The 72089-nt window shown below is 36.7% G+C and overlaps 4 protein-coding genes and 2 pseudogenes across 8 annotated transcripts; 4 read left to right on the plus strand and 2 right to left on the minus strand.

Moving 5' to 3' along the window:
- Nucleotides 1–22883: 22883 nt before the first annotated feature.
- On the minus strand, nt 22884–26235 carry LOC137732413 (E2F-associated phosphoprotein). Of its 2 annotated transcripts, XM_068471720.2 has the most exons (4): nt 26080–26235; nt 25314–25479; nt 23152–23344; nt 22884–23021 (listed from the first exon to the last, which is right to left on the minus strand). In XM_068471720.2, exons 1-4 carry the CDS (start codon nt 26135–26137, stop codon nt 23004–23006), a joined length of 435 nt encoding a protein of 144 aa, XP_068327821.2. In that variant the 5' UTR covers nt 26138–26235; the 3' UTR covers nt 22884–23003. The 2 variants fall into 2 exon arrangements, with proteins under 2 accessions (XP_068327821.2, XP_068327820.2); XM_068471719.2 differs by having other exon boundaries at nt 22884–23344.
- A 1290-nt stretch (nt 26236–27525) lies between these two features.
- LOC137730601 (thioredoxin X, chloroplastic-like) lies at nt 27526–29206 on the plus strand (annotated as a pseudogene).
- Nucleotides 29207–29911: 705 nt separating this feature from the next.
- LOC137732809 (sugar transport protein 10 pseudogene) lies at nt 29912–30980 on the minus strand (annotated as a pseudogene).
- A 10060-nt stretch (nt 30981–41040) lies between these two features.
- LOC137731607 (Transducin/WD40 repeat-like superfamily protein) lies at nt 41041–44219 on the plus strand. Of its 3 annotated transcripts, none has more exons than XM_068470764.2 (2): nt 41041–41181; nt 43012–44219. In XM_068470764.2, the coding sequence occupies exon 2, from the start codon at nt 43050–43052 to the stop codon at nt 44082–44084; it is 1035 nt and encodes a 344-aa protein (XP_068326865.2). In that variant the 5' UTR covers nt 41041–41181; nt 43012–43049; the 3' UTR covers nt 44085–44219. The 3 variants fall into 3 exon arrangements, with proteins under 3 accessions (XP_068326865.2, XP_068326864.2, XP_088544188.1); XM_068470763.2 differs by having other exon boundaries at nt 41045–41181; nt 42997–44219; XM_088688062.1 differs by having other exon boundaries at nt 41080–41181; nt 41668–44219.
- Nucleotides 44220–45592: 1373 nt separating this feature from the next.
- LOC137731608 (uncharacterized) lies at nt 45593–50176 on the plus strand. Of its 2 annotated transcripts, none has more exons than XM_068470766.2 (8): nt 45593–45756; nt 46584–46676; nt 46829–46896; nt 47073–47145; nt 47694–47788; nt 47888–47992; nt 48710–48809; nt 49622–50176. In XM_068470766.2, the coding sequence occupies exons 2-8, from the start codon at nt 46593–46595 to the stop codon at nt 49796–49798; spliced, it is 702 nt and encodes a 233-aa protein (XP_068326867.2). In that variant the 5' UTR covers nt 45593–45756; nt 46584–46592; the 3' UTR covers nt 49799–50176. The 2 variants fall into 2 exon arrangements, with proteins under 2 accessions (XP_068326867.2, XP_088544427.1); XM_088688301.1 differs by lacking the exon at nt 45593–45756 and adding an exon at nt 46046–46253.
- An 896-nt stretch (nt 50177–51072) lies between these two features.
- Nucleotides 51073–55108, plus strand: LOC137730580 (senescence-specific cysteine protease SAG39-like). The gene is made up of 2 exons (XM_068469564.2): nt 51073–51508; nt 51674–55108. The coding sequence occupies exons 1-2, from the start codon at nt 51073–51075 to the stop codon at nt 52264–52266; spliced, it is 1029 nt and encodes a 342-aa protein (XP_068325665.2). The 3' UTR covers nt 52267–55108.
- Nucleotides 55109–72089: the final 16981 nt, after the last annotated feature.

Here is a 72089-nt window from a genome sequence, read left to right on the forward strand (position 1 = left end):
CTGTGAAAGGCATCTGAAAATAGGTCATGCGTCATATACATGAGCAGACCGTATCGAGATTCAGGAGTCACAAGACTCAAAAAACAAATACAAGACCTGAAAAAAAAAATATATATATATATATGTATGTATATATATATATATATATATGTATGTATGTATGTATGTATGTATGTATATATATGTATGTATGTATGTATGTATGTATGTATGTGTGTGTGTATCTTCTTATATATAAAGTCAACAAGCCCAATGAATAGTGTTTTTCATTTTAACAGTGTTTTTTTTAATAATCAACTTTTCTATGTACAGTTTTATTTATTTATTTTTATTTTTTTTTATAATTAATATGTACATGCCCACCACCATATAGCACGAGATTTTTTGGGAACTCACTGGCTTTGGGTTTCATCGAAACTTCGAAGTTAAACGAGTTCGGACGAGAGCATTTCCAGGATGGGTGACCCATTTGGAAGTTCTCGCGTGAGTTCCCATAAACAAAACCATGAGGGCGTGGCTGGGGCCCAAAGCGGACAATATCGTGCTACGACGGAGCCGGGACTGGAATGTGACATATGATCAAACATATTAAACTAAATATATGATCAAACATATTAAACTAATTAATCTACCTATATTTAAATTTATGATGAGGAAATAACATATATTTTGTAGGTAAATTAATATTGAATCAAATAACATTCTTTTATTTCGTAGGTAATTTATTTTCCATGTATTATTACATATATTTGGCACATTTTATTATTGTAAGATATATGTACAAATAATAGGTAAACTAATCCTGAATAAAATACAATTGCTTTATTTTGTAAGTAAATTAATTTTGAATCAAATAACATTTCTTCATTATGTAGGTGTTTTATTTTGTATGTATCATCATATATATTGGGCACATTTTGTTATTATATGTACAAATAATAGGTAAACTAGTATTGAATAAAATAAACATTTTTATGTAGGTATATTATTTTGCATATATTAGGTTTGATTTATTATGTAGGTAAATTAGTTTGCATGAATTTTGTATATCAAGTTTTTTGTTGTTGTTGTTATATATATGTGTGTGTGAAATAATTTACCTACATGTATATGTAAAATATAATGTTATTGACTAAACTAAGCATGTATTACTACATTTATTAGGCATCTTTTATTGTTATTATATATTAGGCAATGAATTTATTATTAATATTTTTATTTTTTTGTAAATTCATTAATTTTCCCTTACAATTTGTATGGAATTAATTGTGTAAATCAAACATTCAAATAGGTGTGTTTTGGGTATAGAAATATTTTTAATGTGTAAAGTCAAACATAATTAATGAATTTGCTGATGTGGAATCTAGTTAATGAGTTTTATTCGATTAAAAATGTGATGACCCATCCTTAATTTTATGTTTTTACAAATTTTAAAAGCGTTATTTTACGAAAATGCCCTAGAGGTGAGGGTATTGACTTTCGTTGACCAACGTTTAGTCAGACATACGACTTATTCTTTTAGCGTATTGGCGTAGTATCCAGTGATACGAACGCATAGACGCAAGAGGAAATGAATTTGGAGCTACGGTTGAAGTTTTACGGAGCTACAAATCTGAAAACTACGTTTCTAAGGATTTCCATTTATTATATATACTTTCTTAAGTATTATTATATGAATTTGATGTTAGTTTTTGAAAGAAAGAAAAAATATATATATATATATATATATATATATATATATATATATATATGCCGAATGGTAGGAAGAGAAAGGAGGGAGAGTTTCAGGAGGAAAAAGGAGGGGAGATGGTGGTGAATCGAGAGAGGAGAGAGGAAGAAGGACGGCCAATCGGGGGGAAGAACAAGGAGAGGGGTAAGGAGCACCCAAATCGGACCCGTGCACCACACACCCAACCCGGTTTCGAACCGGTGAAATTCCAACTAACTTCCACCATTTTTCAGGATATTTTCACCCATCCATCACTTGCAAACTACTTCCACAACCTCCCCTCTTCCAATTCCACCCAAAAACAAAAGGAATTTGATTGTAGTTTGGTGAAGAAACACCCGTGGGTGCCGGGGGGAACCTTGCTCGAAAACCACCAATTGTGAAACGTTTTCCTCCAATTACTACTACCAAAACACTCCCTTAGAACCTAGGAACAAAGCCCAAGTAGTGGTGGAGGTGTCGGAGCAAGTTTGGAGGTCAAATTGAATCATACCCAATTCTAGGGTTTCGGCGGTTCGTGGGTAATTTCAGGTGTTTCCCGACCAAATTAGACTTGGCCACAGGTATAAAGTTTACTCTTCTCATTGAGACCTACAAATCTATAAAATTTGGTAAGTTTTAGAAATAGTTGAATTTTTCGACGAGTCAGGGCGGCTGATTGCCACCCCTGGCAGCGTGTGGCCAGAGGACCGTCGATGCTACTTTTAGGTTAAATTAGATGTCTTGAATTCAATTTTGATATTCATGTAATGTAGGTTGATCGTTTGAACCTAAATTCATTACGATTTGTTACTTAGTAAAAATGTGAATGACGATCCGATCGTTGGATTGTCACCAAACTTTAATATGTTGCAGTACATAATATTTGAGGATCATAGGAATTTACGGATCTTCCCGAATTGGATTTGTAAGTTAGTAAAATAAAACGTTGCCTGCCACTTGAATTTTGCAATTGGCGGAGATTCAACTGTTGGATCGTAATGAAACTTTAGGATGTTGTTCTAGAAGCACAGTGTTGATCTTTGGAAGTAATGGATCGGAAATCCATGATGCGGATCCTCTAGATCGAATCGTAAAGGTGTGTTTTATGAAAATTATGTATTCTATCGATAGAATTCAGAGATGTGATTTGATAATTGTTCTAGGCACCGATTGTTCACGACGTGTGTGTGTGTGTGCTAGGGAGTAGTTGTGCGGACTCCAGGTGAGTGGGCTTTTGGTTTTCAGTATATATATACACGCTTGGTATTTTCCCAAAAAACTTGTTTAAATGGACTTGTGTTTTAAAATGCCATGCGAAATGTTTTATATTTAGAATGTGCATTTAGTAGTTGCACATATTTGTGTTTGACGCTGCGGAAGCTCAGATAAGTTCTAGGTGAGTTTATAGATTGTGGGTGTGAGTTGCATGATTATGCTGAGATGTATTTATAACTCATAACCTGCACCCCGGTGTTAGTGCTCCCGCCCGTTGTCAGGACACAGTCCTTCACGTGATGTTCACCTCTCGCGCCATACGCTCACCTTGGATCCAAGTTAGGTGCACAGTCCTGTCATATAGACCACTATAGTGGTTCCGACTCGTAGGTGACCGACGATCATTCGCACAGTCTTCACGTGATCGTATCACTTAAGCGTATTTATTTACACCAGTCTTATCGTACATATCACTTTAGGTGGTTCCGACTCATTTGCATGCATACTTGTTGAGCTATTGGTTGAGCCGTACATGTCATATTAGATGACTCCGGCTAGATGGATGAGCTATAAATTTAACTGTAAGGTCATATTAAATGACTTCGACTGACATATCATTTGCATTGATTTATATCACCTGGCTTACATATTTTATACTGAGATATTTGACATGGCATATATGTGGATTTTGCTATTTCGATTGTGGTTTTGATATATGTATGTACTCTATTTTCTAGGAAACTATACGAGTTTTACAATGAGGGGTTACTACCTTTGATAAGTGAAATGGTTTTTGAAAAGCTTTGTTTTTGCCCACTCAAGTTTTCTGTTTTTTGCCCCTCCAGGTTCTAGTAGCAAAGTTTCCGTATCGATGAGGATTCATGGCATATCCCTGTACGGGTGGCTTCCTAAGATGGTATAAGCCTTATCTTACCTTATTGTACTTTACTTATGCTCTGTAATCACGTGTGAAGTGGGTTCATTATCGCTCAGCAGCGCACTCTGGTATTTAGGCACTATTAGGTTTAAATTTATTCACATTTTTCCACATCATCACACTTTCTGGTTTTGTCACCTTCCAGGTGTCGGCCAGCACAACTCGATTCGGAGTCCTAGTAGACATTCCGGGTCGGGGTGTGTCAGTTTGGTATCAGAGCATAAGTTGGTTAGAATTGCATCCATCGCACGCGTGATGAAAGGATTCTATGTTCTTGAGCCTAATTTTCGAAACTTGCCACCTCGTCGACTACTAAAAATGTGTTAGTTTAGTTTTCCTAAGTTTTGGGCATTTTTGCCGACTTGTTGATATTTTAGAAGGTCACTTTGGCGAACATTTTTAGACTTAAAGCGAAGAACTTTCCTGCCAAGGAAATACGTAGTCTTTGAGACTAGTTGATGGCCCTAAGGTAGGGTTAATGTATCGATATCAGTGTATCTAGGGATTTATAAATCAATTCCATCATTATTCTTTAGCCATCATTATCAACCCTTTCGAGATAGGAAACTAGAGCTGATTTTGATCCCTTGGCAGCATTCGTTAATATACCATTTATTGGGATTTCTATGAAGTTTACTTCGTCAAGATTCCAAAAATTGTCTTAAGTGACAATAGGGTGCTAAAAGGATAACACTTGACATAAGAACATTAGGGGGAACAATCATTTTTGGTCCCTGATAGTACTAATCTTCTTAAGCACTAGTTATCATTTCGGATCTTTAGGAGGAAGATCGACTTCCATTTAAACTTGTTTTAAAGTAGATTATTAGTAAATTTCCTTTTCTGGTTTGGGAATCCTAACCAATACCAGTATCCAAATTTCTTTTGGTGATGTACTCGTCATTTTGATAAGTATAGGCACCAGAATGCGAGTTGTTATACCTATGAGTGTTGCAAAATCTTTGAGGTAGCGAGTATTTCCCCTAGAATTATGGAACCCCTCATAGGACCAATTCCTTAGCAGTTATCTAAAAACCATTACCTGAGCGGGCTTTAGTCTGTAATCAGCCTATAATGGCGTTACTAATTGACGATATTGTCTGATATCCATGGACTGTCAATCAGTATTTAGGCGGTATGATTTCTGATACCAGAGACTTGCTAGTATCTGGAAGTGATACCCTTGTGCCAGAATGGCGATGTACAGTTTCAGGGTAGTGAACAATATCAAAATTATCGTATATGTGTCAATTAGCGGCACGACTAATGGATTTGATTAACAGTGACTGCTGAAGTCGAAGAAACTAAATTTCGGAAAGTTAGGAGTGAACTTTATAGTAGGACAGTAAGCTCATAGTTGTTTCTACCTTATCATCTATCTAGGTAAACATAATCTTTTCGACTAGCCACCTTCTGGATCACTTCCACGGGTAGATAGGAGAATCGAAGTACAAGTTAATTTCTCACTGTTAGAGTGAGCTGAGTATTTAGAAAGCTTTGATGACCTATTAGCATGTTGCATGGTGAAAGGAAATATTATGGTACGTTTTAAGGACGTACATTCAGTCGTCATATTCCAAAGCCTTACTTGAGATATTATCATCGATCTACTTTTTCATATTACACTTGTTTTCCTTGCGTCCATTCGAGTAACTCCTATATCAGTTTTCCCTTTGACTTTTTGATCGAGTCTTACTTCATTAAGAGAACATAGTTATTAAAGCTTACCAATTAGGGAAGTACCCAATCAAACATTTTATCTAGGGAACTTCAAACCTATTCGTGAAGGCGAAAGACTAAACCCTAGGTTTGTACCTAGATTTTAGCAACTTGATCGGTTAGAACCCTACTTCAAATTGATGGTCTAGTCAACCAACCTTTGTAATCCAAGTTCGCCTTCATGGTCTGACCAATTCGTAGTGGTCTTATCGGTGATTTTCTTATCTACCTCGATAGTGAGACCAAATTCTCTAAGCTCTGTTAGTCAGCTTGTTACTAGATTTTTTCAACTAAAATCTTTGAATAAATTGATACTCTTCTTGGGAGAAGTGATCTCAATGGATGAGATTATTTTCTTTTCTCAAAAAGCTTGTAATGGAAGAAAATTGATATTCTTACAAAGTGTTGCGAATTCAAGATATTCTTAGTCTTGTCAATTTTATCGACAATTTGTTAGTGAATTCTCGGCTAGAGTATCCTTCTTCACTTTTCGGCCGAGGAAAGTTAGCTTGTTTTGAAAAGTTGGAAATGAATAAAATTTTCGACAATCGAACTGTTGTCTCATTTCACCATCGCCTTACACTCTTCGATGACGTTGATCTTTTGGAGATTCATAACGACGTATCCTTGGATGTTTTGGCTGTGTAGAGGCAGTATGACGGAGTATCACTTATATTTCCAATGTGTAGAACTATTTGAAATAAGCCATCTTTTGTATGACTGGGAGTCAACATTAACCATCTTTGCTTGAAAATCAAATAACATTTCTCTATGGATTATGTGTCCAAAATTCTTATCAACCTTAGAATTTCTTAAGTACATTTACTCTTGGAATAAGCTTAGTTTCGGACAGCGGCAGTAGAAGGATCAACAATTACGAATACATTATCATATATCAGTTCGATTGTACAAAAAGGACATATCTACCCTTGAACATTTTCAGCTTGTCCTATTATATTTCAATTGGAAAATTTGAGTATCGATATGATGTTACCTTTAATCCATCAAGAAAGAGTTCGAAGGGTTATAATCACTTTTGTTATATGAATGGAGTTGGGAAGTATCTTTATACAACTCTCTGTACGAAGTATTTTGTATGTGTAGAGAATGTGAAAATCAATAATCATGATGCTGAACCAATGCTAGGCTTATGTGGTGTTTCAATTAGTGGTAGCTTTACTTAAATGGAAAGCCGTATTCTTTCAGCCTTAAAGCTTAAAGTGTTGATGATGATTTCTTTCCTTAAAATGGGCGTTGGAATTTCAACAACAAGACACTTGTGAAGACAACTAAGATAGAAGTAGGATGTTGTTAACTTTTCTGCGTGACGTGATCTAAAAGTCCTCGTTCGTGATATGATCAAATGTGGAGATGGGAATAAAATTAAAATTGAGGCTCCATTTGAGGTGTTTGAAGAGAATTCTTAGTCTAGGCGCACCTCACTTTTGGTTAGAGTAGGAAGGATGTTTGAAGAAATAAAATCCAAACTTTCTAGACAACCATATTTTCTTCTCTGTTTGCTTTCGGAGGAGGATGGTACTATGAGAGAGTTGCTTCTAGACTTTTATGCTAGTTCAAGCAAATAAAAACCAAACTAGATTATTATCTGAATATATTTATATTTCATCGTGCTACATGTTTCACTTCCAAGCCTTTGGAAGTCTTTATGAAGGTTATAAGTATTAGATGTTGTTTACTAATGATTAGTCTGAAACGAGCTAGTCAGACCTTAGTAGGTGTGTTGCATTTTGTTTGTTCCACGAGTAGTATGGTTGTAACATACCATTATCTCTATTGTAGTTACTGGTAGCTACGGTTAGCTATGGTACTATTGGAGTCAGCATACAGAGACTTATGCATAATGCATATTTGATAGACGCTTAATGTGTAACTGTGGTTACATTCCTGGTTATGAGCATATCATCATTTGAGAAATGGTATAAATATTTATGAGTAATATGCGATTTTCAGAAGAGTATTGTGAGCATGTATTTGAATGATCGAGATTGCGATATGGAATTTTATGGTATTGACGATGTTGCCTGAGAAGGTAGTGTGTGAGCATGATGGAGGCATGTATGGGTATTTCCCAATGAGGGGCAAGATGGTAATATTGCACCCTCGGGAATTCCTTACTTGCTTGTCGAGACGACAGTGAGTAATTGGTATTACGGGCTGCAGACTGTAGTATCAATAACTTATTGTTGGGTTTGTTAAGAAAGTGGGTAACTAGGTTCGTATACGAAAGCATAAATGAAATTTTTCTATGTTCGGTCTCTGATTTCAATGCAATTACTTTAACTTTACGTTGTTGTTTTTATATACGTAATTTGCTATTATGTTTTTACATATTTATTTTTGACTTGGGGTTTTCGTAAAGAATTTGATATTGAAGTATTATACTGAAAGAGAAAGAAAATAAGAGCTTGGGGGCATGAAAGGGAATAATTGCAATCCAATCGCGATGGAATGCCATTCTCTTTTATGCAACCACTCTAGTTTGATTTCTTCTATATGTGTACATTTTCTTACAATCTTTCAGAGCATTTTATGTATAACAAGTGATTTCAAATTTTGGGGACAAAATTTTTTTAAGGAGGTTAGATTGTGACGACCTGTTCCTAATTTTATGTTTTTACAAATTTTAAAAGCGTTATTTTATGAAAATGCCCTAGAGGTAAGGGTATTGACTTTCTTTGACCAATGTTTAGAGAGACATGTGACTTATTCTTTTAGTGTATTTGTGTAGTATCCGGTGATACGAACGCATAGACGCAAGAGGAAGTGAATTTGGAGCTACAGTTTAAGTTTTACGGAGCTACAAATCTGAAAACTACGTTTTTAAGGATTTCCATTTATTATATATATTTTCATAAGTATTATTATATGAGTTTGAGGTTATTTTGTGAAAGAAAAAAAAAAATATATATATATATATATATATATATATTTAGAAACTGCCGAATGGTAGAAAGAGAAAGGAGGGAGAGTTTCAGGAGGAAAAAGGAGGGGAGATGGTGGCGAATAGGGAGAGGAGAGAGGAAGAAGGACGGCCAATCGGGGGGAAGAATAAGGAGAGGGGTGAGGAGCACCTAAATCGGACCCGTGCACCACACACCCGACCCAGTTTCGAACCGGTGAAATTCCGGCTAACTTCCACTATTTTTCAGGAGATTTTCACCCATCCATCACTTGCAAACTACTTCCACAACCTCCCCTCTTCCAATTCCACCCAAAAACAAAAGGAATTTGATTGTAGTTTGGTGAAGAAACACCCGTGTGTGCTGCGGGGAACCTTGCTCGAAATCCATCAATTGTGAAATGTTTTCCTCCAATTACCACTACCAAAATACTCCCCTAGAACCCAGGAACAAAGCCCAAGCAGTGGTGGAGGCATCGCAGCAAGTTTGGAGGTCGAATCGAATCACACCCAATTCTAGGGTTTCCGCAGTTCGTGGGTAATTTCAGGTGTTTCCTGGCCAAATTAGACTTGGCCACAAGTATAAAGTTTACTCTTCTCATTGAGACCTACAATTTTGTAAAATTTGGTAATTTTTAGAAATAGTTGATTTTCCAGCGAGTCGGGACGGCCGACCACCACCCGCGGCGGCGTGTGGCTAGGGGACCGTCGATGCTACTTTTAGGCTAAATTAGATGTCTTGAATTCAGTTTTGATATTCGTATAACGTAGGTTGATCATTTGAACCTAAATTCATTACGATTCGTTACTTGGTAAAAATGTGAATCGACGATTCGACCGTTGGATCGTCACCAAACTTTAATATGTTGCAGTACATAATATTTGAGGATCATAGGAATTTACGGATCTTCCCGAATTGGATTTGTAAGTTAGTACAATAAAATGTTGACCACCATTTGAATTTTACAATTGGCGAAGATTCAACCGTTGGATCGTAATGAAACTTTCGCATGTTGTTCTAGAAGCATAATGTTGATCTTTGGAAGTAATGGATCGGAAATCCGTGATGCGGATCCTCCAAATTGAATCATAGGGGTGTGTTTTATGTAAATTATGTATTCTATCAATAAGAATTCTGAGATGTGATTTGATAATTGTTCTAGGCGCCGATCGTTCATGACGCCTCAGTGTGTGTGCTAGGGAGTTGTAGTGTGGACTCTAGGTGAGTGGGCTTTTGGTTTTTAGTGTATATGTGTGTGTATATATATATATGTATGTATGTATGTATATATATGTATGTATATATATATATGCTTGGTATTTTCTCAGAAAACTTGTTTAAATGGACTTGTGTTTTAAAATGCCATGCCAAATGTTTTATATTTAGAATATACATTTGGTAGTTGCATATATTTATATTTGACGCTGCGAATGCTCAGGTAAGTTCTAGGTGAGTTTATAGATTGTGGATGTGAGTTGCATGATTATGCTGAGATGTATCTATAGCTCATAACTTGCATCCCGATGTTAGTGCTCTCGTCCATGGTCAGGGCACAATCTTTCATGTGATGTTCACATCCCGCACCATATGCTCACCTTGGATCCAAGTTAGGTGCACAATCCTGTCGTACAAACCACTATAGGTCGTTCCGACTCGTAGGTGACCTGCGATCATTCCCACAGTCTTCACGTGATCGTAGCACTTGAGCGTATTTATTTACGCCCAGTCCTATAGTACATACCACTTTTGGTGGTTTCGACTTATGTGCAGGCATACTTGTTGAGCTATTGGTTGAGCTGTACATGTCATATTAGGTGACTCCGGTTAGATGGATGAGCTATAGATTCAGCCGTACAGGTCATATTAAATGACTCTGGCTGACATATCATTTGCATTGATTTATATCACCTGGCTTACATATTTTATGCTGAGATATTTGACATGGCATATATGTGGATTTTGCTATTTCGATTGTGATTTCGATAAATGTATGTACTCTATTTTCTGGGAAACTATACGAGTGTTACAGCGAGGGGTTACTACCTTTGATAAGTGAAATGATTTTTGACAAGCTTTGTTTTTGCCCACTCATGTTTTCTGTTTTTTGCCCCTCCAGGTTCTAGTAGCAAAGTTTCCGTATCGACGAGGATTCGTTGCATATCCCCATACGGGTGGCTTCCTAAGATGGTATAAGCCTTGTCTTACCTTACTGTACTTTATTTATGCTCTTTAATCACGTGTGAAGTGGGTTCATTCCCGCTTACCAGCGCACTCTGGTATTTAGGCACTATTAGGTTTAAATTTATTCACATTTTTCCACATCATCACACTTTATGGCTTCGTCACATTCCAGGTGTCGGCCATCACATTTTGATTCGGAGTCCTAGTGGACATTCTAGGTCGGGGTGTGTCAAAAAAACTTATGTCGGATTTTATGTGGAAAAAATTAAATTTTAACGGCTAAAGTCATATTTTCAGTTAACTGTAACAAACTGAACAACTATTAGAAATAATAATTAACTCCTTAATCCTCATTAAGACCATCACATTCATAATAGTTCTTCAACTAGATCATGATGAGGGGTTGAGATCGAGAGCTCTCTTTGTTCATGCATTAATCTTAGCCGCCACCACGGGGCGCGAGACTAGACCTAGATGACCTAGACGGACAACCTCCATTGTCAAAGGCGACGTCATGCCGAGTATCAAGACTCTGGAGGTGGACCGCGGGTCCGAGTGCTCAATTTGCTTGGAGCAGATTGAGATTGACGGCGTGGTGAAGGAGAATAAAGTGGATGGAGACTTAAAGAAGGAGAGAAGTAAAGAGAGGTTGTCGGCGGCGGTTGAGTGGTTGACGGGTCGGGGTGGGTGGCAAACTTCGGTGATGCTAGGCTTTTTGTTTTAGTTTTTTTTTATTTTTTATTTTTAAGTTAACATTGTTGGAACTAACCCAACGGCACAACCAGGAATTTTTTTGCACTCTGTGGTGCAAGGGAACGGGAGTGAAGGAGGACAGGTTTGATTAGAGGTTATTTTGTGAATAATAGTGGGTCAATAAATAGTAATTTAATTTTTCAACTTTTTATGGTGAATGTGATGATAATTGAGTAAGAAAATAGGATAATAGCGTGAGTCTAGCATCTCTCTTTAAATTTGGGTTGTGCTAGAATTCAAGGCAATCACTACCTGGCTTTGCCTTTTCTTTTCTTTTTTCTTTTTAATTATTCTAGGGGTGCAAGTTGGAATGGGTTTTCCAATTTTCAACAATAAAATTTCTAAGTCGGAACTCGAAAATTTTGAATTCAAATATTTTCCTAAAAATTGGAACGGAAATTAGAATGTATTTAGTCACTACAATAATTTATAATAACCGAATTAGGGGTGGGTTTGAAAAACCGAAAACTGAATCGAGATCGAAAAAACTGAAAAAAAAAAAAAAAAAAAAAACCAAATCGAAGCTGTCAAACCGAACCAAACCGAATCTAGTTGGTTCGATTTCAATTTTTGAGGTCCGAAAATCGAACCGGACCAAACAAATATATATATTCATTATTTTTTATAATATTTTAATTATAAAGATCATAGAAATTCTAATTCCCCGAAATTGTAGAGGCATGAGGGTTCGATCTTGCACTCTAGCTCGAAAAGCTTCGCTCAACCCAACTTGGCAACATGTTTTGTTTTGTTATGATTGTACGATTAAACCGTTGAAATCTATAGTCTTTTGCAGAATTAGAAATCAACAAAGCCCAAGCCAATAGCACCCTTACTTTTTCATTCCCCTCTTCTCTCTTTAATCCCCTACCTCCAGACTCCCTCCATGTCCCTGCCTCCAATTTCTCCATTCTTCTCCATAACCCGCAGTCAGCCCTCCCTTCATCCCGACAGCCTACTCTCGTCATCTCTCTGTCTCGCCGTCTCAACAGCCCTGCGACATCTAAGTTATAATTTCTTCACGATTGGTCGCTTCATTTCTCAATCTTCTCACTCCAGGCTAAGATCCCTAGTCTATCTTATTTATTTTATCGATTTATGGGTTTTTTTTTTAGGGTAAATTCCAGAGAAGGAGACTAAAATTTTGTTGTAAATTTATAGGTTGTTATTTTGGTTCATATTGCAAATTTGTTCGATTTTTGTGTTGTGGGTTTGTTAGTTATTTGAATTTCAGATGAATGAATGTAATTATTGCTGTGAGTTGTAGATTAAGATAGTAGTTTGATCGATTATGTGCTTGTTTTGCTCTTGGTGTGGCAAATTTATTTCTTTCCATATTCATTTCTTTACCAATTTCCAGATTTATTTGTTTACAATTTTCAGATTTCAAAAAAAAAAAAAAAATCATGAAAAAAACTGAACCAGACTGAAACCGAACCGAAAAAAAACCGATAGAAAACCAAACCAAACCAAACACTGATTTCGGTTTGGTTTTTGGTTTCGGCCAAAAATCGAACCGAATGAAACTGAACCCAGCCCTAAACCGAATTCGATTTTTTTCAAAGTGTTTCCAACTTATTCTGAAAATAATTCCAAAAATTGGTTTATTGAAATCATGTAATTTTTTTATCAATTTTTATATTTTATTGCTAGTTTTGGGTTTATTTTGTTCATTGTTTTTATATTAAACATACATCAACATATTAATAGGGATAACCATACCAGTATACACAAATTTACATGAATCTATCAAAAGTGCTACTCTCACCATTTTTTCATACCACATTTATACTACTCTTCCAATAGAGATGAAATTCACATGTGTTGGTGAGCTCTACCTCTATTAGAGAGATGTTATAAATGTGGCATGAAAAATGTGATAAATTTAGGATTACTCTGACTCTACATAAAAATATACTAAATATTTAGAAAGAACAATAAATTACACGTACAAAAAAATTGAGAGCGTTTGAAAACTTGTAAAATATATAAATTTTTGAATTATATTCCAAACTTTAGGTTACACCGATTTTCAAAATTTCAAAAATTCAAATTTAAAAAATGCGTCTAGATCTGATTCGATCTCGAAATTTTAGATCAAAAAGTGGAAACGTGGTGTCCGATCTAATCCATCCAAAAACACCCCTAGATTATCCCATCCATTGACCATTGTAAAAAATAAAGTGAAAAACCTAAGAAGGAATTTTGGGCATGGATGAACTCTCATTTTGTCCCTTCTACTATCCCTTGGCTATGTGGAGGGGACTTTAATGAGTTTATATGGGATTTTGAGAAATTCGGAGGGACACAGGTGCTTTATAATTGTCCCAGATACCTGGCGCATTTCATGAACTCTACGAAGCTGATGGATCTGGACTTCAACGGGCCAACCTTTACATGAAGAGGTACTATAAACAATGTTCTTGTAGAGGAATGTATTGATAGGGGTCTTCTCAATACTCAATGGCAGGAGCTTTGGCTGAATATTACTACCACCCATGGCACGGTATTAGGCTTGAACCATTACCCGATCATCATTTAGTGCGAGCCAGGGACTAAAGGAGGAAGGAAACTATTTTGATTTGAAGCCTCTAGTCCAAAGAGGATGACTGTAGAGAGTTGGTGAGATCTTGCTGGTAGAGGCTTGGTGAGGGGGATGCACTTGACAAATGGCACAAAAAGATCAATGATTACCGGTCAAAACTCATACAGTGGAGCAGGGAGAAGTTTAAAATGAAAGGCCGACAAATCGATGAGTTTCTAGGCTAACTTGGAGATTTGCAACAGAAATAGGGAGAGAATGTAGAAAAAAATCAAGGAGATGTAAAAAAAGGTTAATAAATTATGGGAACAAGAGGAGAGTTTTTGGCATCAAAGGTCTCAGGTTAAATGGCTTTGGGAAGGCGATGCCAATACCTTTTTCTTCCATCAATCTACGTAACAACGACAGAAAAGGAATAAGGTGTTGAAGATCAAGGGGGAGAATGGGAATTGGGTGGAGAATCCGGGAAGGGTTCGGAATTTGGTTGATAACCATTTTATCAACCTGTTCAAATCCTCAGGTCATCAAATGCGAGGGCATTTCCATGACTGTCACTGATGAAATAAATGAGTCTCTAATGACATGGGTCTCGATGGAGGAGATCAAAGCTGCGACTCATCAAATAGAGGGGCTTAAAGCTCTAGGGTTGGACGACTTTCAAGGTATATTTTACCACTCATTCTGGGAGAACATTGTCGTGGAAGTTAATGAGTTAGTTTGGGCTTTGGTGAATGGGAATGGCAGCCTTAGTCAGATTAGCTCTACACATATAGTGTCGATACCAAAGGTTCAAAACCCGGAGTCTGTCTTGCAATTTTGACCAATAAGTCTTTGCAACTACTCCTACAAAGTACTATCCAAGGTACTTATGAACAGGCTGAAACCTACTTTGCCGAATCTAATCTCTCCCATGCAGAATGCTTTTGTGGCGAGAAGACAGATACAACATAACATTGGGATTGCACATGAGCTGAAAAAAAAATGCAAGTTTGAACTTGGTATCAAGCTTGATATGTACAAAGCCTACGACTGGGTAGAGTGGGATTTCCTTGAGGCTGTTATGGAAAAAATGGGGTTTAATCCTACATGGCAGAGGCTTGTTATGGGCTATGTCAACATAGTAAATTTTTCCGTTATCCTTAATGGGCAACTTGAGAAAAAGTTTGCTCCATCTAGAGGCCTTCTGCAAGGGGATCCATTATCTGCCTACTTATTCCTCCTTGTGAGTGAGGTTTTATCTCAGATGATTTAGTCGGTTGTTGAAATGAGGCAATTGGATGGTGTGAGGATGAACCCCCACGACCCCTGTCATCTCGCACATCTTCTTCGCTGATGATAAGTTGATTTTTCTAAAGGCAGACAAAAGGAATTGTAGTAATTTGGTCCAATTATTTGGAGCATATTGCTCTGCCTTTGGGCAGGAAGTTAATCTACATTAGTCAAGCATGTTTTTCGGTGCAAATATTTTGGCGGCTGTTTTCAAAGAACTGGGAGATTTACTCGGAATGCCCACAGTGAATGATCCTGGTACTTACCTGGGTGTCCCTACTGTCTAGGGCTGGTCTAAGAGACATGGGCTAACCTATGTGAAGGGAAGAATTATGGGGAAAATCCAAGGCTGGAAGAAAAACACTTTATCACAAGTAGGAAATGAGGTTATGATTAAAGTTGTTGCTCAAGCTATCCCTGCTTATCCAATGAATATCTTCAAATTCCCTACAGTGGTGTGTAATAAGCTGGATGCCCTGATATCCAATTTCTGGTGGGGTCAAAAAAGGGGGAACGGAGGATCCATTGGGTGTTGAAGGATACTTTAGACTTACCGAAGAATATGGAGGGGCATGGGCTTTAGGAATTTCCATGACTTCAACGATGCACTCCTTGCAAAACAGTGTTGGAGACTTCTTCAAGACCCAAATTCTTTATGTGCAAAGGTTCTAAAGGCTAGGCATTTCCCCCATTGTTCGTTTCTTGAAGCTCAGCATATGAGCCGTGCTTTGTGGGCATGAACTAGCCTTCTGGTGGGAAGATACCTGCTGTTGAAAGGGTCACATTGGCAGATCATGGGAAGGAGGGACGTGGGCTTATGGGTGGATAGATCAATTCCATCCCTACCCTTGGGACATCCTTTGCCAAGGTGTGAGGTGGCGATTTCTAGAAATACATAGGTGGAGTCGCTAATATGTCAAAACACTAGAACTTGGGATATTCATTTTCTTAGGGCCTTTTTATCAGTGGAAGAACAAAACGCAATCCTTGATACATTTATCGAGGATATTTCTAAAAGGGATAGGCTAGTTTGGCCTTTCGACAAACATGGAAGGTATGTTATGAAATCGGGATATCAATGGGAACATTTGAGGTCGAGCATTTTTGTGGGCCAGCGTCCATCCCCTTTTCTGCAAATTTCGAAGCAAGTGTAAAAGAACGTATGGAAGCTGAATACTCCCCAAAAAATACGAAACTTTATGTAGAAAACGCTTCATAGGGCTATTGACACGCCTCAACCTAGATATTCAAATGACACCTAGATGACATTGATAGGAGCATATTTATGCTACTTAGTTATGTTGTTTCCTTGCATTTAGTCTTAGTTATGTTGTTTCCTTGCATTTAGTTAGCTAATTACTACTTATTATAGTGTTTTAAGCTATTTTCATGTGTTTGTAGGTCCTAATGACAAAGTTGGCAAGAAAAGGCATTTTTGAGCCTTTTAGAGCAGTTTTGGGCATGGAATGGATAACTTGCATATAGAGCATGGTGGATGGACGAATTTGGAGTCAAAAGAGGCTAGGAACATGCAACAAATCTGGGGAAACAAGTTTAAGACAAAGAAGATAAGGAAAGAGCAAGAAACATGGAACATTATCTAAACAACCTTACCTTATCCTTTTCCTACATTGGTGCCGCCCCCCTTAGCCCTTGTTCTTCTAGAAATCTGCCATAATTCCCTTTCTAGAAGACCCTATCTGTTACTAAATACATGCCGCACCCTTTATTGCTTCTAGAAGTCCTAATTTCTGCCACAAAACACATTGTTTCTAGAACCCCTACAAAGGTGGCGCCTCTCCCTCTTCTAAAAGCCCTAAAATCTGCAATCCTTTTCTCCTAGGATTGTGCAATCCTTTTCTCTTCAGATTTTAGTGCACCCAAGTCCTTCTCCCACCTAATTTCTACCAAACCCTAACCCTAATTCTGATTTCCTAGGGTTTGCCGTGCACTATATATATAAAATTTTAAGTTGTGCTGCAGCTACCACCACCATACGCATAGCCATTCATCCTTTCATTGACTCATCCATTCATTCACACCACACCACATACCATATATTCAGAAAAACACCTTTGTCGTGGCTTTGGGAGAAGGAGGTTGTCGTGGCTTCCATAGGAGAAAGAGGACCTTGTGCCGCAAGCAATCTGCATCCATTAGAGACTTTTAGAGTTCTTTCTTCCCTCATTTCATTTCCATGTTTATTTTAATTTTCTTTTCAATTGTTATGGACATGTGTAACTAAGTTTTTCTTAGTTACAGATGAATTCAAAGCCATGGATATATGTTTAATATGAATTGATTTCCTCCAATTTTTGTTTCTTGAATTGTGAATGCAATTTACTTAACTGATTTATTGAGAACTTGTTCTTGTGTGTTGATTAAGGATGCATACTTAGTTTTCATGCATGAATTTGATGCTAGAATATAAGAGAGTTTCACCTAATCGTTATGAACTTATATTCACAAGTAGTAAAGGTCATTAGTCATGATTGTGTTAAGTAAATTCTAGACAAAAGTATCATGCAGTTCATAGTTACGAATGCCTTGTCAATGCTTATGATTTTCATAAAACTTAATGACTTTTGATATGTATCTCTATCATGCGTTTCATATAGAGAACTTGAGAAAGGTAATTTGGTTGTGAAGCGTATTCCATCCAATTCAATGAAACTAGGAAAATCTGAAAGTTAATTTGTGCTTCTCATAATTAATTTGGGGCATTGTCATTCATGGTTTAAAGGGATAATAATTGGAAATCAATTTGTGTTGCATATGTGCATGTGTGGAGAAGGACCCTCTAACTAGCCTTTACCCATTCAATTCAACCAATTTAGTGTCTAATCTGTTTAGTTTTGCAATCTGCCTAGTTTAGTTAATTTTGTCAAAATCAATCCCCTTTAATATTTTGTGTCTTAACTTAGTTAGAATCTGTTTAAGTTTAGTTCTATTAGTGTTTTGAGTCAAGTAAAGGTCAAAATTCATCCAAATAACCCATTAGTTCTTATTTGTGGTAGTTTTGTCTCAATTCGTTAGAATCTGCCATATTGAGTCTTTTGAGTCTTTTTAGTTCAATTTTCGTCCAATTCACTTTCTAGGACCTATTTTGAGTCAGTTTAACTTAGTTTGTGTGTTTTGAATTTATTTAGCTTGTTTTGAGTTATTAGATTCTAGTTTTCTGTTTTTAAGCCTAGTTTTATGTTTTTGAGTCAGTTTTGAGTAGATTAGCATCCCTAATTAATCCCCGGTCTAGAACGATCCCTACTTGCATATATACTACAATTGTCAACAATAGCGTTTAATTTGTGTGTCAAGTTAATTTTCACATCAGACATGTGCTGGCTGACACTCAAGGGTGACGAAATCCATGAGTGTGTGAATCTGTGAGGATATAAAGGAACAAACAATACAAAAATTATGCAAGAAACAACATTCACAACGAATATGCAATATTAATAAGCAATAATACTAACGAAAGTGCTAGAGAAAAGTAGAACAAGAAGTAGCAATGATCATAAAATGAATTCTTACTCAAGTGGAGAGATGTAAGGTCACTGGTACGGAAATGCCTCGAAGCTCGGGTCGTACTCTTCGTCACTATGTCTTGAGGGGGCGCAAAACAAAAAATGTGAGTGGACCATAATTTATATTAATACTAATAATAGGAAAACCATTTTATTTTGTGAACATACTAACCCCCTATTTTGAAAACACATATAATACTATATAGTAGACTTTATAAAAATCCTAGCATGCCATACAAAACATTCATAAAACAAGTATGAGTAAAACCATGCTTGATAATGGTGCTATCATTGCCTGAAGGAAAATCCATAAAATATCCATAAATCCAATCCATGAAGTACTTAACTAGGGGTATCATAGTCATCTGAAGGCAGTACCTGTCCATCACCCAAAGGTGAAGCTATACAACACTGGGTTACGCCAATGAAGAAACATGGTAGACCCCATCACCCGAAGGTGAAGCTGTATGACTCTAGGTTACGCCAGAGAAGGAATGCATAACATCACACACACCGACACTAGCCCCGGACTAGTAAAGTTGAGGGTATCATCATAATCGCCCGAAGGCAGTACCTCTCCATCACCCAAAGGTAAAGTTGTACAACATTGGGTTACGCTAGTGAAGAAACATGGTAGGCCTCATCACCCGAAGGTGAAGCTGTATGACTCCGGGTTACGTCGGAGAAGAAATCTATACATAACATCCTCAATTGTGTCCTATGGCCATAGACATATACATACCCGTGTTGTGTGGATGTGCTGTATGATAACCCATTAGATAAGTACCGAAAACATACCTTAAAAATCTCATATCAAATCGGGAGCTCAAAAGCTTAAGGTCTCATCTCATAAATCCAAGATAGATAAATCACAATCATAAATCCATAAACAAATCAAATTCAAAAACCATAGAAATTCATATACGCAAGTCCAATAATTCATATCCGTTCGTAAAACGTAATTTCGATAATTCATAAATATTTTGTAAACCATAAATATAGAAGCCCAAAAAACATAATATAAAACATATTCAAATCGTGAAATGAAATGCATGCTAGGCTAATATTTTATAAAAACATAAGTTAAGAAGGGGTTCACTCACAAGTACTCCTTTATCGGAGAGCCGCTCGAACTAGGATGGATTAGATAACTTCCAACCATTGCACCTAAACACAGAGAGATTACATTTAATAAAACTCTACTAAAACGGTGGAATTTCATGAAACGGACAACGGATTCGGACTCGGCATGTCGAAAAACCTAAGGAAAGACCTCGGTTTCCCCACGTGCCGCCACAAGGCGGTAGCTCGGAAGGCCACGCACCTCTGTACATGCCGAGTTGAGTAGCCAGAAAGTTCATCGAAAAAATCACTGGCATCTCTTAGAAGGCGACAGAGCACAGTACCTCTGGCGGAGTCACGTGTACTTCATGTGTCGGTCTTGACAACCCTCTACGCACGGCCACGCGCGGCCCATACATCGTCCCTGAAACTGGGTATCCGGCTTGAGTCAGGTCAGATCCAGTTCGAGTCTGGGCTAGGGTTGTTGGATTGGGCTTAGGCTAGGGTTAATGGGCCGAATTATAGGGTTGGATCTGGGCTAGGATAAGTTGATTGGGCCCGAGGTTATTGGGCTGCCTGGCCCAAAGGTTTGGTCCGAATGTTGGGTTGAGTTTCAGTTCGGGTTATGGGTCACGGGTTGGGTCGACTCGGTTTCAGGTCGTAGGTTCAACCGAAATCTAGGTAACCCTTCCCGAGCTCCGTTCGAGCTCAAATCAACACCATTTGTAATGATTCAAAAGCCAAAATGAAGCTTGACATTAGGGGAAAAGATTCATACCATTTTGGAGTTGTGTTGTGGCTGAAGTTGGCTGGAAATTAGCTCAAAAGTCGACGGACCTCGTTAGAAAATATAGAAAAGAGTTTTCCAAGGTATATCTGCGTTCAATAACCACAAAGACTACTCAAAAGTGTACCTAACTTACTCATAAACACGATGTACGAATATTTAGAGTTATTAACGAGCTTACCTCATCAGAGAATGGCGAGAGCTCGCCGAATCAACGCTTTACACAATGAACGTACTGTGCAATGAAGGAGAGAGAGAGAGAGAGAGAAAAAAAAAAACAAGTGATATCTTTGCGTTTAAGGTTCGTGTGACTCGTAAGAGAGGGAGTAATTGTGGTGTGGTGGTCGCCGGAGGGAAAAAGGACGATGATGGTCTCGATGGTTATTCATTGAGAGGAGAAGAGAGTAAAGATGAGAGAGATAGAAAAGGGAGAGGGTTCTAGAGTGAAAGTGAGATCACAGGAAAGAAGAAGAATGCACCCAGAAAATAGGGTGTGCCACGTATCAACCATGTAGAGGTCCAAAGTAGGGAACAATCTTTATTTATGAAATTCCGATTACATCTACGCGTCCGTATCGAAGAGAGCTACGGAAATAAAATAAACGAAAAATTCTAATACATCAACAGATGAAAGTCAACGAAAGTCAATGTTTCCATCACTAGGGGTATTTTTGTAATTTTAACTAATTAAAATGGAATTTTCGAAACTGGCCGTTACAGCTTTTACGATGATGGTTGATTTTTTCAAGAGGAGATCCTCCATCTTCCTGACTTGCCCAATATGACACAATAGTGATGAATTTGTGGAACATCTCTTCCTTCTGTGTCCGTGGGTGGAAATAATTTGGTTTGATGGGGCGCTAAACTATAGGGTTAACAGGCACGGTATCTTGACATAGGCGCAGTGGCTTCAATCCTTTATCAAGTCCAATTTCAGGACTATTCAGGATAGAGATTGGTTGCTTTCTTACGTTGCCTTCACGTGCTAGCATATTTGGAAAACGAGATGCAACTTCCTTTTTAACCATATGGAAATCAATCCTACACAGGTCCTACTAGCCATTTCAAATGCGGCTGGTGCATTTTTTGAGGTGGCCCACCAATTTATGGATCTTCAAACCCTGAACTCTGGTGGTGTTGTTCCGGTGGTCCGATGGTCCTCTCCAGCTTTTCATTCATTAAAATCAATGTTGATGCAAGCTGGAATGCATTGATTGTGAGACGCTGAAGGCAAGTTTATGGTTGCAGCAAGGTACACGATTAAGGCGCGGAGTGCTGCTCAGGCCAAAGCCTTGGCATTCCTTCATGGATGTCAACGGGGTATCTCTTTGGGCCATAGGTTAGTTATTATGGAATCCGACTCTCTCAAATCTATCTCGAGTTTAAGGGATTCGCTGGAGAATGGCAAGTGGAAGGCCTATGCTACTTTGGCGAAAGTCAAACGCTTAGGGGAATCCTTCCAGGACTGTCGCTGATCTTGGATTCCAAGATTAGCCAATATGGAGGTGGACTTGTTAGCATCGACAAGATTTCCAGAGATGTGCGATGTTTCATGGGTCAACCGACCTCCATCTTCGTTGGTTCATGTCCTTAACAATGATGGTTTACCTTGTCCACCTTAATTTTGTAATGGCAGTGTAGGGAGCAACACCTTAGCATTTGTTGCAACATCTTTCCTCCTTGTACCTCCCTGCGCTACTCGGATTATTTTCTGCCTAGTTAGTTGTTTTGCCTCGGTGTAGGCTTTCTGTGTAATCTTGACATCTTTGGCCCGGTAATGAATTCCCCAGTTTCCAAAAAAAAAAAAAAAAAAAAAATCTTTTTAAAGCTATCATGGCTCCGAATTCAATGATTTCGTTTGCGGAAAGTTTTATGCACTAATCAACGCCATGTATATTGTTTAATACAATTTGTTTGTTGGGACGCTTCAAAATATTCCTACAGCCCACCATCCCTCTACTGCGAGTCCTACTTGCACAAAACATGAAAAGATTTTGTAAAAAAATATGTTATCTAGGAAAACATATAAAGATTTTGCCTGAGTTTTAACATGTCAACAGAACGTTACCTGAGGGATGAACCACATCGAAACCCGAAGGAGTTTTGTGAGAATCACATAATGAACTCCTCTATTTCTTTCTGGCCGTGGGATGAACCAGCTCAAACGAAAATCAATGATTAAAATAAAGAGAAGGAAAAAAGAGAGTGAAAATCCAAATGCGTATTGTCATTTGAGAGCAAAGCTCACCATGGAAATAAAAAGACTTGTAAATAGTAGCAGCTTTATTTGTCTATTTGTTTGGTTGAAAACATACACAGCATAAGCTCGCAGGGTTAGCTCAAGTTCGAAAGCGGTGGGGAGCACATTAAGATGGGTATAGGTCAAGCATTCGATCCCTTCTAAGCTCCAATGTAACCGGAAAAGAAGATCAAAGCTTATATTACAGGATTAATGAAACTTGGCAGGTCAAGACTCGCTTGGAAGAACATTGAAGAAATGATAAACTTCATCAGCGTCGATTACACCTACCTCAGTTGAGCAAACTAAGCAGCAAACTTGCTTGACGGTCTGGTTACCTGCAGGAGTTGCTTCATGCTCCGAAGATTCTCTCCCTCTTTTGCCCCTTCTAGGTCTTGCTTCTTTTTGATGCACTATTTGATCACTTCCAATCTTGCAGTTCTCAACAAAAATTGCTCTGTACTGGGTCACATATTTTTCATGCCTGCAAGAAATCGAGCTCAAATAAGCCACCTCAAGAAGTACCGCCAAATCCACCAAAAGTAATCTAACCACTGCCAGCCAAAACCACTACATTCTACCACTCTTAAAAGACTTACTATATTCTTGTAAAACCACTACTTAAGTCTAATTCTAAAGAAACAAGACGATGAGACACTAATTAGATGGAAAAAATCATCTCTTAAAAAAGATACCAAAAACTTTATCAATCACTTGGAACAACACTTCTTGGTTTATCTCAGAAAGCATGTTAAGCTACCATATCCCCACTATGAACAAATACGAGTATGTACGCTTATTAGCTTGGCTATAAAAGTTGTGCTGATTTAAAATGCACCCCAACCCGTAAGGTATCAGTTAGTGCGCAACCCCCTCCCCCTTCTTCCCAAGTTAGATTTAATCAATATCACAAAATTAGCAGTGACTATGTCTGCACAGTTTCGGCCATCTAGTTTCATGCCTTGGCTGTATTTGCTTCATTTACAAATTATATCAACGCAGACACAGTTATAAAATCATCCTTATGAATAAAACCTTGCATCAGATACGCTTGATGGGAGAAAACCCTTTGTTCAAACCTCGGTTTCGTTTCTCTGCTGTCTTCTTATTAGGTTATTCTGATTTACTCTTCAATGGTAGAAAGAACAATTCTACAAATAATAATTCTTTTAAAGCAGCAAACCTCAATCATCCTAATAACAGTGTAAAACAATGTAATACTTGCAATTTGTCACTAATCTTCATAAGACTTGGAACTTTTCTAATCCCTTGAAAGCAGGAGGCTACTAACAATGGAATCAAGAACAGTTTATGTCTGACAATGTACAAGGTGTCAAATTTTCTCAAAGAGATTGAAGAACTTAGTTTCTGTTAAAATTCCATCCTTTAAACCGCGAGACTTCAACAAGTTATCTAAATAGTTCAAATCCGACTAACAAAACCTTGACTGGACAGGTTAAGAAAATGTGGCTAGACTGGACAGAATACAGCCAATTAAGCTGTGAAACTACACCATCTTCATGGCTTCTGCTGATTGGCAATACAATTGACCATGAAAGTTCCTTCCCATGATCAAAGTTCAAACTAATCAGAAGTGCGGGAGCGAGTTCAAGTTTCTTTTTGTTTCCCTTCTCCTTTGGTAATCTAAAAAGAGTGCAAATTATATCCCTAATACTTTCCCACTCTTAGACCAACTCCAATGATGGGCTAAAAGCTAAATTACCCCCCAAAATTTCCCCCCAAACCCACTCCAACCCAAGGGGAAAATTTGGGCTAAATGCTAAATGCTAAACCAAGGTCAAATTCCCCCCAAAGTTTAGCCCAGAAATCGGAGTGGACTCCACCCAATATTTATCGGAATTTAAATTTTTTTTAGATTAAAATGTTCATAAAATTAATTTACGATAGTCTACATATTTATTTATTTTTTTAAATTTAATTTAACAAAAAAAATAGCCTAAGTTCATTCTTTAATAATCCCGGGCTAAAATTTTAGACTAGAACGGTTGGAGCAGAAAAGCTGTTTCTGGGCTAAAAGCTAAATTTTTCGGGCTAAAATATTTGGCTTTTAGCCCAACCATTGGAGATGGTCTTAGTGTCCACTTTTTCAAATGTCGACCTAAATCATAATTTGCCTGGGATCCTAATATTGCGTATGTCAAGTGCTTTTATAGCCTAAAACACCCAAACAAGATTGAGAATGCTGCTGTAAAAAGAAAACTCCGAGCTCCAACCAATGCTAAACTCAGACCCACACAAAGAGATTTAAAGAGTAAAATAGATAGAGCGATCGATCCTCCCTATAACTATAACAGCAAGAAAAGGAAATGGCATGCCATAAAGATATTTTCATAGATAGAAAAGAATGCTACTACCAATCATTCCGCAACAATCTTGTAAAAAAAAAAAAAAAAAGAAAAAAAAAAGTACGGACATTCATGTAGCGTGTATACCTTTGACAGTCAAGGCAGAGCGTGGTGAAACAAGATGGACAACTAAGCACAGCATCAGAAGTGCCACCTTTCCTTTTCTTTTGAACCCATAACTCATCCTTGTAATCAATATCTGAATCATAGAACTCTGGTTTGACGGAGTAGTCAATTTCATCATCATCAGAAACTGAAAATACACAACATATCAACATCAGTTAAATGAACAACTTTAAAGGTTTGACTTATTACGCTTACACTGATTCCAATTCTATAAAACAGCAGTTAGCTGAGGTTAAAGGCAATGCACAACTAAAAGAATAATTTGAATTGCAAGATTACAAACCCGTTTGGGAAGTTTTCGAGCTTATCACAACACATCATTCATTTAATTTGATGCATAGTTTCATTGCATATGTCGAATATACAAGTAAGACCAATCTCATAAAATTCATTGATTCAATATCAAACTCAATGCATTACATTCAACACATCATGAACAATATCTATTAAAACATCCCCAGGACTCTGCTAATTATCAAGTTAAAAAAAAAAAAAAAAAAATCATTTTCTTCAAAATTTGCTTTGTAATCTACCTTGGCACTAACAAAAAAATTTTACTAAATTTTAACAGAAAAAAATCACATGACAATCCTCAAAGTCGATCAAAAGAATATGCAATCATGAAATAATAACCCAAATTAAAAAAATAAATAAATAAAAACCAAGAAAATAGAAAGAAAAAAAATTCTGGGTCTGGAAAAGCAAGCAGTTAGGAGGAGAAAAATACCAGTTTTCTGAGAATTGGATGGGGAGGCCATGTGGTCTGTCATCTTGTCCATCTCCATCTCTCCAGGGTTTAAGACTCTGTCTCGCCTCTTTCCCCTTTGCTTTGTTTTAATTTGTTTAGTTTTATTTATGGCGGTTGTATTTGGGTTGCTGATATTTTGATGAGCCCACCCAGCATTATCTGGGCTCGGCTGGGCTCGGCTGGATTCTGGAAGGAGTTGCCTCTTTTTGTTTGTCTTGGCCCATTATTATTAATGTAATCCTTCTGTTCCACTTGAATGAATCCCTTTGCCTAATTCGATTCAAATGACATAAAAGTAATTATTATGGGTGTTATATGAAGACAAAAGCTTTGCACAAGTCACTTCCCAAATAAGTTAGCACAAAACCATATCATTTTACAAATCTTTAACACTCTTAACGAGCGGCGGAGGACCAATACTTGGCATGGGCAATTGGGCATCAAACAGACCAAACAGATCGATCTGAATCGTATTAGTCGGTTTGGTTTGATTTTGACTAAAAGAAGTCAAACAAAGCAAAAATCAAACTGAATCGATTTTATTTTGATATTTTTAAAAATGATATAATCGAATTAAACCGACAATGTATTCAAGTATCAACATATTATAAGTTGTTTGGAGATTCATATGTATTTTAAGTCTCAAAATAATATAAGATTAATGGATACAACAGTTAGAGATTTGTATGTATTTTATGCTTATGTGAGGTTGTAACTAATAAATTGTTTGGTAGTATGAGATTTTTTTTTTTTTTTTTAATTGAAACATAGTTTTATTTGATTTGATAAATTTTCTTATTAGTTCCGAAAAATGTTTTGATCAAATTGGAATGTGAAGGATGTGTGGATGTTTAAAAGATTAAAACTTTTGAAATGTTGGACTTTTCTTTTATTGATGTGTTGGACTGGGGCTTAAACCAACCAACTCAAACTGATTATCAATGATTTGGTTTGGTTTAGTTTCAATAGTGGTATTGGTCAAAAGCCAAACCGAAATGTTAAATGGTAGTTAGTTTGATAATATTTTTGGTATCAAACCGAATCAAGCTGAACCACGCCCATCCTTAACCAAAACCACAATTGAAAGTTCAGTTTGATTTCTAAACCATTTCACTTTCTAATTGTAAAAATAGAACCAACAACAACTTATTACAATTTGTGTTGACTAGTTTGATGTCCATCAAACAACAATTTTTGTCACAAAGTAGAGCTGATTGAGGAGCCTCAATTCTATGTGTGTGACTAGACACAACCACATGATTCGACTAGCGAAATTTAAAATTGTCCTCACAAAGGAGAAGCCCTTGAAAACTAAAACCCCTTTTAAATTGAAAAGATGTGAAAGTGAAAAGGGAGGTAGATGATAAAATCTAGCACATAAACTGCCTCCCCTCCTTTCCACTTGCACAGTGGATGGCATGACAACATTTGGTTATCGTTTCGTGGCCAAAAACGTCCTATGCCAAGTGTGATACAAACACTGTTTTCCCCCTTCACTCAAAACCAGCTCCTTTCTTTCCCCTCCGCCCTCCTCCTTTCTCCTCATTTGAAGATAAAAAACATGGACGCCAACGTCGTCTCCAAGCTCGTACTTCCTCTGGTCCGTACAGCTACTTCAAGCTCTTACTCTTCGCCCACCGCTCCAAAGCTCTTCTCCTCATTCTCCTGCAGTTCTGGAAGCCAAATAAGACAAGCGGGCCTTCGCAATTCTTCTTCTTCTCGTATGGTTCATACGGTTCCCAAGTTTTCAATTGCTTCGAGTGCTGGTATTCGGGAAATTAACGAGACCTAGTTCCGGGATTCTATTCTTAACTCGGACCGTCTGGTTCTTATCGAGTTCGTTGCCAGTTGGTGTGGCCCTTGCCGCTTAATCTTGCCTGCAATGGAATGGCTCGCTCAGGTTCCTCTCTCTCTCCCCTCTCTATCTGATTTGGGAGCCTTTCGATTTCCCATTAGTTTTATAGGATTTAGACTTGATCTTGAAGTTTGACAATTTGATTACTGTTTGAAATAATGTTTAAACGGGAGGTTATAGGTCGGTCCTCTGCACTGTTAAAAGTGAGCAGAAAAAACACTTATGCTCATATGCGCTTTTTCTATTAGAAGCACAGCAAAGTTTCATTAAAAATCCAAGTGCTTCCTGAAAAAGCAATTAGAAGTGATTTGTGAAGACTCCAAAAAGCACCGAGAGTGCTTTTAGAATCTAGAAGCAGTTTTAGTTATTCTATGCTAAACACTGCTAGAAGCACTTTGTGTTACTGGATGCCCTTTAAGTTTGCTCAAAAACACCCCAATACTCTCGCTTTTAGAATCTAGAAGCACTTTTAGTTATTCTGTGCCAAACCCTGCTAGAAGCACTTTTGGTAACTGGATGCCCCTTAAGTCTTTGACCAATAAGACCCTAGTAGTCTGACTTCCATATACAATGTTTGATTTCTTGTCAGAAAAGAAAGTCAGAAGAGATGTCATTGTCTTTGATATGTACGGTCATTTTGGAACAACGTTTGGAAATGTCATAAAGAGATAGGGAGGACAAGTTGTATCTTTCAAGATTTGGATATCAATGTGCCTTTGATTGTTGTCCAAACTAAAAGAAATTATCTGAAGTATTAGTTTATATGTTGCACTCAAGAATACAAAGACAGGTTAACTGTTGTTAAGATAGATCATGATGCAAACCCAAAACTGATTGAAGAATATAAAGTTTATGGGTTGTCGGCTTTGATTCTCTTCATAAACGGAAAGGAAGTTCCAGAAAGTCAGAGAGAAGGCGCAATTACCAAAACGAAGCTTCAAGAGTATGTGGATGCGTTTTTGGAGTCAATGCCAGTTGCATAGTTCCACTTCCATTTGAATTTGCAGAGATGCCAAATTCCATCAGGTTGTGTGTAATATGAGTAATCCTTTCCTCATTTTCTTTTTAGTTTCTTAAGTGTATTGTACTTGCATTCAATTGTATAAAGTGAGCTGTAAATTTCGAAAATTATTCTCTGTTCGCTTCTTTTCTTCTCCACCTAGATGGGTGATTATATGGAAGATTACTCCAAATCCAGACTATGTTTCTTAAAACACATGAACGTAAAAAAGGCGGTATATTAGTTGCAAAGTTGATGATTATTGATTGTATTTGATCTACATGCACGTATAATTTGTGTTTGAGAAGGAAGAATCGTGTATTCTTATTGATTACAACTCGAAAATGAGTACGATAAAACAAAGTGATTCACAAATATCATCCCCCGATCCCCTAATTGTCTCTCTATCGAGATTGGTTTCTTTCCCTTGTCGACTTTTCATTGTTATATCAGAACCCATATGCTTGGATTATTTACAAATCCAACTGTGATTTGCTCTATCAAACTACAACTTTGTCTTGCCTACCATAATTGACAGCCTCATCAGGGATGTACTTGCCCCAGAACTAGTGAGCTTTCCAAACTCTATTCATCTCTTCAATCGGAACATTCTTCGTCTCGGGCAAGAAGAAGGCGATGAAGATGGTCATAATGATCACAAAACCGCCAACGAAGAAGAAGAAACCAAACTTTAAGTGGCAAAGCATGCTAAGGAAGACTTAACCAATGATAAAAGTGAACAACATGTTCACCGAGACGTTGATGGCTTGTCCGGCTGATCAGATATCCAGAGGGCAAATTTCACTCGGCACCAACCACCCCAATGGGCCCCAAGACCATGCAAATGTTGCTACATATGCACAGATCGAGAACAAGATCCAATTAGCTTCAGTTTTTGTAAAGGATCCGACTCCACTGAGCCCAAACTTCATGTCTATCATCACTCCAACAGTAACCTACAATGCATGTGTGTAAGTTTGGTAATGTCCTTTACAAATTAAAGCAGGCAAACAATTGTTTTTATTAAATTGATCGTGTTTAAGTACCTGGCACAGGAGCATCTGCACACCACCTTGAAGGAACAACACCCTTCTTCCGAACTTATCGACTGCGAGAATGGACACAAAGGTAGTAACCATGTTAACACCGCCGGTGATGACCGCGGACATTAGGGATGCTTCGTCTCCAAACCCCAAAGTCATGAAAAGAACTGGTGCATAAAACATGATCACATTGATCCTGGTGAGCTGCTGGAAGAATGGAAGGATAATGCAAATGACAAGTTGAGGCCTATATCTCGGCTTTGTGATGTCGGTCCACTGGTTTTCCACTTTTTGGGCAGCATCAGTAGCGTCAAGAAGGTCTTGGAACTCCTCATCAACGTTGTCGGTGCCACGGATTTTTTTCAGCATTTTCCTGGCCTTGTCAGGGTTACCTCTTTCTAGGATGGAATTTGGAGTGTCGGGAAGAAAGATTGCTGCGAGACTCATCATCAAGGAAGGGACGGCTGCAAGAGCAAGAGAGACTCTCCAGCCATATCCGCCCTTGATCTTGGCTGTGCCGAAGTTGACAAGACCTGCCACTAGAATACTAATGGTGATGGCCATTTGGAACCTTATGTTCAATGCTCCTCTAATCTTTGTTGGAGCCATTTTCGCTAGATAAATGGGAACAAACTGCAAATCATGACGAGAATTTTGAACTAGTTAGCTACAAATAGCAGTCTCATTCTTCATTTTGTGGAACACAGATGGGAAGAACTTGCTCAATAACGACTCCATTAAAGTCACTCCCCCTGCATATATGCACGATAATTCAAAAACCGATCAGTACTTGTTTCTCTTGATGACCTCAATTCTTTTAAACATAGAGACAATTATAGATTTAATTACCTGAGATCCCGAGATCATATCCGAAGAAGAGACCACCCATGGCAGCCGCCACACAAGTGAAAAGCACAAAGATGGTGACACCTCCTTCATAGCTCCTTCCTCCTCCACCGCCAACATATGCTCTTCCAGCCATCGTTCTACAAAGTTTAGGAGTCTTACAGCTCTTTGTACTTTGAATATATTAAACCAATATCTCAAAAATCTTTTGATCTTTGTTGCTGACTTGTATCTCAAATCCGAAAATGTTTGAAGTTTATAAAGGTTCGAAGGTGCAACAAAACCAGGCTAGAGTTTCAACAACTTAGACCTAATCTTATTTTCTAGTTTCTACAACTCCTTACCTCCTTGCTAGTTCTGCCATATTTAGGCATGAATAGTTGGACATGTTAGGACGAGAGGATGATAGCAAAGTTCTTGTTTCGGTTAGGTTGAGATAATACTAGTTCTTGGTATTACACCATTAATCTTGCTGTCTAGAGCTCTAAATTTGGCAATGTGTGATGATTGTTATATGTGAATGGATATGGATCAAAACTCAACACAGTTTAACAGGCATGCAAAACTTTTTCAATGTGTTAAGAACACTGTCCGGTACATCAAGTGTCATAATAAAAGTGGTTGGAAATTTTTCTTTTTCAAGTATCGAACCACCTGTATAACAAGTCCTGACACCCTGAAAAATCTCTCACATACATGTAGCATATGAAAAGCCATACTGTAAATTTGAATTTATTTTTTAATTTGTATATCTTAACGACATAATTAATCGAACTTAATTTTGATGACGAGTCCAGCACATCCAACTGTGATATGGAGCCCTAGCATGTAGTCTTGCTCACCTCTTTCTTCCCTTTGCTAGTGAGAAAATTTCTAGTGTCTCAGAAATACAGCCCTGTCCAAGTGTCATAGTAAAAGTGGTTGGAAACTTTTTTTTCAAGTATCGAAACACTTGTATAATGACACTTAGTGTACTAAGCCATGTTCCCGACACACTGAAAAATCTCTAACAGACATGTAGTATATGAAAAGCAGTACTATAAATTTGGTTTTATTTTTTAATTTATATATTTTAACAAAATACGTAATCGTACTTAATTTTGATGTCGAGTCTGGCACATCCAACTGTGATGTTGAGCCCTGGTGTGCAGCCTTACTTGCCTCTTTCTTCCACTTGCTAATGGGAACTTTTCAACTCATCATAATACAAGTGGTTGGAATTTTTTTTTTTCAATTATCCAACCTCTTGAATTATGACACTTAATCTACCGGGCCATGTTCCCAACACACTGAAAAAACTCTCATTGTCATTGTAGTTCTTACTTCTCATTGTCTACACTTGTATAAACCAGTGTCCTAAACTCTCTCCCTAGGCGCTTGTCTAGACTCTCATAGGCACCAGCCTAGACTGCTTAGTTCACAACTCTCACTTAGATAGAAAATGTTTTCCACATTTAACTTTATTTTTAATTTAATATTTTTTTAATTATTTGAATTTAATACTTGCTAAATTGTAGACAAACTACAATGTCGACGACATAAACAAGTCAATGGACAACTACCTGATTAGGTTAATCTCAGATTGGTACAAGTAGTGGAATAGTGACCTCCATAAACATTTTGAGTTGTTTGATGGTCTGGAGGTCGCTCTCGAGGAAGGTTGCCCGTTAAAGTTGGAGGACTGGGTGGACGATTGAGCATGGCTCTGCGTCCATTTTCAAGAGCTTGCATGTCTGGTACGTATGTATATATTTATTACTTAATTATTTATAAGTTTTAAAAATTATTATTAATTTTGGTTAATTCTTGTTTTATTTTCTTTAAATATTATACTAATATGTTCATTTTATGTTAACAGAAGAAGGCGAAGACGGACAATCAACCGAGATAAGAAGACTATTCTCCACCATTCTGGTTTGAGGCCATTCTCCTATAGGATGGAGGCGCGACAGCAAGTAATAAAGTGTTTAATATTGACACTTCCAATTTCTGACAAATAATTTTTTTTTTCCGCACTAACATTGTTTTTTTTTTTTTTTTTTTTTAGGGGGTTCAGAATTCCCCGAGAAAGATGCATTTAAGGACATTTATGTTCACCCAATGGATGAGCTCGCCAAGCAGCTGGACGTAAGTAAAAGTTAATTTTAAATTAGTATCTTACGCTTCCAAGTATTATAACATTTAATTTAATATTAATTATTACTAATCTGAGTCTTATTGTCATAGGCGACGATGGTGGAGAAGAATTCGTCCGTGCTTTAGGAGTCTGCCTCCCAGCCTTCCCCGAACACTTCGATCGAATCCATGGATCCGCCTGAGGATACAGGGTTTCAAATCCTGACTGAGACCTTAAATCAGGCCCTCAGACGGAGGCCAAGGAAGTATTGTCGGAGGATGGGCCATGCTCGTCAACACGCCACTAGGGCTTCATCATCGCCGCAGCCATAAGGCTAAATCATGGCTTTAACGCATAAGGTGGCCAACCTGAGTAGTAAGCTCACGCTTATCGTTGAGGCCCTCAGCTCGTTAGGCATCTATCTCCCACCAATCGTTGTTGGCCCTTTTGCTTCCGAGCCCATCCACCCGGAGCAGCCCTAAGACTTGTTGACCACGCAGCCCATCCACCCGCAGCAATCCTAGGACCCGTCGACCTTCGAGTTCGTCCAGCACCCTGCCCGACAGCCTGATCCATAGCCCGCTTCCATAGCCCACCTTATTTAATGACCAAATAGATTATCACTTCCTTTTTCTTGGTTTAAAATATTTGATTTGTAGCCACCTAGTGCTACGATCTAGTGGTATTCCTCTTCACTTGTAAGTGAGAGGTCTTGGATTTGATTATCGCCAAAAAAAGGCAAATTTGAATCACATTATTGCTAGCCCATTGTGAGGCTAAGCATACCCCTCTCTGCGTAGATAATATCGCTTGTTAATAAAAAATAAAAATAAATAAAAATAAAACTTTCGATTTGTACATACATTTCTCTTTGACTATATAAATACATTATTTTTTTTACTCTATTTATTATAGTTACAATTTAATTAAAAAATAAAAATTATTTAAAATAAAATATGTAACCAAAACCCAAAAAAAAAAAAAAATACAAAAAATACAAAAAATTGAACCTTGCGCGACGGAGACTTCGTTGCACAAAACCTAATGCAACAAAAGCTTTTTGTCACAATAATTATAACGACAATATTTTAACAATTTATTTATGTTAATTGTTGCTTTAATGTTTACTGGACGAAAATATTCGTTGCGTGAAGTTTTACCCAACAAAGGTCTTGCGTCCCATTTGTTGTCTTGTGATGAAAGGCTTATGTAGCTTTATTTTTTGCATGACATAGTCCCGCTAACTTTTGTGCGACGAAATTTGATTATTCGTTGCACATTGTTATTTTTCATGACCTTTGCGCAATGAAATCTTCGTCGCTTAGACATTTATGCACAAAATTTGTCTTTACACGACGAATTATCCTTCGTCGCGAAAACTGTTAAATGTAGTAGTGATGTTTTACTCATCCCATGCCATTTGTGATATTCCTATGACCAAGTTAGCATTTTACAATTAATCTCCATTGGATTTAGGGCTTTACCTTGCCAAAGTAAGGAGTTGCTCTTCGTCCACAAACTCCAAATTAACATCAATGCAAGATCAAAACTATTTGGATAAAGAACCCGCAAGTGCAGCCACCCATTCAATCATATGTGTTGACTATCATTAACCAAACGCCAACTTAGCATAGTTTGCTAAGATTGACAACTCAACATGGTTTGTTGAAATATGGTACTGCAATTGTTTTAGACAGTTAAAATAGTTGTTAGCATGTAAGCTAAGACACTGCAACTATATAAGCTGATACTCTCTGTAATTTTCTTGAGTTTTTCATACATTCAATATAATCAGTATATTTTCCTCAACTTTCTCTGTCTACTTTCGTCATTGCTTTCTTGTTTCTTAAATCTCTTGCTATGGTTATAGTCTATCTTTTCCATATTGTTAATATGGTATCAGAATAGGTTGTCTTTCATGTGAAAGCCCAAGGGCCACATATGCTCACACGTCACCCACTTGTTGTCCACGTGTAGGCATGAAAATCGACCACACGTGTGGGGGCGTGTTAAGAGTTGAAATGTGATGACATTGTTAAGATTGCCAACTCAGGATGGTTTGTTAAAATATGGTACTGCAACTGTTTTAGATAGTTGGAATAGTTGTTAGCGTGTAAGCTAAGACACTGCAACTAAATAAGCTAATACTCTCTATAATTCTCTTGAATTTTTTATACATTCAATACAATCAGTATGTTTTCCTCAAGTTTCTCTCTCTACTTTCTTCATTGCTTTCTTGTTTCTTAAATCTCCTGCAATGGTTATAGTCTATCTTTTTCCATATTATTAATATGGTATAGAACCCAAATTATAGTGTATGAAGCCTTGTTTGGATATACAATGTAATTAAATTCCAAATTTAATTACTACCGGACTAAAAGTCTTAGTATAATCAACCCCATGTTCCTGAGAGAAGCCTTGTGCAACCAATCTGGCGTTGTACCTTGAAACAGTACCATCTGGATTCTTTTTCACCTTGTAAACCTACTTACTACCCACAATAGATCTATTTTCAGGAGCTAGAACCAAGGTCTATGTACCTTAAGCTCTAAGTGAGTCATATTCCCCATGCATTGCACTTTGCCATTGAGGAATTAATGCAGTTTTCCTAAAGCATGAAGGTTCAGTTGCACCTGTAATCTCTAAGATAAATGAATATCCTCAATGAAATGAATCTTCATCACTTAATTGCAGTGTTTGAAGCTCCAGAAAAGTACCTAGGGAAGCAGCATAATGTTTCATCTCTATTGCACCATTTCTTAGTCTTGTCACCATTGGATGAACTAATGTAACAATTTGATTCTTCATAGATTTTTCAGATAAAGAATGAGATACTGGTGAAATAGATAGAAGAATTACCTTAAGTGAAGAGCTTAGATGGATAGGGAACAAAGGTGATTGAGATGTAGCTTGTGTACCAGAGTGACGATGATGATGATGATGAAAACTTTGATTTGCAGAATCAGAATTCACTAAATTCACAGAGTTGCTAGTTGCAGAGACTAATTCGTTTTGTTCTAAGAAAACAGAACTTGTAGATCTCACCTAACTTGTACTACTTGAATATAATGTATATGTTGCAGAAACTATGTCATTGTGTCCTAACACATCATGATTGAATTGCCTTGTGGAACTTGAATCTGCAGATTGTGATATGTTCTCGGTGTTTGATAATGATTCCATATTTTGGATTGTAGAACCAATGGAAGGCAGCTGAGTCATAATTGGAACCTAAGAAACTTTACAAGACTGTTGTTGAATTGTAGCAACTGAAGACACTCTATATTTATATGGAAATATTTCTTCATCTTGTATAACATGTATAGACAGTATCAACTTCCTTGTATGCATATTATAGCACACTACACCTTTATACCACTTTACATAACCAAGAAACACACATTGAGCTGACCTTTACTAAAACTTGTTCTTATTATAGGGCCTTAAAAATGGATATATAGTTGTCCAAATACTCTCCAATGGTGTACTTCTGGAGTATGACCAAACAAAACTTGATATGATGACTTCATTTGCAGAGTTCTACATGGCATTCTATTAATTAAAAATGCAACATGTGAGCATGCATGATACCAGAATGTTGAATTCAAATTTGCATCAGACATCAAAGTTATTGCAGTCTCAACTATATGTCTATGCTTTCTTTCAACAAGTCCATTCTGTTGAGGAGTATATGGACAAGACACCATGTGAACAATTCCTTTATTCTTAAGAAAACTAGTAAACAATTTACTCATGTATTCTCCTCCCCTATTAGTCTGTAAGCATTTGATAAACACATTGAACTAATTTAAAACAAAAGCATGAAACTCGACAAATATCTGAAATGCCTCTGATTTACTATTCATTGGAAAAATTCACAAAAAACGTGAAAATTCATATACAAAGCTTATGTAGTATCTATATCCTTCTATTGGCAATTTTGGAGATAGACCCCATACTTCAGAATGGATCTTTTTAAACAAATGTGTAGCCCTAGTTTGCTTTACAGGGAAATATTGTTTAGTCATTTTTTCATGAATACAAGATACACAAAGAGAAGGACAAGAATCTGTACTAACTGAAATCTGTGAACTCTTCAACATAAGTGCCAAGATATCTTCTGCAGGATGTCCCAGCCTTCTATGCCATACTAAAACTTGAACCTTTTTTCCAAGAAAAGCAACACACTTATTCAACCTTGTAGCAAAAGAATTATTGAAAACATTGATTAGTATAGTGAACAGATCCCCACCATCACTCTTTCCTTAGTACAGTATCACCTTTGTTGTCTTATCCTGTATAAAAAAAATACCACATCATCACATATAAACCAATAACCATTATCCTTGCATAACTTCTTAACAAAGTAAATTCATAGTAATCTTAGGAACATATAAGATATTTTTCAGTAATAAAGGAACAATAAAACTTAACTAGTCCAAACAAAACTAATTGAAGTATAACCAAATAGGCCAAACACAAAAATCAGCAACATATACATTATATTTTAGTAGTACAAGTCAAGTGAGATATACAAGTCATGTTTTCTCAAAACAAAATGAATCAGTCTCTGCAACTAGCAACTCTGTGAATTTAGTGAATTTTGATTTTGCAAATCAAAGTCCCCATTATTATCACCATCACTTTGGTACACAAGCTACATCTCAATCACCTTTGTTCTTGTCCATCAAAGCTCTCAACTTGAGGTAATTCTTCCACCTATTTCACCAGTATCTCATTCTTTATCTGAAAGATCTATGGAGAATCAAATTATTACATCAGTTCATCCAATGGTGACAAGACAAAGAAGTGGTACAATAGAGAGGAAACATTACGCTGCTTACCTAGCTATTATTCCTAAGCTTCAAACACTATAGCAACTTTTCCTGAGCTTCAAACACTACAATTAAGTGATGATGATTCATTTCATGGAGTATATTCATTTATCTCAAAGATTACAGATGCAACTGAACCTTCATGTTTTAGGAAAACTGTATCAATTCCCCAATGACAAAGTGCAATGCAGGAGGAATATGACTAACTTAAAGCTCAAGGTACATGGACCTTGGTTTTAGCTCCTAAAAATAGATCTATTATGGGTAGTAAGTGGGTTTACAAGGTGAAAAAGAATCTAGATGGTACTGTTTCAAGGTACAAGGTCAGATTGGTTGCACAAGGTTTCTCTCAAGAACATGGGGTTGATTACACTGAAACTTTCAGGCCACTAGGAAGACATACAACATTGATGATTATACTTGTTATTGCTACAATGAATCATTGGGAGTTGAGACAATTAGACAAAAAAAATGCATTTCTGCATGGAGATTTGCAGAATGAGGTATATATGAAGCAACCTCAGGGATTTGTTGACAGTTCTTATCCAACACATGTTTGCAAATTATTAAAATCACTTTATGGTCTAAAACAAGCTCCAAGGCCTTGGAATTCGAAATTTACAAGCTATCATCTAGTTATGGGGTGTTCTGCGTCACTCTTAGATTCCAGTTTATTCATGAAGACAGAAGATGAGGAGACTATCATACTACTTTTATACGTAGATGATATAATTCTCAATGGATCAATTCTATAAAAATTTAGAAAACCATTGAAGAACTAGCTACAATTTTATACTTGAAAGATTTGGGGAAGCTTACATACTTTCAGGTGGTGATATCTTTGTTAATCAAGCAAAGTATGTTAGGGATTTGATTCATAAAACAGACATGGACTCTTGTAAACTAGCTACAACACCTTGCAAACCTCACAACCAATTACTTGCCTCAGAAGGGACAATGTTCACAAATCCAAGTATATACAAGAGTATTGTAGGATCATTGCAATATCTGACCTTTGCTAGGCTTAATATTGCTTTTGTTGTCAATTTAGTTTGCCAATTCATGACAACACCAACCGATTTACATTTTGGGGCAGTGAAGAGGATTCTGAGATATCTTCAAGGAACAATAAATTGTGGTATAGTGTATTCAGCAAAGACAGAATCCAACTTGGTAGCATTTTCAGATTTAGACTGGGCTACTGACTTGAACACTAGAAGATTTGTGACAAGATATATTATATTTATTGGGATCAATCTTGTGTTTTGGCAATCAAAGAAATAGTCCTCAATCTTAAAGAGTTCAACTGAAGTAGAGTATAAAGCTCTTGCAACACTGTGGCTAATATTGCTTGGGTGAGACAGATTTTGAAAGATGTAAAGTTTCATGTTCCTTATCCACCTGTCATATATTGTGATAATATGTCAGCCATATTATTGAGTGCTAATCCCATTTTTAAGTCAAGGATAAAACATTTAGACACAGACTATCACTTTGTAAGGGAACGAGTCCAAAAAGGTGATTTGGAAGTGCTCTATGTACCTACTGAAGAACAAACAATAGATGTGTTAACCAAAGGTTTACAGTCTCTCATTTCTTCTGCATTGCTACAATCTTAAGCTGGGAAATCCCAGTTAAGATTGAGGGGGCATGTTGACTATCATTGACCAAATGCCAACTCAACATAGTTTGTTAAGATTGCCAGCTCAACATGGTTTGTTGAAATATGGTACTACAACTATTTTAGACAATTAGAATAGTTGTTAACATGTAAGCTAAGACACTGCAGCTATATAAGCTGATACTCTCTGTAATTCTCTTGAATTTTTCATACATTCAATACAATCAGTATATTTTCCTCAACTTTCTCTCTCTACTTTCGTCATTGCTTTCTTGTTTCTTTAATCTCCTGCAATGGTTATAGTCTATTTTTTTCGATATTATTAATAATATGCGTTTGTCGATCCTTCCTGCTTCGCATATCTCGCATCAAATGTTCAATTGTTTCAGTACTCCCATCACAAAACAAACAGGTAGTCTCCACATACATCTTCCTTTTCCTGAGATTATCCTTGGTTGGTGGAGCATCTATGCAACACCGCCACACAAAAATTTTAACCTTCCTCGGCACACGGGCTCGCCACAATGCTTTTCATAAGAACTTTACTTCCAGGATCATCATTGAACCACTCGGTTCATTACCACTTACCTCCCCACACGCCCTCGCTAAATGGTATGCACTTCTTCTTGTGAATTTCTCATTCTCTGCTGCATTCCAAATCAAAGTATCATCCGTTTGAAACAAACTGAGGGGTATTCGTTTGATCAAATTGTGACCTAGACAAAAAATCTGTCTTTAGGAAGATGCTTGGCTTGAAATAGTCATGCCGCAATTGACGTTGGTTGTTGCAGTAGCCTTCACCCTTGCTTTACAAGCATCGCAAGATTGAAAGCGTAAAGATCTTTAAAACCCAGACCACGGTCAATAAATCACATCTCATTTTTCTTTGCCAACCAAAGAGAGTTTAATAATATAAGTAGATTGTTTATTAGAAAGTCCTAAGTTTGAATTTTCCATTTAATTTCTATTTTGTTTTCTTATAAAGAAAATAGAGTGAATGGCAAACTTATCTGTTTAATGCATTTTATTGTAAGTGATATACTTGGAATATTTTATTTTTTTGTCAATAGAATGCTAAGAGTATGTTTCGAATTGCTTACATAAGAAGCATTTTCGGTCAAAATATCATATTCTGAAATCAACCATTCATATTATTTTGGTTTTGATACAACGATATATTTACAATAAGAGATTGGAGAATAAATTAATTTCAAATTATCCATACCTAATATCTCTCACTTACAAATGAAAAAAGAAAAGAAAAGAGTACTAAACCTGTAGTGACACAACTTTCATACTTTTGAATTCGTGTACCAACCAGAATCACTACAACTTGCCCAAAATGACCCCTGTAACCACAAGCCATTGTAAATTAGTTTACACCACCTAAAACCCAGATTGAATTAGCTCCGTACTCCTCCTAAACTCGTGAAATTTCTCCGATGCACATTAAAAAATCTAACGAATCTTGTTCAAATATATAACTTAAATGTGCAGGTTTAAGTATTTTGTTTTCGGCTGTTGTCTACTGAACCGTTACATAGTGTGAATTGATTGCCACCGAATAGAATTGGGCTTCGAAGGCAGTGAAGCCCAACAGTTCCCAATAGGCGGCATCTTAACTCTTGAGGCAAAACGACAGCGTCCGAGCGTAGTTTGTGCGATTTATACATTGTTTCGGCACAGAGTGATCATTGAGCCGCGTTAATAGGAAGAAGACGAAGAAGAAGAACCCTCTAGGGTTTACCAGATAAAGCTCTACTAGGTACACACACACACACTCTCTCTCTCTCTCTCTCTCTCTCTCTCTCTCTCTAAGATACGCTTTGGTCTGAATCTCAGTAAACATTAACTGTTTGAGAATTTAGGGAAAGTATGCTTTGCTATTTTCTGATAGACGTTGCAAAGAGGAACGAATTAGAAACTAGGATTTGTGTTGATGCGTGGAGGCGTTTTGATTGTGCTTGAATTATGTGAAATGGCCATAACTTAACAGTCAAGATCTGTGAGTTTGTTAGTGGGCATTTGAAGTAGTTATTTATTTAATTATGTGTTAATTTTTAGACGGGGAATTTTGGATTGACTTGTAAACTTTTTCAGTCTAATTAATCGATTTGTTTTGTGAGATAGCTCGTGGAAAAAATGGAACAGTGGTGTGGTGCAGGGAAAAAAACTGACTACATTCTACAATTCATTGCCTTTTTAATTAACTTGGATTATGATACCAACATGCTAACTCCTGTATAATCAGGATTATGCTTTGGTGGGGACGGATGGGGTTGGTTTTACAGTTGGCTAGGCGACTTGGTTTACAATGCAGTTGGGTCACGGAATTTTCAGTTACTTTAGAAAAGCTTAAATCCTGGGATGCCAGATTTCTACTAAGCATACTATGAAAGAACTTGTAAACGGCTTACTATGAAAAGGCAAGGAAAGTGGACGTTCTCTCCTCTTCGACGAACTAGCAATACATTGCTTTCTAGTTTTTCTCCACCGTTTGGTAAAGATTTGGGCTTGGGGTTGTCTTGCTTTTTATCCTTTTGAGTGAATGGGTCTTTCTCATTCTATAGTGCTTTTATTGTGGAGCAACTTCTTGACTTGATGGTGGCCGAGAGTTGATTCTTCCAACTATCCCACCAACATCCATTTCTCCTTGCAAACATCACTTCTTTGTTACGATAAATTTTAAGGTAACTGTTTTCACAGGTAACCATATGCACTGAAGTGGGATCACAAAACAAGCAGTTTCGGTTGTTTTTTTTTCCCTTCTGAGAAATAAGATCATCAAATCTCAGCTCACAAATCTTATTATGAGTGATTGTACTTGAATCTTGGGAATGGAAGAAGAAAGCTGAAGCTTTGAAGAGAATATAGATTTTTAGGCTTCATTTGTTTTCTCTTTACTTCCGAAACTGGGTCACAAAAGGTCATTTGTCTTTCTTTTCAAAGGGTAATCCCAGCATTTCTTTGAAAATGCTCATTTGGATTGTAAGATAATGGATTATTTGCTACATACGCACTTAACCTGTATGCTTAGGTGAGAGAGAGACCGCCTCTACTCTTGTTTGCATGGTGGCTAATATGTGGCTTCAGTTGTGTAGTCTGGTGACAAATTGGAAATTGGCTCTGCTGTTACCTGTGGCTGCCTGCTGTCATTGTGGTTTTTTCTTACCCTTTGCTTGGATGAGGGACTTCAATGTTCCATGGAACTTAGGCTAAATTTGTTAAAAAATAGGAATGCACTACAAAAATTAGATAGAAGGACTTGCAAGACGACTAGAAACAATACATTTGAGAGAACTTTCAAATGACTCCTCGAGTGGTGCTTTGTAGTGTATTGTAGTGTTTAGTAGTAGATATCAAGTGCTCGAGTAGTTCATGGTAGCGTCCAGTGCATTTTAACTAGTCTAAAGTTCTCTGGGACTCTGAAAGTTCCTCATCCAAGTCTAAATTTCTATGTTTATATACTTAAGCTGGTTTGCCGGACTAGATTTTAAGCTCAAATAATTTGATGTTTGCAGGGTGTGATAGGTTATTTAATATATAACATTTTTGCTTATTTAATTCATTTGTATTGTAGGATTCGATCTCACAGGAACAAATTGTTTGCTGTTCAAATACCAGACAGAATCAATGATGCAGTTTACCCCCAGTGAGGGTGAAAATGCTTTGTCGGTAGTTGGTCCGAGGCCAATGGATTTGTCTACATACAATGGTCGCCCAGCACCTGGACCAAATGGGAAACAAAGGACTTCCAGCTTGGAATCACCGATCATGTTGCTGACAGGCCATCAGAGTGCTGTATACACAATGAAATTTAACCCTGCTGGAACAGTTATTGCTTCTGGGTCCCATGACAAAGAAATTTTTTTATGGAATGTTCATGGGGAATGCAAGAACTTTATGGTTTTGAAGGGGCACAAGAATGCTGTATTGGATCTTCACTGGACAACCGATGGTTCACAGATTATATCAGCCAGTCCAGACAAAACTGTGGGGGCATGGGATGTTGAAACAGGAAAAAGGATAAAGAAGATGGCTGAGCACTCTTCGTTTGTGAATTCTTGCCATCCTGCTCGAAGGGGACCTCCTCTTATTGTCAGTGGATCTGATGATGGAACTGCCAAACTCTGGGATATGCGTCTGAGGGGAGCGATCCAAACATTCCCTGATAAATATCAAATTACAGCTGTCAGCTTCTCTGATGCATCCGATAAAATCTTTACGGGAGGTATTGACAATGACATTAAGGTATGGGATTTGCGCAAAGTTGAAGTAATGATGACACTTCAAGGCCATCAAGATATGATAACAGGTATGTCATTGAGTCCTGATGGCTCTTATCTTCTGACTAATGGAATGGACAGCAAACTCTGCATTTGGGATATGCGCCCGTACGCACCACAAAATCGCTGTGTGAAGATAATGGAAGGTCACCAGCACAATTTTGAAAAGAACCTGTTGAAATGTGGCTGGTCCCCTGATGGAAGCAAGGTCACGGCTGGCAGTTCTGATCGGATGGTCTACGTATGGGACACCACTTCCCGACGCATCTTGTATATGCTGCCGGGCCACAGTGGATCCGTCAACGAGTCTGTTTTCCATCCCAACGAACCCATCATTGGATCGTGCAGTAGTGATAAACAGATCTATCTAGGGGAAATCTGAGCTTTACGGGCATGTAATGAAAACATCTACCTTTCTGTTGTGTTAGTGACTTGAACATTCTTGAGTTTTCGAAGGATTTTATCGCGTTGTAGTTTTGAACTTGAATCTTGATGGATTTATAGTTTGGTCTCTGAATTTCGCATGTCGTTGCTATACTCACGGCGCCATGCTTGCCGCGTGCGGCGTCCCGAATATCCCACGGTGTGCATTCTGTTTTTTGGTTACATTCATGGTGTTATATTTAGATTAAGTGAGTCGACATCTCCCCTGTATTTGTTATTTGTTTTGCAAAGTTGTTAAAGACGCAGCAAAGGTATTTTAAGAATACATGCATACATGATGAACTTACTATTTGGGTTTGGATAATGAGGAATTTTTATCACTACCGGGAACGATGGGCGACGGGCGATGGGCGATGGGCGATGTGCTCCAATCTCTCACTCGTATGTGTGATAATTTTAGTGAAATAATAGTCACGTGCTCATGTTATTAGCACACCAAAAGATTGTTCATGTCAAAAGTCGTGATAATTTCAGTATAACATTTTAATGATATTCCTTTTAACTAGTAAGCGAGAAATGTTAATTTCGAATTCATAAACGAGTTCAAAACCAATTCAGTCTATGTATGGTCATGCTTGCTAGCGCTTTAATTTTTAATGAGGTTTAGGCTTTACTAATGGAATATATAGTGCGTTTTTCGCTTGTTTAGTTTAGTATTGCTTTGTGAGGATTTCTTCAATTACTCTTAAGTAATTTTTTTTTCAAACAATTGATATTGTTTGCACTAACCGAAAACCGAAAACTGACTGAAATCAAAAAACCAAAAATTGAAAAAAACTGAACCAAACCCAACCAAATCGAATCCCATTACACTTTATGAATGATGCCAATGATGTTTCTTTTGTGAAACTTTACTGCCAAGTTTGAAATTAAGCTTAGGGATTTTTCAAGGAGCATACTTGGTTCAATTACGGGGATATTCCTTTGGTTATAGATGAAAGTTTTGGAAGGCTTTGGAATTTGGAAGAGCTTCTCTATTTGTTTACTTTTGGAATAGATACAGTGATCATTTTTCTTTGCAATTGAGGTTGTTGATAGAATAAGAACCTGTTGATAGAATAAGATTGGTTCATATGATCTTGTATAGGTACAACTACGTTCCCATTTTTCTCATTTTCTTATTATTAGTCTATCAATGCAAGCCTCTTTTCTCAATTTCATATTAAAAAAAGATCAACTTTTATAAAATAAAAAAAACTAAAACCGAACCGAACAAAACCATATCGAATAAAAAGCGAACTAAAAAAAATTGTAAGAAAATTTTAGTTTTTGACAGAAAACCGAACCGAATGAAATTGAACCCTCTAGGCTAAGCCTCACGTCACAATGGGCTAGCAGTGATTCAAATTCGCTTATAGCGATAATCGAAACCTAAAACTTGTCACGTACAAATAAAAAAAAATACCACTCCTAAGTAGCACTGGGTGACAATTACTCAAATATTGACCAATTGTAATTACTCGAATATCCTTAATAACAGGAAGAAACTCGATCCCCTTCATCTCTCGCGCTGATTCGAAATCAGTAAACAAAGAGAACCCATTTCCAGATTTCACCAGTGAGAGACTGAAGAACGATTCAGTTGGAATTTTGTTTGGGCGAATTAAAAGGTTAGACTTTGAACACTCTCTCTATTACTATTTTATATGATTGGGTAGTGGAATTTTGAATGGGACGGGATTGGATGCATGCTTTGTGCATTCCTGAATGTGTTTACTTTTGTACAGATTGAAATATTCCTATTGTTTTGTGTTTGTTCATGTAACTTGGGTTCATTGTTCGTTGTGGGATGAGATTTGGGCTCTATTTCTGTTTCGGTTTTGGCATATCGAATTTTTGAGAGCTATTTGATAAGAATGAGGTTTTATAACTCAAACCATTCCCTGTAGCTATTTGATAATAGGACGAGTAGTTAAGAATCAAAGAGTGACGATTCGTCGTGGTCGAGGAGATTAAGAAAACAGATTATGCGTGTCAAACGTGGAGTCAACAATGTTCCAGTGGGAAACTCAAACTTACCAATTATCCTGCACTTGCACAGGAGATCGACTTTTCCTAAGCACTTGGCTGATCAATCTGCAGCCCCATCGGTTTTTATTCTTTTTGTGTATGAACGGGTCGAGAAAGCTAATTATATTAGGTGGTCCACTGGGATTTTTTTTTTTTTTTTTTTTTTTTTTTTTTTTTTTTTTTTTTTGGAGAATAGGGTTATGGGTTTCCTTCATTTTTTGGGAAATTGATGAAATGGTCACTTTACAAATCCCAATTGTTGAACCGATCAAAATCAAATTGACGACGTTTAGATAAAAAAAAAAAAAAACAAAGCATAGAGATCAAATACTGATGGCATATGGATCACATACTAAAAAGTGATGATTTCATGGGTGTTGTTCGAGTGTTGAATCGTTTGTTGTTTTATGTTTGTTCAATGGTGTAGGATTTTGGGATGAGGATCAGTAAAACAGAGGTGAATTTGAGGAGGCTGCTTGCATCTGCGCCCCAGCAACATAACCAGGCAAAACTTGTACATGTATGTTTTTATTAGAATTACAGGTTACAAGGTGTTATCCATTTTTAGATAATTGCTTTGTGCCAAATATTTCCGGTTTCTTGGCTTTATATTTGTTTTTGCTTGGGGGATATCTACCATTTATGGATGACATAAGTAGTGCTACTTTGCAGTATGTTGCTACACTACGGGAACTGGTAGAACAACTAGCTGAAGAGAGAAATCCAGAAGGCTTACCAAGGTATGAGGTTGATTCACATTCCAAACATTATGTTGTTGATACTGGGTCCTACGGTAGCTACGCCGATCAACATTTTCATATTATCTATTTCTATGTATTTTGTTGATACGGTTCCCTACTTAAGAGTTTGTAAGATTCTTAGTTATTGAAATCATTATTTGCGATTTTATATACAGAGTTTCAAAGGCTGTTATGAGTGACTATTCAGAGAAGATCGAAGCCATTGCTTCCAATTTAGCTGCTCTGCCGGTGCGTACATATGATCTAGAAATCATTCATGTCACTATTGTTGAAGTGTTGATAATATGTACTTTAAACCAGTTATTAATAAAATGTGTACTTTTGATTTACAATTTTCTGTGGAATTAAGTATCATGTATGATTCAAATCAATTTTACTTTAGCTGTGATGGATCGTTGGACAGTTTTTAGTTCTTATGCAGGGAACAATTTCTAGAGACAGTTTATAGTTCAAGTTTCATGCTTGTAATGATTCTGAATCTCCTTCAGTGCATCAGTAGATGTAATTTGTTGCGTCATTTTTGTTATCTTGAGAGTGAATCTGTAATATATGGATAATGTTTTCTTGCATATCGGACATGGTATATTATGTTGTGAATCTGGCATCACATATGAAAGCAGGAGTTTACCTGATCAGTGGTCCAGATTAACAGCTTGGCAAGAGAATATTTCTTTAGAATGTAATGTTTTTAATTTTTTGGTCGAAGAATGTAGGGTATGTATGTGCAATATATGGAGTTCCTTGCTCCTAACTATGATTTATTTCGCAATTCCCAGCCTGATATTCAAACACCTGAAGAGCCCCTTGCAAGCTCTTCTGATACAGGAGACAATCAGATTCCCGTTTCTCCAGGTCTGAGAAGGAGATTTGTGTAAGTGAATGATAGTTGGGATCACAATGGTTTCAGTTCCTTAGTGATTTTTTGTCTGCAATGACTTGTTTTATTTTAACTGTGTTTTTTTTAAAATAGGCCTCCCTCAAATATCAAAGATGGAGCTCGTGAGACTGTTAATGTTGATTCTTCGGCACCTGTTAAACTGGATGCTGCAGCCCAAGCACACATTGAAAAGCATAGGTATATTATTACCATCTCAATTTCTTCTATTAAACTGGAGTAATGAGACTGGATGAATTTGAAAACGGGAGTTCTAGGATGTTGGTCATAAAATGGGACTGCAATGTAGTTATATTTGTTTTCAATATGAAGTTACTTTTCTTTTAAGCCGAGAAAGAAGTTGATTTTTGTTTAAAAATAAATGGGATATGATTCTTTTACAAATAGAAATGACATGGATGCTCCCTTGGGATATCTGATAAAATTAGAGCAATAGAATTGGGCAACTTTGGGATTAGTTCCATCTATTTGTACAATTTTCTTTCTTTACTTGGTAACAAAGACAAAACACTACCTAAAAACAAATCTTGGTCTACAAACCAGCCTGTCTGTCATTCAGAGTGCTTATTAAGGAACTAGGGGGACCATCCAAATTGTATCAACCCAAGTCCATGTCCTGCCCATGTCTTTCCTGCCATCTGCTGCGATACTAAGATCTTTCTGCATGTTTGGTACACCACCGCCAACAGATGGTGGCTAGAATCAACATGACCTTTAACCAGAACCCACCAGAGTAGATACTGTTACTATTAGAGAGGAAATTGCTTCGATCCCAAGTCAATTGGCGTCCATAAAGTAGAGGTCACACAATTCAGCAGTTAAAACTTCAAGTGTTAATTACATTTCCTTTCCACATTATGTTTACGACTCTTATAAATTTTCTCTCATGTTTTACAGAAAGCTTCAAGAGGATTTGACAGACGAAATGGTTGGATTGGCTAGGCAACTCAAAGAGAGTAGTCTCATGATGAGTCACTCCCTGGAGAACACTGAAAAAGTAAGATAACCTGAGATATCTATTGCAGGATGTTGTAAGGTCTATAGAATCAATACTATTTGGATTTAGCTGGCTGTGGTTTGATTTGTTTAGGTTGACACTGAAGGGAAGTTAAGGTGAATATTGCATAGTATTTAGAGGGTGTGAGATTAGGATAAATGCTTGAAAAGGAAAATGTTAAACAAAGAATCGAGTGTTGGGACTGAAACGAGTCCTAAGAGCCTGTTGGTATCTTATTTGGATCCAACTTTTTATGCTCAATAATGATTTTTTTAGTCACAAGCTAATAATTCTCTCTCTCTCTCTCTCTCTCTCTCTCTCTCTCTCTCTCTCTCTCTCTCTCTCTCTCTCTCTCTGCAAGTGCGGGTTCAACTCCGCCGCTAGAGCTACTTTCTTGTTGTGCCATCCTGAGTCGATGCGGTAGAGGAGAGATGTTGTGCTCTGTTGGATATGGTGGTGAAGTAAGGGATCTATCATCTGATTGGCTAGTTGTGGATTAGAGCTTAGGTGGACTGGGGAGGTCGACGGAAGGGGAACTGATTGAATTTTTGTTTCGAAATGGTTTTAGAAATGATGAAAACATTTGGGTAGGATACCAAACGGGCCCCAAGACACGGGGGCTAAAACAAGTAGATTTGCAGAGGAATTTAAGTGGTAACAGGAGAACTGATTAAATTTTTGATTAGAAATGTATGTTACTTCAAGAAACTAGTTGTTATAACTGTTTACTCTCTGGTGTCTCAGATGTAAATTCATAGCTGATGGAAGGACATAAACGTTGATCTCATAACTTAGTTATGGCTTGTATGCAGGTACTTGATTCCACAGAGAAGGCTGTTGAAAGTAGCTTGGCAAGCACTGGCCATGCCACCACACGGGCGACAGATATATACTCAAAGACGTCCAAAACTACTTGTTTCACATGGCTTCTGATGTTTGTAATGACATGCGTATTCATCATGGTGGTTCTTTTAATTCGCGTCACTTAAGGGTATGTTGTGTTAGGAAGACTGATCTTTCGTCCCATAATTTCTACGTATAATTTGCAACGTTGAACATCGACAGTTTACGAATAGATATAATCTCGGAGCATAGCATTGTTGATGGATCATCAGAAATGAACAGGGAATGGATTGAAATGTTAATGATACTACGACGCTAGTCACCGGAACATTTCAAGGGACTGCACTGCAACTTTCATTGGTGAAGGTCCTGCTACATATTGTAATTAGAATTAGCAGATGTTAACGTACTAGTTTCTACTCTCCAAAGGGTTGTACACCATGTAAACAAGCAAAGAACCATGTTAGAAACGTCTCACATGAGCCTAATTTTAACATGATATCACACCAGTTATTCCTGCGTTAGTTGACCTGTTTGCGTTGTGTTTTTTGGATCATTGATGCAAATTGGACATTGCAAGAGCGGATCTCTCATTCCTCTTCCCCTATCTATCTTAAGGCCTAGTTTGGTATTGCTGTGCATTTTTAAAAAAACTGCTTCTGTTGTGTTATGGTATTTAATGCGATAAATTATTATAAAAAAGAATAATGTGGGGTTAAAAATTGTAATTTGGTAAAATATGTGGGGAATATGCTTGCTATTTGAAAATTTTATTAAGTACGCAATGATTACTATGCTTTGAAAGAAAAAAAAAAAAAAAAAGAACTTTAGAAACATGGTAGATCCTGCTTAATGCTACTTTTCCATGCTTTTCTATTCTCATTGACATCATTTTTAAGAAAAACAACGCCTTTTTTTATTTTACTAAATAAATTTGATGTTCTAGGTTTTTTTAATAAGCTCTATTTTTAAAAACACCACAATTGCAAGCCAGCTCTAAGAAAAGGCACTTGGCTTATTCATGTCTAAGTAAGGAGAAAGTTGCATGCGTTATGACAATGAGGTTTACAATTTGAGCCTACTTTTCCAACTTAATCAGTTCTGCATATTAACAAAGTTACATTTGTTTTGACCTATATGAACAAGTAAGCGCATAAAGACAAATGTTTAGCTACTAATTTATCGTGACTTCAAATTAAAAAAAAAAATAATAATAAAAAAACAAATAAAAGCCAGGTTTATATCAGAACATTTTACAGGGCACGAAGATTGCAGATCAACTTTTGGAACACGGTGATAGCAACGCCCGCCATTCTCTTCTCTATATAAACTGTGAAGCAGTCTACCATTTGGGTATAACCTTCTCTCCCATCCATTTACTTCATCAAATCCCAGTAGCTTCCGTTACCAGCTTTACACCATGGAGTACATCAACCAGTACTACTGCAAATGTATTATTTTGGCTTTGATCTTCATGCTGGGAGCCTTGTCTTCTCAAGCCACTTCTCGCACTCTCCAAGATGCATCAATGTACGGGAGATACGAGCAATGGATGGCTCGTTATGGACGTGTATATTCTGACATTAACGAGAAGGAGAAGCGCTTCAATATTTTCAAGGAAAATGTTGCGTTCATAGAATCTTCCAACAATGATGCAAACAAACTTTACAAATTGAGCGTCAATCAATTTGCAGACCTTACGAATGAAGAATTCAAAGCCTCGAGAAATAGATTCATGGGGCACGAATGTTCCGCAAAGACGACTTCTTTCAAATATGAAAATGTTACTGCACCACCAACTGTAGATTGGAGAAAGAAAGGAGCTGTGACACCAGTCAAGGACCAAGGCCAATGTGGTAATCAATTTTATTTATAACCTGGAACTTCATTAAACGGTTTCTAGTACTCTAACTATGATTTAATTGCAATATTATACAAATCTATGTCTATTAAATTAACCACTACTTAATTTATGCCAAAAAAAAAAAACACAATATCTTACTGCAACAAAATACTTGCAGGATGTTGTTGGGCTTTTTCAGCGGTGGCAGCCATGGAAGGAATTACTAAGCTTACAACTGGTAAATTGATATCTTTGTCTGAGCAAGAGTTGGTTGACTGTGACACAAGCGGTGTAGATCAAGGTTGTGAGGGTGGTTTGATGGATGATGCATTTCAATTCATTAATCAAAACCATGGGCTTAGTACCGAGACTAATTATCCTTACACTGGTGTTGATGGTACTTGCAACACCAAGAAGGAGGCCAACCATGCAGCCAAAATAACTGGTCATGAAGATGTGCCTGCAAACAGTGAAGAAGCCCTTCTGAAGGCTGTTGCAAATCAGCCAATTTCTGTTGCCATTGATGCTGGAGGTTCCGATTTTCAATTCTATTCAAGTGGTGTCTTTACAGGAACTTGTGGAACGAGTCTTGATCATGGGGTTACCGCTGTTGGTTATGGAGTTAGTGCTGATGGGACTAAGTATTGGTTGGTGAAGAACTCATGGGGCACTGAATGGGGTGAAGAAGGATACATAAGAATGCAGAGAGGTATTGAGGCAAAGGAAGGTCTTTGTGGCATTGCTATGGAAGCCTCTTACCCCACTGCATAACTTGAATTACCATCCAAATCAATGCCTACAATATCTAATACCCTGGACGTGTATATCGTAATATGTACATGATGAACTTGTACGTTTAGTACAATATGCTATATGGTCTGCGCATCGGTAGTACCAAGTTTATAATTACAATTGAAGAACTTATTCGATCTTTTAGTTGAATTGTCTAGTTACGCCAAATTTAACCACTTGCTAAAATTAGGTTTATGTGTTAATTCTCTGATATGATTCATCCCCTCAAAGGAGGTATATATATAGTCAACAAGCCTTGTAGAGCAAGAATAATAATAACTCCTAATTCTAATTACAGTAGGAAACGAAACCTAAATAGGAAATGTAACCCACTAATTACTAATTACTATTAATCCTACAAGTCAAGCTGCACTAAAGTGAAAAGTCTTAGGTTCAATTCTCACCACACATTATTGCTAATCCATTGTGAGGCTTAGCCCACTCCCCCATCTCTTAGTGTCGATAATATCGTTTGTTTTAAAAAAAAAAAAAAAAATTGGTGCATATATGTTGTTGATGCCCGACTTGCTAAATGGGTTGTAAAATGCGTTGCTCAAAATTGCTTTTATTAGCATATCGGCTAATTGGTTCTTCGACTTCACAAACAAAAATTGAACAATCAGACCTTCCATTTTATCTTTGATGAAATATTTATCCACCTCAACATGTTTGTTGCGATCATGTTAAACTAGATTATGAGCAATTTCAATTGCAGCTTTATTGTCACAACATATATTCATACGAATTCAATTCCCAATTTAATTCCTATTATTGAGGGACATATACTAATTTTATAATATTTTCAACTACAGATCGGGATACAAACCAAAGGTCTTGAGCGACCGATCCGGCAAAACAACTCAAAAGATAAAGAAGTATAATTAATTTCTTCATGCTCGTTCCAAGTTCAAAGTACCATTAGTGCAAATGAGAATCTCCTTTGTTACATGATTTTTTCTTTATATAGATAGATGTTGGATCTATGGAGCAATTACTTAAAAGTAGATTTTGTACAACAGTCCTTCCTATCTCATAGAAAAGGATACCATGATTCTGAACCAATCTAACTTGGAATCACAAATCCTAAGTTTGTCCATGAAGAGCATATCAAATTATATTAGTTTCTATAATTGATTTCTTCTGTGTAATACTAATCGATGGGGCCTCATTGATAAGTGCTACCAGATCTCGCAAATATATTAACTCATATATCATTTTTTGTCATTTCAATTGTAATTACAATTTATTAGGAGATGAAATCATAAGAGTAGATGATTCGTCAAAAAATTGGATGATAGCTACATTTTTTGTGCATGACAAGATTATTAGTTACTCGTTGGGAACAACAGCAAATAGTAATTTTTTGGCATGCATATTCGTGGAAGTAAATCTCATTATAAAATCTTATCTTTATCCTTACAGAAATTGAACGGGAATGAATTTTGAATCAGATGGCTCGCCCAACGGGAAAGGCCTTGACCCTGCCAACTAAAAGAAGAAAGAAAAGAACAGAAGGAGAAAACAACTTCTTTGTAATTCTCTAGGAGTCATATTTAAATTTGAATATTATCAATAAATTTTACATCAATAGTCCCGCGATGATTTAGTAGCAGTGGCTGGCAAAGTTGATTTCTTACCTATTATATTAGGACCTGCAGATTTTTTGGTGCATCACATTCATGCATTTACAATTCATGTGACGGTATTAATACTCTTGAGAGGTGTTTTATTTGCTCATAGTTTGCATTTGATATCAGATAAAGAAAATCTTTAAAATGAAAAGAAAATGAAAATATGCTACATTGACCTATCATTTGTTCAATTTGGTCGATCTGATACTTAGTTAATTCTTTTATGTTTATGTTCCCACTGATACCTAATAAATAACAAATCTTAATGGCTTTTTAGGTCCAATTCCATCAATTTTTGTTGATTCAATTCTTACTTGTTCATCGGCAAAGCGTAAAGTAACCAAATTTCCTCTAACAAAGGTAAACTAACTGTATGGGGGTCTTCTGTTAGTGATATTATCTGCTCAATCAGTTAATTTTTTTTTGCTAATTAAGTTTTGTTGATGTACAAAATCAGCGAGACTTTGAAACTATTTAAAGTATTAAAGTTTGTGACATTCTCACGGTTTCTCCATCACCTAGTAAGGATAATATGTAAAGAGATAGATATAAAGAAGTAAACACAAGATGTACGTGGCTCACCCTAAGTTGGGCTATGTCCACGAGGGTATAGGAGTTCTCATTAATAATGAAGAGTTTACACAATACATAGGTTCAAGCATAATCATTATTAGTGAGTTCTAATGACGAGTTTAAGTACAATAATGGCATTAGGGATTAATTGAGGAGAATGGTTTCCTTTTATAGTTGAGAAGAGTCTCCGGCTTTCATCTGTGGTCGATGTAAGATTCTAGAAGGTTTATTCTGATGTCGCACCACGTGTCGCATTGTGATTGGCATCCTGGTTTGGGAGAAACTCTTGTGCTTCGGCATGGGTTCCTTAGCACAAATTCTTCAGTGGGTCCTTTAAGGTATGAAGTTGATCGATACTCAGTAGTTTTCAGATTGGTGAAATATGGTACAAACAAGTTTAAAGAGAGGTGGTCATCTTGAGCGTAATTAGAGGTGGATTGTCATTTAGTATTGCGGTATAGTGTTATTCCTCTTCACATGTAAGTGAAAGGTCTTAGGTTTGATTCTCGTTAAAAGCGAATTTGAATCACATTATTGCTAGCCCATTGTGAGGTTAAATCCGCCACTCATTTTACCTTAGTGTAGATAATATTGTTTGTTTCAAAAAAAAAAAAAAAAAAAAAGTAGAGGTGGATCAATTTGACTGGAAGCATTAGGTGGCGTGATTGTAGAATTAATTGTAATTATTGTCATTGATGGGTTATGTTTTCTATGGACATGGAATATCACTAACATCGGATCCATATCTCTGTTATTTTAAAGTTGTGTAGGGGATTTGCTTACATGATGAAGTAAGAAGTGAAAGGTGGCCGCTCTACTTAGTGCATAAGCTAAGTATAGAGGAATTAGTAATGTTATTCATACTATGTTTTTAGATCACATTTTTATACCATCTTAGGTGGCATCTGATGTGGACAGCCACATCATTTGAAAAATTTGCAAAACCCAAGGAAAGGAAGGAGAAAGACTCCTTGTATATCACAATCATCATTTAATTAATTAGTTTTTCTTAATTATTAGTTTATTAAATAATGAACTAAATTTACAAATCTAATTAATTCAAATAATGTGGCTATCCACATCAAATGTCACCTAAAGTGGTATAAAAATATGGTACAAAAACATGATATGTTAACTTCTTCGGTTTAGAGGCTGCTTTGGTTACAGAATTTAGATTTGCTTCTAAGTTTGTGATGAATCTATAATTTGATAAAAGATCTGCAACTGACATTTTGAGTAAAGCAATTTACAACTTATTTGGCAAGTCGAGCATTAGCAACACACATGCACCAATTTGAGTGACATTGTTCGCATAAACTAACTTGTAGGATGTTGATTCATTGTTATTATTGTTAGAGATATATGATTCCTATTTTAATTTTATTTCCTATTATAATTAGAAGTAGAAGATGGAACACAAACACATTTTGCTAAGCAAACCCTAATATCTCTCTAGGTTTGAAACTACTTCTTTAAAAAGACTTTTTGCTCTAAACCACTTTCAGTAAAAACATTATTAGAAGCACATTAATTTTTTTTAATAATACGCAAGTACTCTCTGAAAATGCACTTGAACTGTTTTCTGAAAGAAGCGTCCTAAAATAGGCACACAACAGGTGCTTCTTCTAGGAAGTACTTCGCATGTTTTTTTTTTAATCTAGAAAGACTTCAAACCTTTTCTGCCAAACATGGTCAATATTGTACACTATGGCCTCGTTTGGCAGCTCGGACTGTACTGACTATTTCTGTTGGATAGGATAAATAGCCACCGGATAGTACTGACTAAATTAGTCGGGCATTTGGTGCAGTATCAGACTAATGATCGTCTTATTTATACTGTGTTTGGTATTATACCGAATAGGAGGAATTAAACTTAAAAAAAAAATTCAAAAAAAAAAAAAAAAACTGAAATCATCTCTTTTGTTCCCAATCTCTCCGCCGCACCCCCCTTCCCTCCCTCTCTATCCCTTCTTCTTCTTCCCCGTTTGCTCCCCTAAACTAAACCTCACCACGAAGGCAGTAACACGAAACCCAGCAAAACCGACCTTTCAGCCCAGCAAAAGTAGAAAGGTTATGAAGGATATGACCCAAAGGAGGGAGATGTGTTCTTTAGCAATTAAAAATTTATAAAATTAATTGCAAAAATTTGAGAGAAAAACAACAATTAGATTCAATCTGATTGAAAAAAAAAAAAGTTGGAAGAAAAATAGGAGGGCAGAACAGAGAGAGAAGAAGAAAAATTGCAAGAAAAATAGGAGGAGGGCAGAACAAGGAGGAGGAAGAAGAATCTCAGATTTAGAAGTGGAGGAAGAACCTTGGATTCAGAGGAGAGAGCAAGTGATGTGAGAGGAGTAGAGCGAGCGGGTTTGCGGTGATCAGAGAAGGAGGAGGAGGAGAAGTTGCAGGAGGGTTGAACAGAGGAGGAGGATGAGGAGGAGAAGTTGCAGGAGGGCGGAACAGAGAAGGAGGAGGAGGAGAAGAACCTGGGATTCAGATTAGAGAGCAAGCGATGCGGGATGGAGAGAGCGAAAGAGGTGTGTTCTACCCGACTAAATAATACCGAGGTTTTGGGAGGGATAACTAAGCGGGTATCAGCTGGATAAAGAAGGTGGGGTCGGATTATTTAATTCGGTGGTTATTTAATCCAAAGAGATACCAAACACTGTACTTCGTATTATTAGTACTATCCGGTGCCTTTTCCGGTGTGCCAAACAGAGCCTATATATTTGTCTCTAGGATTGTAAGTTGCTTGAAATAATTCGAGCTTGCACTGAGTTCGGCTCGTTGAAGCTCGGCTTGTGCAAGAACCAAGCAAAGCCTAATTAATTCGACTCGATTAAAAAAAACCAAGCTTGAGCAGACATCTTCGGCTTGTAAAGCTTGTGAGTAGCTCAAAACATTTTACGAGACACTCAAGGTAGGCTTGAGCTCGGCTAGGTAATTCAAGCTTCACAAGTGTTAATATATAGGGTAAATCTCAATTTACTACCCTCAAGTTTCGTGGTTTTTAATATTTGGTACGTAAAGTTTTTTTCGTCCCAGAGTCATACCTAAAGTGTTAATTTTGGAACAGTCTTATACATCCGTTAGTCAAACTGTTAAGTTTTCCGTTAACTGATGATGTGGCGCTTATGTGGATAATGACTGGGTGCCACATCTCATTAAGTGGTCCACGTGGAAATTTTTTTAATTTTTAGAAGGGGTTAAAAATATTCAAAATTCAAAATTCAAAATTCAAAATTCAAAATTAAAAATAAAAAAATAAAAAAAATAAAAAATAAAAAATAAACCGCCCGTCTTCTACCTCCCTCAACCCCCACCCTCCCTTCTTTCCTCTGCAACCTATATCCTTCCTTCTCTCTACTCTGAGGTCCTCTCCTGCCACTCCGACCTCCTCGCCCAGCTTTCTTCCCTCCATCACGCCAATCACACCCTCTCCACCGTCCGATCTTCTGTTGCTGCCCTCCAGTCCTCCCTTCGCCACACCCGATCCGAGCTCTCCGACCCCCTTGCCTCCATCCGCACCCTCACCATCCAGCTCCAAAATCTACATGCCTTATTCGATGTTTTCCACCACCTCTTAGTCCAAGCGACCTACCCCAATGGTTTCCCCGCAGTAGCCTCCATAGAAACCTAGAAACAACTACAAGAATCCCACTGTGCAACCACCTTACCCATAGGCCCTAGCCACCCACTGTCAACCTCATCCCATGCCCTAGACCTGCGGCAGCAAGCTTTAATTCCTTTGCAGAGTCCGCAACTTCAATTTGCAGAAGCTCTTCCCATCACCGACCTCACTTTCTCTGCAAACTTCAACCCAAAATCACAGCAAGTTTCAAGCAATAAGATATAATTTCAGATCAAGGATGAAGGCGACAAGGATGGAGGCGACAAGGTCTCCGGCGAAGGGAGAAAATTGCTGACGACGGTGGGGATGGGTCTTCCTTTCTCCATGTTTGTGTGGTTAGGAATGGAATTTATGAAAGAGAATTGGAGATGAAATTGGGGTGGAGACGACAGAGAATGGGATGGGAGTGGATCAACGGGGAAATGGATGTGGTTTGGACACGAGGCCTAGGAAGAAGCAAGGAAGCAAGTAAGCAAGGAAGAAAAATCGACCGCAAATCTGGAGAGACGGGGCTGTCAAATCTGTAAGGAAAGTGATGAACAGTGGGGCAATATGGACGTAGGGGAAGGTAGTGGTTGCGTACAGAGAAACGGGGATTGTCGAAGAGGATGAAGGTTGAGTGGGTGGGGTCGAAGAGGGAGGGGGAATGATGGATGTGCAGACGTTGGGGTAGGTGCAGAGGAAAGAAGGGATGAAGAAGGGAGGGGGTCAGGGTGGGGAAGACAAAAGGGTTCTGGTTGACGACAGACTTAACAGTTTGACTAATGAATGTATGAGATTGTCCCAAAATTAACACTTTAGGTATGACTTTGGGACCAAAAAAAACTTGATGTACCAAATGTTGAAAATCACAAAACTTGAGGGTAATAAACTGAGATTTACCCTAATATATATATATATATATATATATATATATATTTGTTAATGAAGGGTTTTCGTCTCACAAATTGGTGCAAGCTGGGAAACAGATCGCAAAGGCCCAATAAAAGTCAAAGCCCAAGAAAGATTAAGAAGCCCAAAGCCCAATGGAGTTAAAAGAGAATATGTCTAAGCGATAAAGTCGACCACTCACCAGCTTAGTCTGACTAGACTAAATAAAGTACTTGTCGACTGCGAGGTGCACGTAGGCATGCTGACTACTTTAAGGCACAAGAATTAAGAGGCAAGCCTACTCAGACACTAATCAGGCCACATTTCATTCAACAATTGGAAGTAAGAGTCTAGGATGGGACATAAAAGGTGTTAGGATAGTTGCTCGAGGTGATATGGTTAATTAATCAAGAATGAGCAAGTCACTCGGCACACATTACTCTAAAAGGCGTGTAATCTCAATTGAGCACATATCACTTCACCGCCGAATATCTATTGATGGTTAAAGGAGTTGTCAACACATTAGTTGATGCGAGTGGCGCATTAAATGCTACAAAGGTGATAGAGAGGCTTTTTGAGTTCATTGAGGGCCTATGTAAAGGGATGAAAATATCTTGTAAAGGGTCAAACGACTGAAGCCAGAAAAATTCCAGTCTTAGCCGAATGCTATTTGTAACCTTTGAAATCAATATAATCCGAGCAACACAGTGGATGTAGCCCAATTTTGAGGGGTGAAGCACTTAACTCCTGAGTCATTTCATTTCAGTTATATTCCATGCCAACCAAGGGGTAATTGTTTTATTGTTAACTTGCAAGTTTTAAGAGTTAACAACATTTATAAAAATTATCAACTTGAATTAAATTTGTTGTAAGAATAATAATTTATTTTGTACTTCTTGTATAATATGGAGGCTCATATTTAACTAACTCAATTAAGGAAAATTAAAAAGGATATATAGTTTGATATGGTTTCTTCTTTCTTTGTGGCTAATAAGTAGAATAAGACTTCAAGTTACCCCTCAAAGTACCCAAAACCATGCAACAAAATAAGGCAAATCAAAGTCTAATTGTCGAATTGTTCATTGTTCCCAATGCTAATATTTGCTTCAAAAAAATTTAGAAGTAATATTTTTCTATAAATATAAATCTCTCATTTGTATAGTAGTATATACTGAACACTATATCCAATGTTCTAAAAAGCCTCACTTAGGGGTGCTTAGGTGCTAGGCAGTTGACCACCATCATGGTTAATCCCTAGGCAGTTAAAAAAATAAGAAAGGGCACCTAGACTTGCCTATATGTCGCCTAGTGCACCTAAACTACCTAGGTCATGACTCTCTCATAGAGAAAATAGATACCTTTTCATTTTGTATTGTAAGAGACTTATTGGATACTTGGATGAACATTCATTATATGCTTGTTCCCAATGTTTTAATTTGTTCTAGTACTTATATTTCATGTCATTCTATTTTGCAATTCATGTATCTCAATACAATTATGCCTTTTTAAGTATCAGTAGATATTTATTTATAGGGAAATATCGCAAAATGGGACAATTTCTTAATTTTGGGACAAAACTTGGACAAACCGGCCATGCACACCAAGCACAAAACTCAAATTACTAAAATACCCACATATAAATGGGTTATTTCCTCCCCTTTTTTGAATTTTTTTTCTCTCTCTCTCTACTCTTTCTCCCCTTCCTCTCTCCTCTCACTTTCTTCCTCACGCACTCTTTCTCCTTTTCTCACTATGCACACATGGTGCATTGTAATCCCGACTAACACCGTCCAAATTGAAGCCACCACCAATTTCATCTTGTCCTCATGAGTCCAAAACACCTAGCCTTGTCATGAATCTCATCCTCGATCGTTGAGATCGAAACTCAAGTAGAATGCGAGTTTTCCAGCCATTTTCCAGCAACATGACAAACAACCGAGACTCAAGAGCACCACCACTGGACTTGCATCGAGGGTAGGAATAAAGCCCAGCCATTAAATGTTGGTGTTTTGTTGGATAAATTTTTTCAGGATTTGCTCACTGTATGTACACGACATGCACATGATATGCTCATAGTTCTAAGCCAACCCAAAAACTCAGAGCTCACAGCTCTCTTTTTGAAATCAGAAAAATGATATCATCACCTGTGATGTCACCACCATAAACACTATATGCACATCATATGTACAGTACATGCACATCATATGTACAGAATTGGAGATCGAGCAACAAGCTGCTTTTTGCATTAATAAGAAACTTTAATGGCAACCTAGTGGTATAGTGAATACAATTAAAACATAATTGTTACGTATATAAGTGGCAATTTGAAAAGTCTTGCTACGTATATCAATCATTGCTTAATCGTGCACGTGGAAATCATGATACTCGTTATTGTTATTTCATGGACACGCATGATCCTTAACGTCCTCTACATATTTTTTTTTTTTTTTTTTTTTTTTTGCGCTGAGGACAACTAGGTTGTGGTCATATTCGCTAAATCCGGGGCACAATATACGTGCAGTGAACATTCCTACTTCTTAATTAAGATGTAGCCATACATACCACATGCACATTATGGAAAAAATTTCACAAAGTTCTGCAATTGGACACTTGAACCAAAAATTGTTCCATCCCAGTTTTGTAGTATGTTAAAACTTGAAATTTATTCCATAACCCATAGGCCCCAATATGAAACACAAATCCTAATTTAACTTCTAAGTATTAATTCATTTTACAAACAACACATTTATTCCATAGATCATTGATGAAGGAACTTGGCTCAGATTTGTGAGCATATTATGTGCATGTCGTGTACTTACAGTGAGCAAATCCTAAAAAATTCATCCAACAAAACATCAGAATATAATGACTGGGCTTTGTTCCCACCCTCGATGCGAGTCCAGTGGTGGTGGTCTCGAGCCTCAATGCGAGTCCTATTTCTGGGTATTTTCCTTATTTACATGTCATATAATTATAATAAATGTAATTAAAGTTACAAAAAAAAAATGCCTAGTCCAAGTCCATGTCCGTTGCTTGACTAGTGGCAAGCGCATTTTAGAACCTTAACTATATCAATCGATTGATATAGTCTACAAGACAATATATATATCGTCAGACCTTTTTTTTTTTTATTCTACTGAACATTATATCATGGTTAATGATTACCATGGAACACGATATTAAATGTTTGATATTGTAGTCATAATATTGCAAAGTGTTTTACACAATCGAACCAACTTTCTATAAGAAATAACTCAAAACAGCTTGAACTTGGTATCAGGTTCATTTGTTCATTTGTTTTAAGCTCATTTGAGCTCGGCTTGTGGAAAATCAAGCCAAACAAGCTCGAGTTTGGAAAAAAAAAACTTTAAATAAGCCAAACTTAAGCACGGTAATATTCGGTTCAGATTGGCTCATGTACAACCCTATTTACCTCCTACAAATAAAAGAAGCATATTATAAAATTCCCAATAAACCTAATTTTAGCTTCTCAGACATAATTTGTACAAGAAAAGTTGCTCAAAATCGTATGAAAGTAGAAGTCAAAGAATTAAGGGAGAATGGTCTTCAATCATAGAATTCAAAAATTAGAAAATTGTAGCCGGTAGCAATTGAAATAAAACATGAACATTTGCCATTTACAGAGGTCATATTGTTGGTAATAACAATTGGGTTGCAAAGAAAAAGGATGAAGAGAAGAGAAGAGAAGAGATCATGTGTTGGAGAATTACAACCAGAAACATCAAAAAATAAATAAATACAAGAAATATTTTCTCTTTCGAAGAAGAGCGCATATCATGTAATATTAATTTCAATAACTACGTACTAGAGCATACATATCACGATCAGTTCTTATATTGTTGGAAATTAGAGTCTAATTGCTATATTAAATCACACAGAAAATTAAGAAATAATTCATGCAATTATATATCAAAATAATGCATGCACGTGAGTACTCAATATTAAATGAACATGATATAATGGATTAGAAAAACCTAGAAAATACGGTCAAGGCAAGTGTTGGACACTTTGTCCTTAAGACAAGTTTATGCCCCACTACAGTGCTCATGGTTGATCGGCGCATGTCTCCCAAGATACAACGACCACATCCTTATAATAATAGCACTCCAAATCACAAGGCTCCATGAACCACGATTGTGTTGAAAAATCTCTTATATGAACTCAATGAGACTCTCTAATATTTAATGCACTATATCTATGTATGATTATGTAAACAATGAAAAGTTCTTATATGTTAGGGGGCTTCACCATTTATAGAATGTGAGATACCTCTTTGGAAAACATGTGATTATTCATGAAGAGTCAAAAGTTGCAACACTTCATTTAAATAGACATATCTTTCTACTAAAAGGCTCTACTTCTAATTTCCATTCAATTAATAAATTTAATATAATAATATTATTATTAAAGTTTCCAACAATCCCCCACATGAAAGGAAATTGATGCAACACTATGCAAATGACAATGCAGATGCTAGAGAGAGAATTCAGTAGGAAAAGTACTGCATCAGGATAAGTGGCTTTTGGCTTTGAACCTTCCGTAGTGAATTACTATCGGATTTACTTAGCTAATCAGTGAACGCGATGTCTTGAACTGCTCAACCGTTTGTGTAAACCAAGACAATAGTAATCACATAATACCCTTCCAGATACCCCGTGATTGCTCGATTGTGTTCATTTTGGCCTGAACAATTCTTGGTTTCTCATGAGTGCTTTTAGAGAACTAAGCCCTTCAAAAAATTCTCACAGGAACAACCTCATTCCTCATTCAAGATAGGTGACTTCCCATTAAGAGTATCATGCAATACCTCACTTGTTATTTCCAAGTATAGGAATCATTAAAAGCAAAGCTTATCCTAAATACGCGGCAGATAACACTGTTTCATCATAGGACATGGGTATGAGATTATCTCCATAGTGCTCCCATTGAATCATCCACAATTCGGTTGTCCCTTTGAACCTAGATCTTGGGATCTTCAGTTAGCTAGGTTGGGTTGCCATTATGGCGATTCTTAAGACGTAGGCTTTTAACCCATTCCCCTGGATGATACAACTTATTCTCTAGTCAAACCTTTAAAAATTGGTACCACTAGGTTGACTACTCATTATATGGCCATTGCAAATTTTATATCCATGCATGGAAATAACTTTCGTTTGAGAGTAGTTGTTTTCCAACGTTAAGTCCTCCAAACATATATTAGGACTTACTAAGTAATTTGCTAACATTTGGGTTAACTCTCCCACATTTAAGGTATTTGCTAGAAGATCTCCAACCTTTCAATACCTTAAAACTTCAATTATAAGTAATCGTTATCTCTTTCTAGAAGCAAATTACTTTTGCGTTATTTTTAAATATCATATTTCTCAAAAATAGCTAAGCCACCCCTACAATTCACACACATTGTGGTTGCTTTAATGCTATTAATAACTCTTTCATCATACATATGAAAATAGACTTTCTATATCATATCTATCTTCACCTGTTAGGGCCCTGTCTTGACAACTTTCAAATTTCCCATTGTTAAAGACTCATCTATAGAGTGCTTTAAGTCTTTCAAAAAGACCTTGCCCCCCACAGTCTAATTGTCATCTTCCAGAGTTGTCTCATGCAAAATGAGTTTAACATGCATTTGTTACAATGTAATAATGAGTTCTGACTACACCAAGAGCCGTGTGTCTAGTTCTCTTAGGGTTATAACTTATATACCGTTTCATTTTAATACAACTCATTCCAACGGATCAGGTTTGAGAATGTATTATATCAATTAGAAATGCAAGTTGTTCGTGTGAAGTAAATTTTCTTGCGAATACTAAACTCGAACTTCACATGAAATCACACACACATGGCAAAGCCTCTCAATTAGTTATGACTCATGGTGCGATTCATGTAATCCAACATATGTGTTTGGTTGTTTTACCAATTAACGTATCTTTTCATTTTAAATGCAAAAGATACACCATTTACGTTTTTAGCATGAAGACATGATTGCCAACTGCAAACTGATGCCATTCATAGACACCATTGATCTCTTTCGTTAGTCTGAAAAGGATCAAATCATAACCACATCACTGTAACTCAATATAGTTACTGTCTGACAATAGACCCATAAGTCATCATGCCCTTTCAACATTTTTGGAAATATGGCATCTGTTTAGTCTTTCATGCATTTGTTCGGATTTGAACAATCATGGCCGTTCCCTTTTTGGGCTTGGTAGGAAGGATGTAATTTCCAACCTACCACATCCTTTCACCAATCAGTAGCCGATCTAGGCAAACGTTATGATTTATATTCAGATAATTAAACATATGCCTGATGACAAACGGTTTGAATTGTCAAACCGCTCTACCACTTTGTTTTATTCCAAGAAACCAATCTGCACTCAAAAGGTTTAACATGAAAATTGTAATCAATTGTTCCAGATACATTCCTTCAAATCTGTGTGGCGCATTCTTTGGTACATTAAAATTGCCAAATAATAACATCTGAAATTGGTTTTTCGAACAAAGAGATAACTAAATAATTAATTGTCACCATGCACCAAGATTAATATCATAATCATGAATCCTGATTCATATATAAAAACGGAAATATCAGTCAGTACTATGGTAAGAATATGATTCATTAGACAAGCAAATGCACCGCTTCACAATATAGATGTCTTCGAATAGTCAATTAATATATGATATATAGGCAGCACTATTGTAATCAATATGCATAACAATATTGGACGCAAGGAAGAACATACAAAATTCTATCTCGCCAACATATAGCAAATAAACCAATAAACTTGTCTTAAGATTGTTGAAAAATTAGAGTCTAATTGCTATATTAAATTACATAGAAAATTAAGAAATAATTCATGCAATTATATATCAAAATAATACATGCACGTGAGTAATCAATGTTAAATGAACATTTTATAATGGATTAGAAAAACCTAGAAAATACGGTCCAAGCAAGTGTTGGACACTTTGCCCTTAAGACAAGTTTACGCCCCACTACGGTGCTCATGGTTGATTAGCGCATATCTCCCAATATACAACGACCACATTCTTGTAATAGTAGCACTCCAAATCACAAGGCTCCATGAACCACGATTGTGTTGAAAACTTTCTCATATGGACTCAATGAGACTCTCTAATATTTAATGCACTATATCTGTGTATGATTATGTAAACAATGAAAAGTTCTTATATGATTATTGGGGGCTTCCCTATATATAGAATGTGAGATACCTATTTGGAAAAACATGTGACTATTAATGAAGAGTCAAAAGTTGCAACACTTCATTTAAGTAGACATATTTTTCTACTAAAAGGCTCCCCTTCTAATTTCCATTCAATTAATAAATTTAATATAATAATATTATTATTAAGTTTTCCAAACACTTAGGGGGCGTTTGTTGTACCAGACTGTTTCAGATTGGACTAGCTTCAGGGACTAAGCTGGACTGTCTTAGACTAGACTAAGCTGGACTAGCTTAGTGAAGTGTTTGGCGTAGTGTCGGACTAAGAAGCAGACTAATTAATAAATTATAATATTATATTTATATCTATTAATATTTTATCTATTTTATTTTTAATTTATTTTTTTCTTTTTGGATTCTCTTCCTTTTTTTTGGAAACATCCACCATTTTTCCACCATTCTCCCTCGTTTTCTCCGGCACACCGTCTCCCTCTCATCCCTCTTTTTTCTCCCTGTTTTCTTCTTCAACGGAGGAAGCTGTGCATTTTGCACCTAATTTGGATCAAAGACCAACAAGTCTTTCTTCTTGTTCCTCTAACCAGAGATAGCTCTCTTTTTCACAAAAATCCCAAATCAAGGTAAAAGATTTCTAGGTTTTTGGAGAAGAGCATTGTGGATTTTTGGAGGTCTTTCGTTTTTTGCCTACAGATTTCTGGAGAAGTGCACAGCAACCCAAGGTGATAGATTTCAGGTTTATTGCAGATTTTGATATTTTCTATATTTGAGATTTATAAGGTTTAATCTTCGAATTGAAATGTTGTGTATGGTGTGGATTAAGCTTATTGGAAGCTTAACTTAATGAATTCATCTCTGAAGCAAAGAGGGGGTTGGGTTCGCGGGACGGAATGGGCAGAGCCGTTTCAGATTTGGTGACTGGAGAAGAGGGTGGAAGGCATGATTTGGTAACTGGGTTCGCGAGAAGAAGGAGATCGAGGATGCATGCTTGTAGACGACGTGGGCGCTAGAGACGGGATTAGCAATCCACCAGTTTTCGAGAGGACCATCTAAGAACAGCTAGTGAAGCTTTTAGTCAGTGCGAGTCCAACTTAGTCTCATTAAAGGCAGTCTTTGTTTGCGCCAAACACGGGCTAGGACTCCTACCTAAGGCAGTCCAGTCTAGTGAGAATTAAAGAGGCCAAACAAACGTGCCCTTATATTCTTCGTAGGAGTATTAGTACCAGTGATAACCATAAACAGCGATTCGAGATCGTCCGGAACCTTAAAAAAGTATTTTGATTTTGAAGGCCATAACCTCCTCAAACTTCTTCTGGCAGCTTGGCGAGGTTTCTTGGGTGCTGGTGGACGCACTGATGGTAGTTGCTTCAAGGTCACGTGAGCAGTAGGTGACTTGGGTGTGTGGCATTCTTCTTTATGTTCTAAATGCAAAAGCTCCTCCTCCGCCACTGCCCCCTCCTCCTCCTCCTTCTTTGTCTTTTTTAAAGCTTGTGGAATTGGAATGGCAACTCGAATCGGAGTAATTGGCCTGAAACGATCTTCTTCTGATATTTCAAGACCCATTTTTTTTCTTGAGAGTTGGGAAACTTTTGTTTTGGCTGAAGTAGCTTGCTAGCTAGGTCATGTGTTAATTAATAAATAGGGTCCCTTAGATAAAAGCCCATGCAACACTTATTTCCTTGAAAAAAATCCATCTCATTTTAAACATCCAAATAAAACCCAAATTTGAAGTAGACTGCCATGTAAACAAATAAATACCTATTATTTTCAAACTATTTACAATTGTGCCACAACACTCTAATTATGTTAATGAATTTAAGTATCCACCATAATTGGGAAATCAGTGCCTTATTGTTATAAAATTATCTACTTTATACTTCTCTTACGATCATATGTTTCATTTCTTTTATTTGTTTGACAATCATTGTAGGTAAATTATTTTGCATGTATGTATTAGGCACATTTTGTTAAAATTATATATATGCGTGCAAATAATTTATCTATATTTTTATGTAAAATAATATGTAATTAATTAATTTTGAATCAATTGGCTAAAAACGTTTATTTATTTTGTAGGTAAATTATTTTTCATGTGATAATACATATATACTAGCCATATTTTGTTATTATTATATAGAGTGTGCAATCAATTGACATTCTTTTATTTTGTAGGTAAATTATTTTGCACGTAGGTAAATTGTTTTATATATATATATATATATATATATATAATTGCAAAATATTGGTATTTAATTAATTTTGAATAAAAAATATTTATTTATTTTGTAGGTAAATTATGTTGCATGTATCATTACATACTAGGAACTTATATTGTTATTATGTATGTGCAAAATAATTTACCTATGTTATATTTAAAATATTGATAATTTTGAATAAAATAACTTTTTTATATTTGTAGGATATACTAATTTACTTGTTTGCATCATGTGAAAACAACTATATAAGGAATATTGGTATCATGTAAATTTTTGTTATTAAATACATAGGAATCATGACATTTAAATTTTTTTCCAAATCCCCATGAGGTATTTGAAAATATTTAATTGAATGAAATAATGTAAAATAAATGTAGATAATAAGTGAGAGACCCTAAGTAAGTGTTATTAGGGGTAATTTAGACATCCAAAAATACAAATTTTGCAAAGTCAAACTTAATTATAGATAATGCTTAGTTGGAGCCTAATTATTGGGTTTTTATTAGAGAAATTTACCATGATGAGTTTTAGTTAAAAAAATTTGAATTCCAAGGAGCGTACTCATATTTTCAGTAATAAATATTGTGGTCGGAAAAGGAAAAAGAAGGCGTGCTGAGGAATTCGAGAGGGTGTTATGATGGAGGGTGCTGAAAGAGAGGCAGATATCAACATGAAAGTGAGAGAGAGAGAGAGACATGTGATTGGTGGTATACACACAGCACACCCAAAACATGCAAACAAAACTGCAGATGGGAATGATGAAAAAGTGGCAACCGAACGTGATAGGAGAGTGCGATGCAAGACAAGGAAATATTAAAAGAAATAATAAACATTAGATCTCTCATTTTGCCCCTTCCCACCCAGCAAATTTTGAAGTTCTCATTTGCCCCTTTAACCAACTCCAACCCAAACACCTAAACCCAAATATTACCCAAAAAAGTCACCCAATGGTAAAAGACCTAAACCCAAAAAATTTGGGTTTTGATCCAAACGCAAAACCCAAATTTGACTTTCTACTTGCCTTACCCAAATGTGGAGGGGCCTACCTTTTAAAAAATAAACTGGCGGAAGTTGTAGGATAGTGGCCCATTACTGCGTTCTGCATTGCTGGGAACCTAGCTGCCCAACGGTAACATTGGTTTCAAACCGAGCCTTTCGATTGACCCAAAAAAAAAAAAAAAAAAATCCGAGCCCTTCGATTTCTGGACTATTGATTCGCCTTTCGATTTCTGGACTATTGATTCAGATCAAACTCCTTTTTTCTGTTCAATCTTTTGATTTTGATAATAACGTCTATATTTGTTTTTTTCAAACCCATGATAAAAAATTCCAATTGCTGAAATTTAAATTTAACGAACAAAATAATAAAATGAAAACTTTAAAACGGACCCAATTCAAAAATTATCCGAAACTATATATATATATATAATATACTCATTCATTTGTTCATTCATCTACACAAAATCAATTTCTTCCTCATATAATTTTCATATCCTTCTTTCTCCCTCAATTGTTTTTTGAAGATGACTTTAGGATAAACTGCAAGAGGTCCAAATTGGAAGGAAAAAAAGAAAAAGAAAAAGAAAGATGAAGCTTTATGTGAGGCTTGGGGGGGTTGGTTTCTGACGATGGTGTTCGAGCAACAATCAACCTCTAGAAGTATTTTAGAATCGTGTGTAGTAGGGTGAGGCTTTACCTTCATATATCAATTTGTTGGATTTTTTGTTTATCAACTACTTGTGTTTATTAGCCCATTCCTGTAGATAATATCGTTTGTTCAAAAAAAAAAAAAAAAAAAACTACTTGTGTTTATTTATGTGTAGGATGACCATGCATTGACCATATTTCAGAATGTAATACAAAAAAAAAGATTATTTAAGTTGCATCATGCCAGGAACATCTTGAAGGACTCCCTGACATGGGGAGAGCTACATAGTGTGCATGGAGAAAGATCATCTCAACCTACCTATGAGAGCACTAAATTGGGAGATGATGTAAATGACACCCCTAATTCTTCCGGAAGGCCGAGGGGACGAGACCAAGAAAAGGATACATGGCGAAGGAGGAATACATGAGATGCCCAAAATTCACCATATTCTACATGTATGGAGCGATTGGTTCAACATGGGCATAATTATGAGGTAGAGAGGAGAAGAAAAATGGACCTCCTTCAGCCTTCAGGAGCAAATGTCGTTGGACAAAAAAGTTACGAGGACTCCATTCTGTCCAAGGACCTCAGCCAATATACTCCAAGAAAGAAGAAGTATTACCGTGATATGCAAGATGCAATTCTGACGACTCGTAATGTACAAGAGTTGGGTTCAACCCCGCCGATTACTTTCCAATCCCATCACCAGGACAAGGCAAATAGTTTTAACTTATACGACTATCATTTATGTTTTCAATTATTGTTCAAGTTTTTAGTTTATGTTATGGACTATTATTTATAATTTTGGCCTTGTTTTGTATTTCATGATTACTTTTTTCATAAGCTCCACCAATTTTATTAATCATACAAATTGAATAGATTGACTTAAAGTACATAATTTCGCTACAAGAAAACGTAGTACAACGAAAACACCCTAAGTATCATACAAACCCACGACTTCCAGAATAATTGTTGGCTTCTTGTGTTAACCTTGAATTAACGTGCCCAAGCTGTTGGACAATTCTTCCATTCTAGTGCATGTAATCTAGACTACCAAACCTGCCTGGAAATCCTCGTTGTTGTCCCTTGCGGAGGAGCCTCTGAAGGTCGGCTAGAGTTGGGCGTTGAAGGAAAGTAGGCTCGTAAATGGCCTCAATGGTCGCACAAAATATTTTGAGGCATTCAAGAGTTTTGAACTCACCTATAGTCTGCAGTACTCATCAGTTGAATCAGTAGAGCACTTTGCATGTTAGATATACATTCTTTCTTGAATATCACGAGGAGAATACGCATATGAAAAACCTAACCTTCAAAGCTGCATGTGTAATTCATAAGTAATTGGTACTACATAGAATTGTTATTGATGACGGCTAAACCCTAAGGCTTTTTACCTTTGGTTTGGTTTTCAAAACTCTTTTATTTTTCTCCTTGTTGCCAAGTTTTCATTAAAATCAATTTCAATTATTTTATGTCCTTTTATTTTAATTCACAATTCCAAAACTTTTTCAAAACTTGTTTTAAATGATTAACTAAGGTAGTTTAAATACAAGTTATTCATATCAATCCATGTGAAGAACGACCTTGCAAAAGTAGGATTGTTACCATGCGTGAAAATAAGGATAAAAACACTTAAAAATACTTGTAAGAGAATAAGGTAGTTGTTTTATAAACGGCACAAAGCAAGGTCACTCTCCACAAGGATTGATATGAATAACTTGTATTTAAACTAAGCCTTAGTTAATCACTGAAAACAAGTTTTGAAAATTTTTTGGAATTGTGAATTAAAACAAAAAGACATAAAATAATTGAAATTGATTTTAATGAAATCTTGGTAACAAAGAGAAAATAAAATAGTTTTGGAAAACCAAATGTAAAAAGCCCTGAGGTTAGCCGTCGCCATTAACAATCCTATGTAGTACCAATTACTTATGAATTACACATGCAACTTTGAAGGTTTGGTTTTCCTTATGCGTATTCTCCTCCTGAAATTCAAGAAAGAATGTATATCTACCA

This window comes from Pyrus communis, chromosome 16 (assembly GCF_041283825.1).
Source record: "Pyrus communis isolate YQ-2024b chromosome 16, ASM4128382v1, whole genome shotgun sequence".
Lineage (NCBI taxonomy): Eukaryota > Viridiplantae > Streptophyta > Magnoliopsida > Rosales > Rosaceae > Pyrus > Pyrus communis.

What these genes read in the sequence shown, in the direction of transcription:
- LOC137731607 (XM_068470764.2), top strand. Translation starts at nt 43,050, where the DNA reads ATGATGCAGTTTACCCCCAGTGAGGGTGAAAATGCTTTGTCGGTAGTT.
- LOC137732413 (XM_068471719.2), bottom strand. Translation starts at nt 26,137, where the DNA reads ATGGAGATGGACAAGATGACAGACCACATGGCCTCCCCATCCAATTCT. An exon ending in ATCCAATTCTCAGAAAACTG is followed by an intron (nt 25,480 to 26,079) that starts GTATTTTTCTCC and finishes GTGTATTTTCAG; the next exon opens with TTTCTGATGATGATGAAATT. An exon ending in CTCTGCCTTGACTGTCAAAG is followed by an intron (nt 23,345 to 25,313) that starts GTATACACGCTA and finishes GATTTCTTGCAG; the next exon opens with GCATGAAAAATATGTGACCC.
- LOC137730580 (XM_068469564.2), top strand. Translation starts at nt 51,073, where the DNA reads ATGGAGTACATCAACCAGTACTACTGCAAATGTATTATTTTGGCTTTG. An exon ending in CAAGGACCAAGGCCAATGTG is followed by an intron (nt 51,509 to 51,673) that starts GTAATCAATTTT and finishes AAATACTTGCAG; the next exon opens with GATGTTGTTGGGCTTTTTCA.
- LOC137731608 (XM_068470766.2), top strand. Translation starts at nt 46,593, where the DNA reads ATGAGGATCAGTAAAACAGAGGTGAATTTGAGGAGGCTGCTTGCATCT. An exon ending in GGTCTGAGAAGGAGATTTGT is followed by an intron (nt 47,789 to 47,887) that starts GTAAGTGAATGA and finishes TTTTTAAAATAG; the next exon opens with GCCTCCCTCAAATATCAAAG. An exon ending in CCCTGGAGAACACTGAAAAA is followed by an intron (nt 48,810 to 49,621) that starts GTAAGATAACCT and finishes GCTTGTATGCAG; the next exon opens with GTACTTGATTCCACAGAGAA.